Source organism: Paramormyrops kingsleyae, chromosome 18 (assembly GCF_048594095.1).
Source record: "Paramormyrops kingsleyae isolate MSU_618 chromosome 18, PKINGS_0.4, whole genome shotgun sequence".
Lineage (NCBI taxonomy): Eukaryota > Metazoa > Chordata > Actinopteri > Osteoglossiformes > Mormyridae > Paramormyrops > Paramormyrops kingsleyae.
The window spans coordinates 10171501-10243589 of NC_132814.1; the positions used below are offsets into that span (position 1 = coordinate 10171501).

At 44.3% G+C, this 72089-nt stretch overlaps 2 protein-coding genes across 3 annotated transcripts; one reads left to right on the plus strand and one right to left on the minus strand.

Moving 5' to 3' along the window:
- The first annotated feature begins 3766 nt into the window (after nt 1–3766).
- LOC111838027 (cell adhesion molecule-related/down-regulated by oncogenes) lies at nt 3767–42990 on the plus strand. 2 transcript variants are annotated; one of them, XM_023800578.2, is made up of 20 exons: nt 3767–3787; nt 19746–19866; nt 20637–20912; nt 21502–21648; nt 21883–22026; nt 22352–22642; nt 22741–23010; nt 24538–24876; nt 26745–27022; nt 28438–28612; nt 29290–29406; nt 30576–30782; nt 30968–31149; nt 31777–31882; nt 32694–32816; nt 34390–34581; nt 39442–39746; nt 39836–39915; nt 41185–41447; nt 41709–42990. In XM_023800578.2, the coding sequence occupies exons 2-20, from the start codon at nt 19797–19799 to the stop codon at nt 41843–41845; spliced, it is 3702 nt and encodes a 1233-aa protein (XP_023656346.2). In that variant the 5' UTR covers nt 3767–3787; nt 19746–19796; the 3' UTR covers nt 41846–42990. The 2 variants fall into 2 exon arrangements, with proteins under 2 accessions (XP_023656346.2, XP_023656345.2); XM_023800577.2 differs by lacking the exon at nt 3767–3787 and adding an exon at nt 4689–4939.
- Nucleotides 42991–45375: 2385 nt separating this feature from the next.
- LOC111837972 (V-set and immunoglobulin domain-containing protein 10-like 2) lies at nt 45376–58715 on the minus strand. Its single transcript, XM_023800466.2, has 12 exons — nt 58652–58715; nt 57050–57403; nt 56260–56535; nt 55796–56071; nt 54458–54721; nt 52283–52543; nt 51218–51508; nt 50177–50488; nt 47073–47195; nt 46612–46636; nt 46311–46417; nt 45376–45605 (listed from the first exon to the last, which is right to left on the minus strand). Exons 1-12 carry the CDS (start codon nt 58713–58715, stop codon nt 45499–45501), a joined length of 2460 nt encoding a protein of 819 aa, XP_023656234.2. The 3' UTR covers nt 45376–45498.
- Between the last annotated feature and the right edge of the window lie 13374 nt (nt 58716–72089).

Genomic DNA, 72089 nt, shown 5'->3' on the forward strand with positions numbered 1-72089 from the left:
ATCTCTGATTGATCATGAAAAGCCACCCTTAATAACAACTAATTAGACTTGGACTTTTAAAGTGCCAATTGATCTGAAGGGGGAAAAGAATAAAAATGAAGGGAGAAAAGGCAGCTTCCTGTTTCTGTTACAGCCTTGTCGTTTATAGCATTCAATTGTGTTTATGTTTGTCACTTCGTTTTCTGTTATCATCTCTCTAGTTTACAGTTCTCAGGTTTGGTTAATTACAATAAACATCCAGCCTCACTGTATTCCACTCCATTTGTATCTATCCATAAGATGTTAATCAGTATCATATACATGTATTAATCATGTGGTGCACTACTGTTAAAAAAATAACAAAACATGTTAAACATAAATGATTTTACAATTCTGTGAATGTTTTTCAACATTACTTTTTTGTTTGGTAGCTGAAAATTTTCGTCTGCTAGATAACTTTAAACAAGCTCAACTTCGAAATTATATTCTTGATATTAAGCGCCATTTTCACATCTGAACACATGACTGAACGCTTACAGATGAGACTGTATTTTTGTATTCTGTTGTATATACTGTACCTAGTTTCAGTTTCAACTCAATCAGTCAAAAATGACATTTTTAAGTGTGCCTACTGTGAAGAGAGGCTATGACTGCAAGCACGTGTGTGTGACCTTGTGGAATCTGCTTGACCGGCACTAGGTTATAAATCAATTGGACAGAAGAGCGAGACCCCGCGACTGAAGGAAGCAAAGATCCCTGGGAATGATATTTCATGTCCATTGCTCTCATTAAGGTGCTCTCACCACATTTCATTCCTCAAGTTTCATTGCAGCTGTTTTGCGTCGATGCTAAGGCTAATGTTCGTCAGCAACCATTCCCACCCCGCTGACTGTGAACCGTGCAAAATATTGACGCGTGAGATGATATTTATTATAAACAAAATTCTAATACAACATATTGCAAAGCGCAGAAATGCTAAACAGAGGTTTTTGTTGATTAACAGACATTAAAGGGGTGCCAATTTATTTTAAACGTAGAAAGCGTGGAACTGGAACATTTATTTGGAGCGAGACACAAGCAAGAGTAAACAGCGGCGCACGGCCGCCACAGACCTTTCATGTCTCTCAGGAGAGCGTGTGAGGTCCACACTACACTTTTAGAAGAAGGTTCTCTAGGTGCATTAAGACAATTGAATGTACAGTGCAGAGAATCTAGGGAATAAGTGAGTTGTTCCGAACTGATGAAATTCCCAGCCTCAAAGAACAATATAATCTGGCTATGATGATGCACAAACCAGATGCTGCCCTTCTTCTGGCTCTTTCCAGCCCTGTTTCTGACTGATGATATATTAACTGGAGGTAGGAATCTCCCCCCCCCCCCCCCCCCATGCATCGCTCCTTCCAAGACACTGGTCTATATACCTGATGTTTTACTGAGTTCAGAACAAGGGCCAGCGGTCGTATAGATATTAGGTTGGCGCAGTGCTGGTATATTGCATGTAATAGCTATAGGGGACATGATTTCCGAGAGTAGCTTCAGGAGTTTGGAGACAGGAAGCTGTCAGGACCAGAAGTGTCTGTTTGGTACCTCCAGTTCCCAGGACTGGCTGATTCCCCAACCCCCCTACCCTCCTGCCTACTTTTCATCATCATACACCAAACCTCACCCCCCTCCCACCCTTTGTGTAGGCTCTGCTCCCTGTAGACTGCCTCTCTCTGGCCTTTCACACACAACTGTGTCCAATCGCCCACTCCCCTCCACCTCGCTCACTGCACGTCACATTCACTCTCCTTCCGACATCCACCCCTCATCTCCACCCCTGTCCCGAGCTCCAGATCTTTGCCCAGAAAAGGAGCGGCACTTAAGGGCAGGACTGAACTGAGAGCACTCAGGAATATGAGCAAAGATGATATGAGTCTTGAAGACAAACAAGGAAATATTTTGCGAAAGTGCGACACATCAAACCCTCCGTGTCCCGCATGACACCTGCTTCTGTTAAGAACTGTACACATTAAAAGACAAACACAGCTGTAATGACAGCTATGGTGTTAACAATAATAATAAAACAAGATTCATAAGTCAGTTCTAGCTGAAGGCTCGCAAAAAGAAAAAAGAGGAAAAGAGGAGGGAAATATGTCCAGATGGAAGGAATGAGATTGTAAAGGAGAAAAAATTAACCTGATATGGTCTTTCTCTGGTCTCACACGAGAGTAGCTAACATTAAAAAATAAGGGTAACACTTTACTTAAAGTCATATTTATAAACACATTCATAACAAATAATAATGCATTCATGAAGCATTATAAACATGGCCATAAATATTTATAAAAAGGCATAACACATTATAGCCATGTTTATTATGCATTATGAATGCATATGAAGCTCTCATCTATAATATACTACAGATACCTTTATAATGCATTATAATGGTCACATAAGCATTAAGGATAAGGCAGTCGTAATGCATAATAAATATGGTTGTAATGTGTTGTATTTTTTTTTATAAATATTTATATCCATGTTTATGATTCTTTATGATTGCATTATAATGCATTATGAATGTGTTTATAAATTACTAAAGACATGGCCTTAAGTAAAGTGTTACCAAATTAACCATTCCTCAACCGCTGATTATTCTCCCACTCTATATGGGTTTTTAACCACAAATGTATATTAGGAACGGCAAAAGACAGAAAAAAAATCTGATGAATCTCGATTAAGGAACCCACTGCTTTGTTCATGCAACTCCTTACATTAAAAGTAACACTTTAATTCCTTCACAAGATCCAAAAAACAAATTACGTTTGAACCTCTGCGGATTCAGGACCTTAAATGAGATACGAACATCTGGACTGTGTTTCTCAATTTGATTTGTGGATGAAGTAAAGGTTTAGTGCTCCAGCCCAGTCCCTCCTGTAGTTATTTGAAAGCAGAGCATGCTGGGAAGGCTGTCAGTGGGCTTCATAAGTTCCCTTTTATGAAAAAGGCATTTACAGTATTCTTGGATTAACCTGGCATTGCCAAGCTCTGAATGTACCTCTACTGAAGAACACTCCACCTCCACTTTCTAGGGACCAAAGTGGCTCTTTTCTCCAAATGCAATACTTGTGTTGTGACCATGCGGAGCAAATTATTACAGGATGCATGGTGGCATGATCACAATACCTATAAATCCCCACCCCCCTGATCATATTTTTGCACATAATGAGGCCAAGTCTGACAAGCCACCTGGAACTAAAATCTGGGAACTTATTTTATTTATAGTCCATTTTACAAATACGCACAAAAACAGCATTCACTTGGTGGCCACTTTATTAGGTACGCTTAGCTCGTAGCGGGTAGGACCCACATTTGCCTTTAGAAGTGCTCCGAAGGTAAATGAGTTGTGCATTTGGAGAAGCCAGCACACTTCTATTGTACCGAGCTGATATTTTTGCCCTTGTGGCCTTCCTATTAGCTTTAAGGAGTCTGGCCATTCTCCGCTGACCCCACTCATTAACAAGGTGCATTTATCCACAGACCTGCTGCTGACTGGGGGTTTCTTGCTTGTTGTGCCATTCTCTGTAAACACTGAGGCACTGCAGCGTGCGAAAATCCCACGAGGGCGGCTGTTGTGGAGATATTGGTGCCACAACGTCCGCCACCAATAATAACACAGCATACATATTTGCTTACATCAGCCATCTTAGCTGCCCTAATGCTTCATGCAATTCTTATTCCTGCGGTTGTGCTGTAAGTATTCAGCCGCAGCCATGACTGACGAGCAGGCTGTTTGCTTTAAGAAGCAGGGTACCTAATTCACTGGCCGGTGAGTGCAGATTATCATTCATTCACATGCAGTTGAAGCATTGTGATTTTGGGCAGGAAAATTAGTTCGGTGGGAGATCGAATTGTGTTGCATACAATTTGGAAAGTGAGTGGGTCATTGTTTAAAAATTAATAATAAAAAAATAAAATCCAAACAACTATACGTCATAATTATATTGCCTTTCGATTTACAAATGTTATATTTTCCATTCAGGATTATTCCTGCAGTAATCTTATACTGATTCACAATAATAGTTTTTAGATTCTTATATATACATTGTTAATGTTCCAGAAATTTCTGGTGGGACTTATCCACAGCTGATATATACGACTGTCCAGTTATAGCAATTAAATTGTCCGAAAAGGTTGTGGCGATGTTGCTATTCAGTTACTAGAATGTTCACAGGGGATGTGATTTTTGAGGTTCTTACAACAATAAAGAGAAACATAACACGTTGTTGTATGACTTACTAAAGTCAGCTGAATGAAACAGGAAACCGTATAGAGTAAATGCTGCAGTTACGAGATAAAGGTTATGAGGACCTTCTGCCTGCCTCGGTATGGTTTATTACAAAGTTAATTAGGAATATATATTTTTATAGCGCTGGATATTTGCATGTCTTTTATTTAGCAGTAAGTTTGGGGAAGTGTACGGCGCTTTGCGGATTTCTGGTTTTGTTGGACCCTCAGCTCTCTTCGAGTTATCTGGTAGGTTCTATGGAATAAAACTTGAAATTTGACAGATAGGCGCCACTTCTTTTATTTTTCAGACACTTTGGAGCGCGAGTGTGTGTGTGTGTGTGTGTGTGTGAGTGAGAGAGAGAGAGAGAGAGAAAGAGAGCGAGCAGGCGATGTCAGGGGGGGCAGGGAGGGAGGGGGCAGGCGGCGATCTCCCAGTTTACTAGCTATAATACTGCCACATGCGACCAGGCTTCTCGTAGCACAGTTTCTCCGCAGCCGATTCCCGCGTCACCAGCCGTTTACAGGCGCAGAAAACCCACATTCACGGCTACTTTCTTACTTAGTAACTCTGCTCACTCTTTGACTTTCAAGCCCGTATCTAATGGACGGACCCGTTCGGATTTTTTACCGTCACGATGTTTTTTCCTCTCAAATCCTCCCATTGGCTGCAATCCGACCCATCTAGTGAGAGGTGAGTGATGGATGAAGAAGGTGCCTCGTAGGCATACAGCAAATGTCCATTTGTTGGGATTTAGCGGTAAAAGGTGCCGGAAAAATGTTCCCAAACAGAAATGATCAGCTTGCCGTTTTTCCTCGATTTCCTTGAAACTAAACACTCGGCACAGTTATGGAAATGGTTTATTATCGTGCCTTTAGCAGAAGTTGTGTATGTGTAATGTCATTTTTTACAGTGTAGGATATTCTTCTGTTAAGGTGGTTCTTCTAGAAGAAGTTTGGTAGCAGTACACAGAATACAGGCTCATGTAGGGTCCCGTTTCCTTCACATTTGTTCAGCGAGTAATGTTTTCCCCTTCAGTGTTACCTCGGTTTCTTACACTTAGTTCATTGGTTAGACTGGTAGTCTGTATAACATTTATTTAATAGATTAATGGTTTCAATACATATTACCGTTTTAGAGATGCGATGTACTTATTCTTCGAGTTAGCTAATAAAATGCAAGAAGAAATTTATGCAGCAAAATATTATTGATAACATGGCAGCATCGTTGGGTTATGTGGAATATTTAGCATTTTAGAACTTGAAACTTAAAAAAAACAGCGCAGTGATGACTTATAATTAGTACTGCATTCATCACAAAGCAAGTTATCTCTGTACATGCAACTGTAATAAAGTTTAGAAAGTAATTGGTTTGTGGTGAGAGACCATGCAGTGTAACGCCTGTCAGGAAGCCATCCGGAGGTTTGTCAGAAGCGCGTATCCAGCTACGGCTCGCGGCAGCCCTTCAATATGTTTGGAAATAGAGCGCATCCAGGAATAACTTCTGCAGATATGACTGCACTTACACACTTTGGGAATTGGGCGTTAGCTAGTGTAAGGCCATATGTTAAGAATGGTGGTGTACGTTTAACAACTGCCTTTCTGCAGCCACAAGTTTTGGAGAGAGCGAGGAATATGTTTGTAATATAAAAATATAACGAGACAGAGAATGATCCATTTTACCTCATGAATCTGAGTGAAAGCACAAGACCAAATGGACTAGTATTTTACAATGTTGCCTTATCTCTTTATATTTTTTCCATAAACTGTATGATAGGAAACATTTAAAACCCGAATTTCTTATTTGACTCCACTTAGTTTAGTTTTATCTTCTGTTTCTGTTGTCATTTCTCCTATTACTTCAGCAAGGATAAAAAGGTTACAAAGACAATGGATGTTTTCCCACTTGTTGATCTTTGATTTGTCAATATTGCAGTCATAATAATGATCGCAAGAACACAGGCTGAGTATTTTCGTAGTACAAAAAAATAAACATTCTGAATAATGATGAAGTTTGTATGGTATTTTCTAGACATTAACATCGCAAAGTTATTTATGCTTGGTAAACATTTGTCTTTGCTGTCTGTCTTAGCATGGATCTAAATGCATTTTATTTATTATTGTTTATATGAGTTATTATGAATATACTAAGCCCAGTGTTTAAGTAGAACCTGCAAACACATTTATTTGGCGTGCTAGGGACTTGCTCTAAAAGGATTCAGCCTCAGACTGATCATGAACAGCTACTACTGTAATTATTTGTTTACATGGCGAAAGCCCACATAAATAACCAAACAAACACATGTGGTCACGTGGTATGATATCTCACCCCTTGGTAGACCTAGGCAATGTCCTGTGTAAAAGAGCTTACATTGTCAGAGGCTTTGCACAATTTACATTATTTGTTTTAGCAATAAATTTGCCACTGAGAATATGGTTAGTGCATGCAATCTAAAACACTGCTACAGATTTAATAAACTGTAATCTAGATGTATTCATTTATATTTTTTGTTCCCATAAGCTAGTAAAATATCTTTTACCCACTCAGAATTTGTATACAGGTTATAATTTTGATTTGAGTATAAGAGCTGCATTAATATAATTGCATCTCTTTGAGAAAGTTAAAAGTTTTTCAAAATAGTTGCCTTGGATTGTCCATGTTAAGGCATTAATAAATCATTAATGGTCCTGGAGTTTTACTGGCCGGTGACTGGCCACTGCTGAATATCTAGAAATAATGTTTAGTCAATTAGGTTGCATGGGCTAATGATAAGCATCTGTGCCTGTTAAAAAGGTATGTGGTAAGTGTTCCACTTTGGACGTGTGTTTCAGCATCGATATGCGTGCACATAATGACCCTTTGTACCGCATAATAAAAGGCAGAGGTGAAATTATGGAAACTTTTGAAGGCATCTGTGAAGTAGAAATAGCGAGACCTTTAGGTTCTATTTTTGTTTTGTTTATGTGTGGATTTATGAATACAAAACTGAGCATCTCATTGTTTGGCAGGGACATATCTTGATTTTCAAGATTAATGCCATACAACCTTGTTTGTCAGTGTCCTTTTTGGAAAAATTGTGTTGTTCTTGGACTAAGACTGCTTATTGTACCCTTAAAATTAGTAATAGTGGAAACTTAGTCTTAGTCTTAGTCTTATCAGATTGCGAATATGAGTAAAATTTGTATGCGTTAATTATTAAACCAGATGTGGCTTTTTGTGTTAAAATATTCCAGAGCCTTCATTGCAAAAATAAGCAAATGTTTTTATCTTGATTGTAAAGTGCAAGGTGTTTCTTGAGAGTGCTCAGATTATTCATCTAGCTTTATCAATATGAGCAATCATTACCAATGATCACAATATCCGTAAGAATAATATTTGAAATGGACAGTGGACCTCGTACTGCGGAGTGCATGAAACCCATCTGCAGTCAAACCAATAGATGAAAGCTCTTCAGATCATACTGGGGTGTGGTTTAGTGGATTAGTTCATGAAGTTGTCTGGCCATCCCGCAAAAAGAACATTAAAATGTACAGAACTGCAGTATACTGTCATACTCAGCCTGATTTTGAGATTTTAAGCCATCTGATTTGTTCTGCTTAGGACTGTAAATACTTCATCAGGTGAAAGCGCTGTGATGTACAGCTCAATGGTTAGATTGTCAAAAATATGAAGCTAACTTTTTGCAGTTTTGATTTTATTGTTTCACTGGAGAGTCTTTTTCAGTCTTTTAATGTTTTTGTTTTAATGTTCTTGTTGCTTCTGATCACTTTTTGCAAATGTGTTTTTTGGAATCAGACGGAGCCTTATTGGCCATGTTGGCACTGGAGTGTGTGCAGTGACATAAAAGACACTGCGGAGTTCAGTGATTACCTTTTGAAGATTTGAACATTTGACAATAAACATTAAATAGCAAATAAGTTATTTATAAATAGGCAAGTATAAAGTACATGATGTTATATTTTTGTCATAGTGGATGTGATCTGTCAGTTGTTCAGGGGGCCAATGTTTGGGGACAGGAGCCATTTTTGTGTTTTTGTCTCATAGAGTTTGGAAGTCTTGAGGTTTTTCTTCAGACCAGAATCTCATCCCAGAAGGGAGAAGCTAAAGCAGGTGTTAGGCCCCTCACACCCTGTGCTTGTGTGTACTATGGGCCTGGTGCTGAGAGCATACTTCTTCATTAAGTCTCCATTAAATTAGGACGTTTTATCCACGGACACACCGAGTGGGTTCAGCGACACTTAACGCCTCAGATGTAGCATCCCAGATTCATCCCAGTGACGTATCACTGTGGAACCGGGTTCCATCTCCTATCTCTAGTGAAGAGAATAAGAATTTGTTTTTCATTCCATTATTAGAGTATTAGACTACTGGGTGTCCTCTCATTCTGCTCTTCTTCCCATTCTGCTCTTCCTTTCATTCCACTCTTCTTCTCATTCCACTCTTCCTCACATTCCGCTCTTCCTCTCATTCCACTCTTCCTCCCATTCTGCTCTTATTCTCATTCCACTTTTCTTCTCATTCCACTCTTCCTCTCATTCCACTCTTCCTCTCATTATTTTACAGCAGTGTCTCTCTGTTGAGTGCCGACAGTACAGTGGACATGATTTCACAATTAATTAAATCTGGTTGAAGTCTGTACTTCTGTTTTCTTTTACATTGTCAAAGTGTTTTTTTTTTCGTATGGCTTTTGAGTAATTGGTCTACATTGAGAAATGTATTGCAGGGATTTATTTAAAATCGTGTATCGGCACAATGTTTAGTTTCTTTTGGGGAGGTATGAGAGAGCAGGTGCAGCTTAGCTGTGGGCTGTCAGCAGGTCACAGCTGCTTATGCTGGTACTCTGTACAATCGAGGTACGTCAGAAGTAAACCATCAGCTTATCAGTTATGTTAATTTCAAATCTATCTGTGTCACCTGTGATTGTGAAATCAACACTTGAGGGAACTCGAGAAGCTTTACATAATTTAAGCATATCAACATTTTCATTATGTAACAAGTATATTTTTAAATTTTTTGCTTTAGCACGCTTTGAGTTTTCAGATTACAAAGTATCGCCACCTTTTGTGAAACATTAACATATGCATAACTAGCATACCTAACTAGTCTTTTGATTTCTAATGCAGTTCCCAGACACCGCTTATACCTAGTTTACTCAGGCTTTTCAGAAAGAAAGCGATACGGTTATCTATCCCAGTAACATTTCTTATACATTTGACAGTTTTTCTGAGGAACTGTATAGTGACCCTTTATGTAACGATGCCAAGCAGTACTGAGATAAACGTAGGTCCCGCTGCCCTCACTGCTATGAAGATGTGAATGTGTTTGACAGTCTTTATGGAAAATGGATATGTGCAGAGAAAAGAGGGAAGGAGGTGAAATATTAGCTATCTGCCATTCCTCTTTTTCTTCTTTTCTATCAGTCAGTCTTCAAATGGCTTATTCCGGTCGGGGGCTGGTGCCCATTCCAGACAGCGTAGGGCAACGTGCTAGGGTACCCCAGGGTGGGATGCCAGTTTGTCGCAGGGCACACAGACACACCGACACACACACAGCGGGACTAGAGCCCCCCCCCCCCCCAAACCCCTGAGGCACTGTGCCTCAGGATGCCTTTTATATATAGTGTATTTTATACCTTGTTAATCTCCCACCATTGTCTTCCATCAGAGATGAACAGAAAGCCTTTCGCATAATGCTATTACTATAATCCAAATATATTTTGATAGCACTTTTAGTTTTTGAATCTTAAAGTTGCCAGTTTAGGCTGTTTCAGAAAAGAAATGAACAATAAATACTTATCTTATTTAATGTTCAGATACATTGGATGAAGTTTGGGTTAAAGTGTAAATGAATTCTGCCATGCCAGTAATCACATTCTATAAGACTGCGTAAGATGATCCTCCCCCCTATTTGGACGATTGTGTATATTGGGTGTAAATAGTTGTGCAAGTGAAATTTGTTAGTCCTGTATTTCAAACTGTATTTCAGTATAAAAATAAACCATGGCTACTAAACAGTAAATGCAAGCAAATACAGATGTTGGCATGGGTGGGGGGGGTGATCGTTTTCATTTCTGCTCCAGCCGTTATTTTCAGGGAAACGCAAAGTGTGTACAGGACCTTTCAACAAGTTACTCATGGAGCCTGATGGCTATTCAGGGTTGGAATAGTTCAGTGGAAATCAGCAGACTGAATTAATTTATTCCAACAAACAACTAAGAAGCAGTGTTTTCCCCTTGAGCTATATGATCAATATGAAAACACTCTCCTTCAGACATTTTGAATAGCCGGGGAAGCTTGATACCTTTGTGTTTGCAGCTACTTTTAGCGCTAAGTCTGGCTTTTATTTTGTTTTCTATAAATGTAGGTCTCACCTGGCTAATGCATGTCGTGCTGAAAAGAAACCTTTGAGTGGCTTATTTCCTTAAATATTAACCTGTGGTTCTCGCTAAATAAAGACGCGTTCCTGCTGTAGTGTAAATGTGGAAGCAGACCAGAAAAGAACAAAGAGAGACCGAAAATTCCACTCGTGATTTGTTTTGGCTTGCGTGGCCATGTGTATTCGGGCCCTTAAGGTTGAATAAAGAATAAAAAAACAGAGAAACTATGACTGCAATTCCCCAGGATGATACCGGGGATTAATGACTTTCCCTCTACCTAAACAAGCCATTTTCCTGTTTTTGCTAAACTAATGCTGATGAGACATTTTCTCGCTTTCTACATTTAGACTCTCTATTAATCAAAGGATAACGCCTCACCCTGAGGAAGACCAAAGGATAAACTCTGAACTCAAACTCCCAAGCCTCGGAGAAACCTTAAAACTAAGTCAGATCTCTTCAGTGTCACTGAAATGCATTATCGTAGAGCAGGGTTTCCCAGTTCTGGTCCTGGAAGACCAAAATACAACACAGTTTGCAGATTACCCTGCGCAGAAACATGTTAATCCACTAATTACCAGGTTTAGTAGGTGTTTTGAACAGGGATATCTGCAGACTCTGTTGGATTCCTGCCCTCTTGAATTGGGAAACCCCATTGTAGCACTACCTTTTACATTAAGTCGATATTTTGTTACTGTTTTGATGCTATATTACTGAGATATTTATAATATTAAGTAGTTTTAAATATTAAAGCAGAAGTGTAATTAATAAAATGTGATTTTGTGGTTTATTTCTTGTAGTATGATGTATGGTCAATAGTTATTACTCTCATAATTCCTGGGAACCATTTTACCAATGTCTAGACGGCAATGGATTTTTGGAAATTCAAGGATGGGAAACTTATGTTCTTTACCTTAGGTTAGAATAGATTTTCAGTTTTCACTTTATTGACATTTTAGTATTTAGTTTTACTTCTGGAATAACTTTCCTATAAAACTGTAGAATTGTGCAAAGTTTTACTCTTCATCTAAGATGGTTTTGTGTTCCGAGGATATGTAATGGAATTTTCTAAAATGTGTATGGAGTAAAAGGAATTAAACAATGTAGTGTAATATAATGTATTTACTGACAGGAGGCTCCCTGCAGTTTTTTATAAGCATATAAAAGGTGGTAAAAAGTGATTTTGTTTTAAGTCACATTCGTCCGAGTTCCCGTTACTTGGGTTTATTTGTATTTACGCCATTTTTTTGGGGCGTAATTAACTTTGACCTGTGAGGGTATTTTTTTTAATGAATTACGTTACAGTCAGGGACCGGTGTTCAGAATGGTGCCACCAACTACGAGGTGTCCTGTACTGAATTTACAGCCAGCCAGCGCTGTTTCCATCTCTGTATACACAGCACACAGAGATTTGTTACTGTTATGATTCAGTTTGAGCACTTGGAATGATGATTGGACCATTGAATTGTTACATGCCCTTACTCACCCATGGTTTATGAAAGGTAAATGTAGTGCAAAATCATACATGTCATGTCACTAGAGCCATATAAATCTATAGATTCACACTGTAGCTAGTTTGCTATCGTTTATTGATTTTTTTTTTGTATATGTCTAGTCATTTTGTACAGTGTAGGATATTCTTCTATAGCTATTTTCAGTTTGACTTTGGGTGTTGCACAAATAACAGTAAAGATATCCTATTAGGAACACACCTTCAAGGGCCCCTGTGTTCCTCCCCATCAGGTTCCAGTTCCAGATCAGAAATTTAGTTTCAGGTCTGCAAAATCTCTTTTCTTATTCATGAATGCATTTAGAACATAAAGCGACATGGTGCAAGTTCTAAATTTGTCACATTGTATGAGTGTGTGTGTGCGCGTGCGTGTGTGTGTGTGTGTGTGTGCCCTGTCATGCGCTCCTGTCCTTGTGACCTGTGCTGAATGTAATAGGCTCTAACCATGACCCCGTTCAAGGTAAGTGTTTGGATGATGGATGGATGGATATGGGAGTGTGAGGGGTGGCTTGGTTATTTGTATTTATGCCATTTTCTTTGGATGTAATTAACTTTGACCTGTGAGGGTATTTTATTATTTCTATTTTTAATGATATATTTTGAAACCAGCATTAGATTTTATTTTTCTGTAATTGCAAATTTATATAAAAACACCAGCTATTATAGATATATATTGTCATTAACTTTTAAAACTGTGGTTTATTGTCTTATCTAGATTTGCATTATCTAGATTAATCTAGATTTGTAGTAATTGCCTTCTTCCAGTTTGTAGTAAAGGTGCTTGGAGATAAACCATTTGATGTCGCTGTGTTTCTGCAGACGGATGATTTGTTGAGTTGACTCTGAGGGGTCAGCCTCGGTCCAATCCATCTTCAAACTCTGGAATGAAGCCAAATATCTGTTCACGAGGAGAGAAAGCAGTGCCAGTTGTCTGCTTGTCCAGTAAGGTTGCCGTGGAGATGTACAGAGTGATAGACTCCAGGAGGCCCTGGCTACTGCTGCTCTTTGAGGTGCAGAGTTTGTTGGTGTAATAAGACTTTCTGTGCAGAATAATCAGAGACATCACACCAAAGATGCATGCGACTCTCAGTGTGCCTGCCTCTTCCTTTGTACCACATAAGTGGGTGTTTTTTGAATACTTCAGTAAATAATGTCTGATATGGGCCAGCCATATTCTATCTAAAATAGACTAACTCTAGTGTTTACTGCCACAGTGATGTTAACAGCATAGAAGGTTCTAGAAATCTTTTCAAACAGAATTATCGCAATAGACAAGGAGTTTATGCTTAGTTCAGTTCAGAGTCTAAGAAAAATGTTTGTTAGAATTGTGAATCTTCCGAGCAATGGTCAGTCTTACAGAAATCTCTTCAAAAGTGTAAAATTATTCACAAATTGACAAAATATGTTGGAACAAGCCTCTCTTAACTGAGTTGAAGTCAGTGTTCTGGGATACTGGGTAAAATGGGATTTGTAGCAAACAACAGAGACACTAACAGGAACTTAAATTCGCAACGCAAACATACAGAGGAAATTTTAATCATCGGTAATACTTTACTTGCAGGGGCACAAGTACCTTAGTAACTCAGTAAGTACAAACCATAAACAAATACAGTAACTGAATTAAATACATCAACCGTTATTGTTTGATTAATGAAAGAACATGGGATGTTGATAAAATGATAATGTTTATTACAAAATCTCACCACGTTTGCCGGAACATGGCGAAACTATTCCGCAAAAAAAGAGGCAGGAATCAGGTTCTGGAACCTTGGTGGGAAGGTACCTGATAAGTAACTCGATGGCGATTGTGGGAGCGTCAGGTTCTGCTCTGAAGCTGAATTGCAGCTGGGCCCGGCAGCAGAACCGTCATGCAAAACGTGTGTTGTGTCAGGATCCGAATCAGGTTGTTTAAGCATGTAAGGCCCTATTTGTCACTAAATGATGCACATATGCGGGTGCACTTGGCAGAAACTCCATTAACTCCTTCTGAGAGGCTGATTGATAACTATAGGAAGCGTTTGGTTACAACCATTCAGCCAAACTTTGATTCAAACTTATTCAGTATAGAGGAGCCAATACCGCCCCTCCCCCCCAGAGCATTTGGCTGCTGTGTAACATTCTGAAATATTAACATTTTATTCATTGTATTTTCTCAGTTTCCATTTTTCTCTACAATTCCATTTTCTTTGGAAGCCTGATAATATTCAATATGGAAACAGAAAATAAGTCGGAGGGGGGGGGACGACCCACTTTTCATCATGCTTTGTCTGGCGTCTCCCACACATTGGATTTGCTGAACAAAGAGCGAATTGGACAGAAGATTGACAGAGAGGATAATATATTCATCCTGAAACCCTAGAAATCCAGGTCTTTCTCCTCAATTAAATTGTTTTTGTCGCATTCTTATGGCTGTTTTTCCACAGAAAAGCAGATTGTGACTAATGACCGGCAAAAAAGTATATATTCAGCACATATGTATCAGGGCCAGATGAAATGACATTTGGTAGCAATATGAATTGGTCCTCTTATCTGCTCTGTGCTTTTCCATTTTGTGGTGTGGCGTCTTTGATGCCTTTAAGAGCCCCATCTGTGATTTCCAGTATCTCCAGTATGACTCAGAGCATTTTGGGAATGTCCCAGAATTTCTCCCTCATACTCATGACCATCATAATTTCTAGCAATATCCTTTAGTTTTTTCCAAGTCACCAAACCTCGTTCTAGCACTTGTACATTAAATGTGGAGCTCTCGCGTCCTGTTAGAACTCATTGGCTGGAGTTGGACTTTGCCCCGTCTCCGTGGCGTCGCCTTGGCACTTGCAAAGCAAAGAAGCTTGGAGGTGGGGTTATGTGTGTCCTTGGTAAACAGTAGTGATTGTGTGCCTCTGTCTGTTCCCTCAGCCTCTGTTTCGTTCTGATTTCTTGAGCTTCTATCAAACAGTGCGGTGATTCTTGCATCATTAAAAATTCACCCGTCTGCTTTTGCGAATCAAATGCCCCAAAGAGATGACGACTCATTTCTCATCATCAGTCTGTTTGCTTTGGCCGCAGACCTAAAAAAATAAATCGCATCAGGCCAGGCTCTCACTTTTAAGAGTGGAAGCCGTTTTCTTCGTGATCTTTTTGTGAGTCGTAGATGTGAGCTTTGCCCGTGAGTCCAGTTTTCTTAAATTCAGGATTGATGGATCAGCAAGTGTGAAGCTCATCTTTGGCAGAGGCAAGGAGGTGAATGGAATTGCAGTTGCCTGTTTACCTCTGGGCGAGAGTTTAGCTCCTCCTCCCTGTTTTCGCTGGAGACTCCTAGGAATGTCTCTGCGGCGTATCCTCTGTCAGCGGGATCCGCGACGTGTGTGGACAGGTTGCAACTTCTGACAAGTGAAACCACAGCCGGCTCCTCTGTACGGCCCGCCACGCAGATCAGATTAGGCCGCCATCCCCATGTGATCTCCTCCTATCGCCCCCTCTCCTGTGCCCCCCCCCCCTGCTTCTTTCTTTGTCACATAACCCCCTCCTTCCCATAAATTCACCATGCATTACTGTATATTAGCATATGTCACTATCCTGGCATTTTTCCAGCCTACGTCAGTCTGAATGCAATCTGCAGTCTATTCTTTGTTTATTTTTCTGATATTTGAAAACTTTGCTACCACCTATTTGCTTTCGATGGAGTTTAGTGCCGTTAAAGGGATTCTCCTGCCTACTGGAATGCAGCATGATCCCTGTATGTATATGTCAAGCCCTCCCTGAGGCAGGCAGTCAGCTGGATGCTATTTGCATCTGTGCCCTCTTTGCTCCTTGATGCATTGTTACATTCCTATTATCCGTGTGAAGTCTGCTCGCTTTGAATAGGAAGGCGATCTGGGAGAGACAGGGAGGGTAGCAAATATTCACAGAGTAAGGGGGTGACTTAGGGAGCCACAGGTGCTCAAGCCCATCCCTATTTTGAGAGCAGGGGGGGGTGTTGCTTTCAGTCTGTTTGTTATTTTTTTTTGTGCCACCCCCGTAAATCACTTCCATGCCTTAGCGAGATTGATGACGCCGTTCATCCGTGTTTGTGTATGCGGCGAGCATCACCGGCGACGTCTTGTATTACGCGTTTGACTGACGGGCGCTGAAGATGCTGAATGAGAATAGGGGCGCAGGGGCCTTTCCTGCTGCATTTTCTCACACATGCTCGGGCACCTCCATAGGGCACCTCCATAGGGCACCTCCATAGGGCACCTCCATTGGGCACCTCCATAGGGCACCTCCATAGGGCACCTCCATTGGGCACCTCCATAGGGCACCTCCATAGGGCACCTCCATAGGGCACTTTTACTTTGCAAAAATCCACCAGAGCAATTTGATTTTCTACAGCCTTTTCACCTTGGAAATTTTTTAGTTCTGTCCTTGTGGTACAGCGTTATATATTTCTGTAGTATTCATGTATCCATTGATCTCTCTATCATACCACATATCCAGTATAGGTTTAATGTAAGTGTATAGTTATATAGAAATAATGGTACAGTTTTAGTTCATGAATATGTCATGAAAATTTATTAAGCCACGATTTCCATACCCCAGAATGAGAGCAAGACTATAAGCATTTCTGAAAATGTTAGTGGTGAGGGGTCCGTGTTTATCTGGAAACTTCTGCCAAATGGAAATCTACGAAGGTGGGTAACTTGTGGAATTTCAGGGCAGCTGGATTGTTTTGAAACACGTCGTAACCTGATGTTGCTCCATCATGGCTTTTTCCCCCACATGGTCACTCTATCCAAAAACGATTCTAGAGATTATTTAGCTCTCATTTAATAAAAATGTCCCCATTTGGCTTCTCCTAACTCCACAACAAACGTGGTTACAGGAAGGGATTTTTTTTTTCTCCCAGCAGCCTCTGTTCAAGGACACAGACGTTCTTCAATGCAGCTGCATGAAGTGGTGTCAGATAACATTGGGATCATAGTCTCCCACCTTGCTTGCATTCCCTTAAAAGGCCTTATGCTAAATGTTTGTTCTCCCATTCATGCCTGTTCAGAGGACATCTTATTGTAAGGCATCCCTGATCTGATTGGTACATACCAGGGCCTTAGTGCCATTTCAGGCAGCAGCTGGAGTAGCCGCGGCACAGAGACAGCATTAGATAAAACCCACTTGTACATCACCCGTTTCCTCACTGCAGGACCAGGATGGCGGATGTGGAAGAACGGATGAATTAAACGAGCGGATAAGATCGACGGAGGATGTCTTCTGTTTCCTTTTTTTGCGAGATTGAGATTTCAGATAAGCTGGGCTTCTCTCAGTGATGGGCATCTCTGCGCAGTCAGCGGACGGAGAAATATCGCAGATACACGGCCTTGCAGATTCTAGTGGGGCTTTGAATGAAGGAGGCTCTTCCTTTCTGTCGCTGCAAACATCATGCTCTGCCTTTATTTTGCAGTTGTTGTCATATATTATTTTTTGTGGGGCGGAAGATTATCGTTGCCGAGATAAGGGCAGTGTGGAGCCTGTCTGGACCTGTGTGATGTAGGTGACATTGCCCTCTGAGCTTTATTAGCCGATTCCAGGGCTTTTCGTGGCTAAGCCAGGCCAGTCCTGCCTAAATAGCTGCGTTAATTGACCTGTAAGGGATTATTTGCATATTTTCATTTGAGAGATAACATCACCCAAAATGACTTAAAATACATATAAGTGCCTCTTAGTATATAAAATAGTTAATAATTCCTTAAATATATATATATATATGTATATAATATATTTTAAATATATATTTCCTAAAAATTCAGAAAAATTTGAAGCAACTGCATTAATTTAAATTTTAACAGGAATATGTATTTATTTTAAGTAATTTTTATAACGTGTTAAAGTTTCTCACTTCTCACTTGCTGTTTTGTAAAGGAAAATATATCCACAGGATATTAAAAAAAATAACAGTGAGCATGAAGGGCATAAATATTAAAGAAGTATATATATAAAGAGTAGAGCATTGCATTAACCATGCAAAGGTTGTGGGTTCAAATCCCAGGAATGGTAGCCCTTTTTTGGGGATAAGAGTGTCGGATAAGTGAATAAATGTAAATGCGGCCAAGTCAGAGGTTAGTGGTGAGTTAGAGGAGATCTGAAGCTGAAGCCTGAGCTGATACTGGGACGGGGGTCATGGGAAATGTTAGCTAAACTAGCAATAACATCAGCGGGCGTGCTCGTGTCGACTCCTGGGCTAATCCTCTGGATATATATAACATGCTGCCCACGGACAGAATGTCAAAGGGCACAGATCCCACAAAGTCAGACGTATATTTTGAACTGAAAATGAAGCTGGTAAGATGCCCGTTAGCAGTGATCTGGAGTCGATTGTCATCTTTTCGTACTGATATTTACATGCAGATGGATATATGGGCCACAAAATATAGAGACTAAACCAGCTTTTCATCTTGAACATTCTTTGCTTTGTAACCTAGTGTCTTAGATTGACCCCTGAAAGCCGCCCCCCGCCATCAGCTCTCAGGTGTACTGGGGTGCTGCTGTGTGGCCTCTGGGGGGGAGAGGGCAGTACCAGGCCGCAGGCTTGGAAGACCTGGAATGCCGGAGCTTTAGGGTGCCCTTGGGGCATGTGGGTGTTCGTAGAAGCCATTCAGAGTCGAGAGAAGTTCTCACACCTTCTGTTGTATTATGATTGAAATAATCAGAAGGAATCCTAATGAATCGGATTGGAAATATGAATTCGCTACACCAATAGCCGCCAAAGCTATGTCATCTGTGTGTGGAGGGCCTGGCGGGGCGTCGAAAGATGGCTGTCGACAGGGGCAAGGTCACCAAGGTCCTCTTAGGCCACTTTGCGGGACCCACCCTTGCCTGGGAGAATCTCAGGCCCGTTCAGCTCTACTAACCCCATCCCAGACATCATGTCTTTAATTTGACAAAGGACACACCCCTCCCCCGGCAGCAGGACAGGGCTGCACCCCAGTTGAGTCTGAACGTGTCTGTGAATGTCCCAGCTGGGCGGCCATTGTCGGGCTGGGGCTCCGGTTCAAGCCGTGGTCACCAACCAGGAACCGCCGATCAAAGCCGGAATGGATTATTGGCCCAGAAAGAAAAGGGGGCGGGCGATGTGTGTTTGTGCGTGCGGGGGCTGTTGGGGGGAGTTCAAAAGAAGAACAGGAATGTTTCTAATTAAGCGTCGTGGCCCCCTTTCTGTCTGTCACCCCGGAGCATGTGCACAGCTACGCTTCAGGCTGCACTGAGTCACTGAAGAGCCACCACACTGTGACATGAGAGCGATATTAAGAGCGGGGATGCTCTGCCTGCAACTGCCCCTCTGGAGGGGAACTGAGGGGTAGAAACTGGGGCAGAAGAATGGCACGCATTCCAGCATGTAGGAATGCCATTGTTTTTATGGAGTGGAGAGTCGGCAGGAAATTGTCTATTCAGAGATTAAGGATATTATGCTGTTGGTTTGAGGGTTTTTTGTAATACATTTAATAGTGGATTCCATGGTGAAAAAAATCACACCGCAAAGACTGGAAGCGTTTTGTTTGAAGTTTTGAGTAGGTAAACATGCCTTTGGGACACTTGTGCCCTTGCGGCGCACGATGAGAGTCGCTGCACTTGGCTGAGACGGGGTTTCTCTCCCGCCGTTGCAGGAGTGTTCCGGCAGAGGGTGTGTGTGTAGGCTGCGGGCGTCTGAGCGAGCCATGGCTGATGGTTTGAGGATCCTCTCCATCGTACTGTTCCTCAGCTGGACTGGGCCTATTGGCTGTTCATGTAAGTAGGATGGGAAGTGGCTGTTATTGTTGGGCATAAGGGGTGAAACAGGCTCTGGAAATACATGTGTGTGCTACACAGACACACTCACATACACTCACACACAGACACACAGGTTCGTAATTTTATCTTTGTGGGGACTCTCCATTTCTATGGGGAAAACCCTAATCCCAACATGGCAACCTTAACCCCTACCAACCCTAAGCTTAACCAAACAAAATACAAGACTTTTGGCATTTTTAGTGTTTTGATTGCAGTCACAGGTTTTTATAAAATTGAATTTCCTCTTGTAGGGACTGGAAAAAATGGTCTCTACAATAAATAACAGGTTACATTTGATCAACACAATATAATATATACATGGCTCACACAGGCAGAGAAACACACATATGGGTTTGTATATATCTATAGGGGTGTTAATGGCTTGTTGTTATCTGACACTACTTTTAGTGGTAACATTTATCCTTTAATCTGATAAGGCATGCACCACATCCATACAGATGTTGACTGAGAAGACTGGGCTTTTATAAGATAAAAGATTTAGAGGATGTATGCAGTGTCTATGGGGAAAGATTCTCCTTAGTGATAAGGTCTCCACACACGCTAATGATGCCCTGATTTTACACTGTGCAGTGTAATAAAACACTATCGGGCGGCAGTGCTCCTGGTCGTTAAGTGATGTGTACGTTCACGCTGTGTGCCGGAGATGTGGGATGGTAATGTGTTTGTAAGTCGCCCTTAGCCTGATTTTTTTGTCTTTTACCCCACAGCTGTTCCCCTGTCCTTCCGCTCGGAGCCCCTCTCCTCTCTGCAGCGACAGGGGGGCGTGGTCCACCTGCGGTGTTCGGCCCACCCCCCCACGGCACAGGTGTCCTGGCGCTTTGGGGGGCGGCCCCTCGACCCCCAGTTGGCGGTGGGGGTGCGCCTCCGAACGGGCACGCTGACACTGCCCTCTCTGGAGCTGAGCCAGGCGGGGGTGTACCAGTGCGTGGCACGCTCAGGGCAGACGGCCATCGCCAGCCGGCTGGCACGCATCACTGTCGCGGGTACGCTGACATCCCCACGGCGGACGGGCACGTTTGCCCCATTTGATACCCATTTATGTAATGAAGTGTTTTCAGGGGGTACAGGGTGAGGGTCTGTTCCTGGGGCGTGACCCTACAGCCTTTGGGCTAGCTCTGTTCCTGGGGCGTGACCCTACAGCCTTTGGGCTAGGTCTGTTTCATTAGATACATTTGTGCTAAATTTAGTTGGTCAAGGAAATGGAGAAAGAGAGAGAGAGAGAGAGAGAGAGAGAGAGAATGAATGAAAGAGAAAGAAAGAGTAAGACAAAGAAAGAAAGAAAAATATTTAATGGGTGGATTTGATTAGGGCAACTTACCACAATCATTTATTTATTGCCATACAATTGTTTGTTTATTGCTTTTATTACATACAGGGAGTTGACTTGGGGCAAAGCAATTATAACAATTATCAGCAATTATGAAGTGTCTTTCCAGGAGGCTTTCTGAGATCTCTGATCAGTGATCTTTCTGGATGATTTCTGTTTTTAATCTCCTCCTCTAATTTGACTATTTGCAGTAATTGAGCCTTTTAAACTTGGCACCCAGAAACTGACACAGATCGTCTGTACAGGTATCTCTGAGTTTGCCGAGTCCCAGCGGCGCACCCTATCTGTAGAGGAAGGAAGTGCAGCCGTCATAACCTGCCCGTTGCCGCACAGTGACCCTCCCGCCGTGCCCCGGTTTCGGGTTCGAGGGCAGTGGCTAGAGCAGTCCACAGGTATGCGCTTAACTGCACAGATGCACAACCCTAACAGTAACAGTTCCAACTTACTGTCATAAAGTGTAAATTTACAGCTGCGTACAGATGGCGATATGTATTTGGAGATTCTGAATTTGCAAATATTTACTGCCTGCAGTTCTGTCTGTTTGGATTTTTGTCAGTCATCTAACTCGACAGACCTGGAATAATATTTCAGCGTGGTATTTATTTGATCTTTTCCTTTATTTTTAGAGGAATATTTAATTCTTCCATCTGGGAACCTTCAGATTACATCTGTCACCCCTGAGCATCAGACGAATTACAAATGTGCTGCATACAACCCTATTACTCAGGAGACCAGGGTAGAAACCCACAGCACCAAACTGACCGTCAAACGTGAGTCTGTACATTTTACCTACCAGCTATTCCCCCATTAACAGTGGGAGAATCCCAGTTTGACGGCAACAACCTTCCATTATGTGCTTCTTCAAAACTCTTGTTTGCTTTAATTTAGTTACAGATGTCTTATTCATTATTCTGTGATTTTATGCAATACTCTTCAGTCCATGACCCAAAATATTTGCCCTTTTGAGAGTATAATAGTTATCTCAGCTGTGCAAATTCTCTACTGTATTAAGTCCTAGTTAACAAAAAAAAAACAAGAAGCAATTCGTATGCATGCATGAGGCTAATCCAGGCTGCCGTCCTGTCCCTCGTGTAGGTACAGGGGGTCCCTCCTCCGCACAGATTGTGTTTCCCACAGCCCCGCAGACCGTTTCGGTCCTCCGCTCGCAGTCGCTCACTTTGGAGTGCGTCCTGTCAGGAAGCCCCCACACACACGTCCGCTGGACTAAGGATGGACAGGAACTGCTTGCCGGGGAAAACCATAGACTGTTACACAACAACTTGGAGCTGGTGGCTGCGAAGAAGGGCGATTCAGGCAGCTACCAGTGTTTGTACCACACAGAGGCTGCGGAGGAGCTCAGCGCGAACTACACTGTCCATGTGCTCGGTGAGCGACCCGCGCTGCCACTCGGCCTGGCCTTGGCAGTTTGAATCCCGCACCTGTACTTCACTCTGTTTTTTTGACCCCGCCCCCTTTCTTCACAGAGCCTGCATCGGTGCTGCAAGCTCTGACCAGCCAATCAGTGCCCTCCGCCTCCGCTGTGCGCTTCGTCTGCATTGGACAGGGGAACCCGGCTCCCAACATCACCTGGTTGTTTAACTCGGACCCCATCGTCCCCTCGGCCCGCTTTCGGGTCTCTGGGTCGTCCCTCCGCATTGCTTCTGTGACGCCGGTGGATCAGGGCGTGTACCAGTGCCTTCTGGACAATGGGATTGGCTCTGCCCAATCAGCTGGCTCTCTCACCGTACTCACAGGTATGCACCGTGATGCACGGTTTAATTGTGGCTGTGTTGCACCTCTTGTACTCAATTCCGTTCCGTAAAGGAACAGGAAAGATCCATTTATGCAAAACATGTCGGATTGCAGAAAAATACCGGTTAAAAATGACACATTAACGTTAAAATTAAATTAAACAGAAACTACAACAGTAACACAAATGGTGTAATTGAAAGTAAAATTGTTGTTTATGGGCCATCTCTGTTTAAAATTAAGAGTTACATAATTTTGGTGCATAAAAACTGAAAACAGAATGTACCTTTGTTTTATGAATATCAAACCCTAATAATCCAAGTGCACAAAAAATATCAACCAGCATACATGTATTAGAAAAGAACACACATGCCATCTTAATGCCATGTGAGATGTATGTTGTGCGTGTTGATCTTATTGATTTCTCCTGAAAATAATGGAAACTTCATGCGTAAATTATGAGAAGTTATTTCCAGAGAATTCACAAGATTATATTTGTATTTATCAAGTGGTCAACTGTGGAAAAGAGAATCTGATTGTATTATTGTTGTTCTCTGTAGTCTCTGAGAAGCAGGCAGATCTAACGAGGGGAAGTGCTGCATGGTAGCCTGTTAAGGCCTGTTTGAAAACGCATGAGGTCATAATTATTTATCCATTAGCATATGGGCACACAGAAGTGGAAAGTTCAGGTCCAGGAAGTACAAATTCTGACCAAGGTTTTGTTTCAACCAAGCAGCTGAGGACACTGTGACTGTAACTCTTTATGCTCATCTACTTGGTTGGAACAAAATCTCGGTCAGGATTTGTACATTTTGAACCTGAACTTTCCACCCCTGCTATTCAGATTCTTTCACCATATCTTCGCTATTTATGGTGTCATAACCAACAACCTTATTGTAAAAAATTAGACTTGATTTTCACTTACAGTACCATTCACTACAAAATGTATTCAGTGTATCAGCATTGCTGTGTAATTACTGTGTTTTAAAATCATAACATGTTATTACCCGTTAAAAGATGTATGAAAGGGGATTAATGCATCTGCTTTGCATAGAACCCCTCAGCAAATCTCTACATGTTTACGCAGTGAATCAGAACGTGGTTGAGGTTATGAAAAGTTTTTTTTTTGCTCACTGGTGGGCTGCGATTTGACTTGAATGGCAGGACAGCGTGTTAGTTTATCATATGATGTAATTTCTGTGTTATGTCAGCGACAGCCACTTAGACAGGGGAATGTAAGGAGGCATATGTAAGATGGAAGACAGGCCACTCAGCTGCCAACAGTGTATGCAGTCTTATGTTATTTGTTGCCGCATCAGTCTAAACAGATGTACCTGGACCTCATCATATCAGAAATTATTAATCGAGTCGGTCAGTCAGCTGGTATTAAATTCAGATTCCAATATCTGTAATGCTATCTAAGGATTTTCTTTTCTTTTTTTCCCCTCCAATTCTTCAGTCACGTTTGGCTTCTGTGTATTGATGTATTATTCTTCCGATCTGCAGTAACTCTGCCTTTTTTCTCTCAACAGGTTCAGGCTCCAAACCGGTCATACTCACCACACCGCTGAGCGGGGCTTTTCAGGAGGGCGACGACGTCTTCCTGTCCTGTAACGCCAGCGGGCAGCCCCTCCCGGCCATTCGCTGGTACAGCTCCGAAGGCCCGATCGCCACGCACCCCGCCCGCCTCCTGCAGCCCCCACAGGGCCCGGCCAGGGCCCCCGGGGACGGCCTTCCCCAGCTCACAATGTCCCGCCCGGGAAGCAGCTCGCTCTACATCCAGGCAATCAGCCGAGCACATGCCGGAAAATACATCTGCGAGGCCTCCAACAAGCTGGGCACCGTGCAGGCCGAGGCCTTCCTCACTGTCGGTAGGCCGATCAGATTAATACGCTCCTCAGTCAGTCAGTCAGTCAGTCAGTCAGTCAGTCTCAGTCAGTCAGTCTCAGGCAGTCAGTCAGTCAGTCAGTCATGTCTGCTGCAATGTACAATAATGTGTTAGTAGACACATTAGGTAGACACAGAAAATGTTTAAAGCTGTTTACAGTATCATGGTTGTAATTGTATATTTGCTCAGATAAAATACACAATGTAACATTAGAACCTATGCAAATTAACAGTAGCACAATACAAACCAGTAAGAATTTCTTCTGTTCTCTGCTGGATGCCTAGATGAACACGGCTTCAGTTCCCAACCCTCCCCTCAGGGGCCCCCAGCCGTCGCACAAATTTGTTGCATTTCACCACCAGCTCACCGCATTAATTAACTTAATTGGTTAAATAACTTGATGGGTTATTACATTTTTGCTGCAAATACTGGGGTGACTTAGAGAGGTTTTGAAATGTCTGAGCTGAGACGCCAACATTTTTTTACCCCAACATGAAGATCTTTTAAACCAAGGCTATTCGAATCACAGTCCCCAAGGCCGGAGTACTCCTGATTTTCCAGCCTTCCTTTACCTGTGAGCCCGGTGTGAAGCCTCTAGCCAATCACAATCAGTAATTATTACACTAACTACTTGGGATCACTGAAAACACGGCCTGGATTTGGAATCATGGTCCAGATTTGAATAGCCTTGATTTAGACACTCTTTTCTTTGATTTTCAAAGTAGTGTACATCTTGCGTTTTAATGGTGAAATCTAGCTGCTTTTCTGCTGGAAATCATCGCTTTTGTAAAGTTCAGGAGTATGTAGCTCGGTCAGCCAATCACGCTAAGGGTGGGGGGTGAAAGGAAGGACAGAGCAGTCAGGTGTGTGCCCTGGGAGAGTGCACTGGGCTCCTGCTCCCAGTGGCACTTTAATGGCCAGTGTGTGGAATGCCTTGCAGCTGGCTCAGCTCACTACACTAGTTTTATATTACCAGAGCTTAAGGGCTGTTTTTTTCCCCTGAATAAACCACACAGCACAACAGGCTAAACCACGACCCAGCCTCCTGAATACGGGATGATGTGCTTCCTTCTGACATAGTCACCAGGTTAAACATTGTGCTTTCAGAGTCATTTTCAAGAGGTGCTATTTATCGAGATGAAAGGTTAACTGTCATTATTTTGCTTTGCGCTCAGGGTTTCTTACCTCATAATAAAACCTTAGTTATTATTAATATAATCCAGTTTAGTGTCTTACTTTCTAGATACTGTGCAGAGAGACACATACAGAGCAAATGAAATGCATCTGCTTCCATTTCTGTTCTGTTCTGAGTGGATTAAAAAATGCACAGATAGATACAATAAAATCTACTTTCAGGAATACGGAAGACAAAGTTACAGAAAGTTGCTTTTTGGGAGGTGCCTGCGCTGTGTAGCCGTACGTTTCATGTTCTCCACGTCTTGCTTGTGTGTTTTCCTGATACTCTGGTTTTGTCCTGCAGTCTAAAGACCCAAAATTAGGTGAATTGGCACCTGTAAATAGTATGTAATGGTGTGTAAGCATGTGCCCAGTGATGGACTGGCATCCCGTCTAGGGTGTCCCCTACCTCGTACCCTGTGATGGACTGGCATCCCGTCTAGGGTGTCCCCTACCTCGTACCCTGTGATGGACTGGCATCCCGTCTAGGGTGTCCCCTACCTCGTACCCTGTGATGGACTGGCATCCCGTCTAGGGTGTCCCCTACCTCGTACCCTGTGATGGACTGGCATCCCGTCCAGGGTGTCCCCTGTATAATATTTAATCAATGACTCGTCAACACTTTGTGGAGATTTTGGCATCTGATTGGATGTCCTGTCTGTGTTTCATTTACAGTTCCAGTTCAGAGCAGCACAGTAAGCGCCGTTATGGACAGTACACACTCCCTAGACACAGTACAGAATGATGGCGGTGAGGAGCAGTACTTACCCGGAGAAGAGGCTGCACACAGTCAGGATAAGCCCACGGAAAAGACGAGCAACCTTCCCACTCCAGAAGCACCCATCATCACCAGCTCCCCACAGACACACAAACCCAACATGTACGACCTTGAGTGGAGGGCGGGCCGGGACTGGGGCAGTGCCATCAATGCCTACTTTGTCAAGTATCGCAAGGTAAGAGTCACGTTCACACAAACGAGTCACTGCTGGTTGCAAGTGTACACTAGTGGCTCATATTATACCAGCTAGTGTGCACTACTGGTTAGCATCATACACTACCGGCTACTAGTGTACACTACTGCCGAGCATTGTACACTGCTGGCTAGCATTGTTCACTACTGGGTATAAGTGTACACTACTGGCTAGTGGAATACCCTGTGAGTTACAAGTGTACGCTACTGGCTGCTAGTGTTTTCTATTGGCTAGCATTGTAAACTAATGGCTACGAGTATACACTACTGACTGCTAGTATACAATATACTGACTGCTAGTATACACTATACTGACTGCTAGTATACACTACTGGCTGCTAGTATACACTACTGGCTAGTATTATACAGTACTGGCTGCTAGTGTACACTATTGGCTAGTTTTATACAATACAGCCTGGTAGTGTACATTGCTGGCTAGTATAACGTACTACCAGCTACTAGTACAGATTACTGACCGTTAGTATGCACAGTTACCTACTAGTGTACATTACTGACTATTACTGCATGCTACTGGTTGCTATAATGCACAACTAGCTTGAGTGAATATTAAAATTGGTTTTAGGAACCGCATGTCTTGTAGAGAGAGCAGTACACCCAAAAGCTTTCAAAAAAGTTCTTAAGTCTGCTGTATTTATTTTAAGCTCGTGGGAAAAAAAACAAACAACAAAAAAAAGTGCACTATATCTTAATTGCTCCTGTTAAGTTTTGGTTGTCCATCTGTGTATAAAGTGCTTAAAGAGCACATGTAAACACTGTAAGCTGCTCTTTGTAAGATGCTTGGCTAAGCAAATGAATAATGCAGTGGGAGAAATCTCCGACCTCAGTGATAAGTCCACGTTCTAAAATGTTTTGTAAATGTACCAGAGTCAAAAGGTTCATGTTTCAAGTATTATCATGTATTTTTGACTGTGTCTGATTTGAGAATGGCCAAATAATGGCCAGCTATCTATGTTTTCAATACAGTTATCCTGGAGTATACTGGAAATTGAATCAGTGTATTATGTTCGGGGGAGGGGGTGGGGGGTGTTGCAAGTTAAGTATTTGAATAATTTTATTGTTACAAATTGCTAGCTAGCTCAGAGCAGAGGGTAATATGCATGTCTGCGTGGCGCAGTAGCCCTAGCGTTGACAAATCCGTTATTATTATTCATGTTTGCCTTCTCATTGTTCATATCGGAAAATGTGGCTCTGTCTTATCCATTCTGTCACATTCTGCTGCCTCAGTCCTTTGCCCAGGCATGAAAGGAAACGGTGCGTATTCCAGAAATACCCCAAGAAAAATGGCTCCTCCTTTGCGATTCCTTTCCGTCGCACGTCGATGTGTGTCGGTGGGTTTACGTGCTAAGGGTGTCGCTTGTGTGTGCGTTTGTGCCCCAGCTGGATGACCTGGGAAACGTGGTGGGAGACTGGCAAACGGTGCGAGTTCCTGGCAGCGAGAAAACCCTGCGGCTGTCCGAGCTGGAGCCCTCGAGCCTCTACGAGGTCCTGATGGTGGCCCGGAGCAGCGCCGGCGACGGGCAGCCGGCCATGCTCACGTTCCGCACTGGAAAAGGTCTGTCTGACATTCAGAATGCCCCCCCCCCCTCCCCCAAAGTCTGGAACACACCAAGCCGGATTTGGTCTGTCTGAAGCTGTCGGGCTGTCAATGAGTCAGTGTGTGGCAAACTCGGACTCGATTGTCTAGTCAAGTCAAGTCAAGTCAAGTCAAGTGGGTCTGTATTGTCATACCATCTATATACAATCCACAGCATACAGTGGGATGAACAAAATGTTCCCCTGGACCATGGGACCACAGTGCAGGGTCTATACATAATGTGCAGAGACCGTAAACAAGACAAGTGCAACACATGAGGGAGAGGAGAAAAGGAGAATAATGGTTAATAAATACAAATAAGATGGTCCCTGTTGGTGCGGTTTTGGCCAATTGAGCAGGCTGGGTCAGTCAGAGCTAGTAAGGCAAGCAGAGCTCTCTGATTTGGCTGCATATCAACAGTCACATAGTTTTTGTTGTTGGCATGGTGTATACCCAGCTTAACACAAGTTAATTTATCCCACAACAGATGTTAAAACCCAAATGGCCTTTACACTCCACATGCCGGTGGCCTTTTTAAAACCAAACTCATATTTTGTGGCTATCTGTCAAACCGGGCTTTTTCTGGAGAAGGCTGAAATGCCTGTGGTGGTTAAATCCCTACAAATGGTAACTGAGTTGGCATCTCGTTCCCCCAGAAAGGAGCACCGTGACCAATAAGAAGCCCTCCAAGGTTCCGGAACTGTCCCAGTCAGACGAGACACCCAGGCACGAGAGCTCGAAGACTCACTTCGGGGTAGTGATGCATGACAGAGGTGAGAGACTCCGCTGTAATCTGCTTATGTGCCTCTTCCTTCATCTGCATACGGTTACAGCGTAAAATTACAGGAGGTGAATCAGTTTTCGACGAACAATGGAGTCTCTCAGGCACTTTGCGAGCGCATTTTAATGTTTAGAGAGTTAATTTTTCCTCCACAGCTGTGTACGTGTATAAAGACATACAGTTTATATGTATTATTAAACAAAACTAAGTGAACAGAGCATGACAATCTGTTAATAATGTGAAAGAACAAGAAGAGCATTCCTGTCTCACCCCCCCAAGCGCAGAGCCAACCGCTGCTCCTTCCCTGCCCAATCCGCATCGCTTGCTGCCAGCTGCTGTGGAATGGGTGGTACACTTCAAAATGTTTGGACAGTGTCTGTTTTGTTTCTCTGGCTTGGTGGAATTCTCTGCCTTTGGAGTTTCGCTTGAGATATCGCACAAAACTAATGCCTAACTGTGCTGAACTGGATAGGGCAACAAAGTGGTTTCTGGGTATTTTTGCGAGTGCTTAATTGTCCGCAGACATTTTGACAGTTCCTGCATGCGATTTCCGTCTGTCTGTGTCTGTGCATGTACCATGGTCAGTGTGAATGATTGACTGTTTTTTTTTAGTGCACAAGTCTGTCCACTAACCTACCTTTCTCTTCTCACACTTTCGCTGCCTTTCTTTCTGTGGCTTAGAGCCAGGAGAGTAAGTACACATTCCTCCTCGGCATGCTTGGACAGTACATGCTTTTTGTTGTCTTTGTGATGCCGTCCTTTTTGGTGTGTGTGTGATGTTCTGGATAATGGAAAATGGATGCGGGTATATCCTTTTTTTACAGCTGTAGCAAAGATACCATTAAAAAAAATCATGTATTGGTTAGGTTTTAGCTGTTAGGAAAAGGTTATCATATCCATTATAGATATTAGAGGGGTGACAGTGGTTGGGAATATGTTATCGCCCTTCAAAAATATATACCAGTGATTAGACCATTTGCTATCATGCACCAATTTTCATGACATGAGTACTCTGGATAATACTCTTATCTTCGTCTTACTCTAGTTACTCAATAGTGTTGACTAGGAGTCAAAAAGAATATATGTATTGGATGTATAAACTGCTGCTACTAGGTGGGCATTTGCTTTGCCGCGTTCCTGACGTGACGGTTTCATCCTCAGTACCTGAAGCTCCGGATCGTCCCACCGTATCCATGGCGACGGAGAGTTCCGTGTATGTCACGTGGATTCCGCGGGCCAATGGCGGCTCTCCCATCACCGCCTTCCGCGTGGAGTACCGGCGCCAGGGCCGTAGCGCGGAATGGGTCACGGCAGCGGACAACATCTCGCCCCTCAAGCTGTCCGTGGAAGTGCGGAATTTAGAGCCAGGTGAGATGTCAGCGATTCCCGCGCGTGTGGCTACGCAGGGATTTAGGACGTCCCGATTGTGATGAGGTCGACATTTCCCTGGGTCACCAAGCAAGCGCCTTGCATTTCACTTCTTTAACCAATAACCAGTCTTCTTCGTATGACATCAGCACAGCGGTCCATTATAGCTACTTGTGCTGTTGCAGGTTCCATGTACCGGTTCCGTGTCATTGCCGTGAACATGTACGGCGACAGTCTGCACAGCTCCCCCTCTCGGCAGTATCAGGTGTCCTCAGTCAGTCCGCCCGTCTCCAATCGACCCGTGGCTGGCCCGCACATTTCCACCACGGAAGCCATCAGCGACACGCAGATCAGGCTGCGTTGGACCGTAAGTGCATCACTGGTGTCTAACGTGTGGGACGTTGTGGGGGGGAGGTGGGGGAATTCAAGGCAAGGTACTGACCCAAGAAAGCACTTAATCTCTCAGGTTGGGAAACCTTTTATCTGGCGAGCATGTCGTCGATGGCAAGCGATCAGCCTTTTAAGTTGTTCAATGGGTATAATCATTAGACCCAGCCGTTGTACAATTGCTTATCTGCTACTGGCAAAGGATACGAATTACGCCATTTAAGAACTGAGCCCAGCACTGAGGGCGATTAGCAAGCCTTTTGGGTTGGTATGCATGTAACAGGGTTAGGGAGCAGGTCTGTACAGCCGATTAGAGAGAGGAAAACTATAGTGTGTAATGGAAAAGTTGATTGAAATCGTCCGTTTTTTTTTCCTTCTCCCGGTATGGTTTTTATCTAATCTCAATCTTCGCTCCCAGCATCCGTAAACCTGCATTTGCATCTGCTCGCAGGACTTTTCTGCTCCAGCCTTTTGAGCGCCGTCGACATTGACAGAGTTCTTGTCATGCTGTTGCTGGCATTCAGGTTAAATGTTGGGGAGTGATACGGAACCGGCTGACATGGCCTGCGTTCTGACTCGCGACCTGATCTAACCCCGTCTCCTACAGTACACTCCGTCCAGCAACAACAACACGCCCATTCAGGGCTTCTACATATACTACAGGCCGACGGACAGTGACAACGACAGCGACTATAAGAGGGACGTCGTCGAGGGTGAGTTTTTTGTCTGGGACGGCGAACAGAAAAAGCGGCAGCTGGAGGAAGTTTGCGTGGCTGGTACAACTCAGTCATTACAAAGAAAAAGGGAAAAAAATATTACGGGATGCTGGGCACAAAGTGGGGCCGGAATGGGTTATTCCCACCGGCATCCCAAAAAGGGAACAGATCCCCACTCCTAGTGGTGGGGGTGGGGGGTGTAGGTCACTGCAGCCATTGATGTGCAGGCAGCACTGCTGCTGGGTAATGAGGCAGCGTAAAATGTGTCTTGAATAAATGGGTCTGTCTCACTAATGGCCCAAAACTGAAACCTTACACCCGAGAGCCAAAAGAGCTCAGATTGCCATCAGGAATGTTTACAGCCAAAAGGCCGAACCCCCCCCCACCCACCCACCCCTATGGCCCTGACTTCTTAACCCCTCTCTCTAGGCTCGCCCCTAGGCACCAGCACAGACCTTTCAAAGGCTTCCTGCCAAATTTTCTTAGGAAGGCTGCAGTCTGCGTTGTGTTATGTGAGTGCGGGTGGGGTGGTTACATATATAGCCCGGGGTTTCAGGAGGGGGGGCTTAATTTTATTACAAGGCATAGGATGCAAATAAGGGTTTTTGCTTTAAATTCAAGTTTCTCGTAGTAAATTAAATTTATCCATTTTGAACGCAGGAAAATAAAAACAGTTTACTTTTGCGGAGCTCAGGGTCAGGCTGTTCACAAAGAACCTTTGTTTAGTTAATCTATGTTGTGTTTTTTGGTGAAAAGCAAGAGGGAATACATTTAATGAGTTATCGCTGTGTTTATGCTGGCCACATAGGACTCAAACAGTCGCACCTGATTGGACAGTTGCAGCCGGAGACGTCCTATGACATCAAGATGCAGTGTTTCAATGACGGGGGCGAGAGTGAATATAGCAATGTCATGATCTGTGAGACCAAAGGTGAGCGGAAACATATACTGTCAACTGAAGGACAAATTTCCAAAACCCACTCAGTCCATTTTTTTGTTGTTTTGAGATGCGACCGCCAATGACCCAAAGGCTTCCTCATCAGCTCACTCCATCTGCATGTGGTCCAACGAAGACGTTTTGTTAAATTTCCGAAACTCACTAAGTCTGCAGAAATTTCCTCAAAAACTTATCCCGTGCACAGAATGAATTTTGGAAATTTGCTCTTCAGTTACATGAAGACATGTTGTTAGGTTTGCATTGATTTGCATGGTAGAGGTTATTGGGCTGTTACAGTGGGCCTTGGATGTTAGGTCTTTAGATTAACCAGAAGTAGTTTTTTAAAACATGAATAGCTCTGTAGGTTATCTTTGCACACACACACACACACACACACACACACACACGCACACACACACACACACACACACACATACCCAATGGTTTGTAATTACATCTTTGTGCGGACTCTCCATTCCTTTCTATTGGGAAAACTCCAATCCCAACATTACCACCTTAACCCCTACCCAGCCCTAACCTTAACCATAAGTAACCAAACAAATTATGAGGCTTTTGACATTTTTAAGTCATAGATCTTTGTAAGGACCTGAAAAATTGTCCTCAAGTTAGTCTACCTATCTAAATGGGGACCATCCATTCATTTCTATGGGAAAAACCCTAATCCCAATCACGACACCCTTAACCTCTACCCATCCCTAACCTTAACCATAAGTAACCAACCCAAATACAAGACTTTTTGCATTTTTACTTTTTTTGATTGCATTCACAGACGTTTATAAACCTGAGGTTATCCAAATGAGGACCTCAAAAGATGTCCCCAAAAGTAGGGAAATTTCAGGTTTTACTACACTTTGGGGACAATTTGGTCCTCAAATGTGATCTACACACACACACACAAACTTCCTCCATTTTAGTAAGAGTTTGTGGAGCCTGAAACCTGCATCCTGCTTACTTTAGATGTTAACTTACATATCTGAGGGATTCATAACCTACTATTTTATCTACCTATGGGTCAGTGTTCCTGGAGATCTGCCACGCTGCAGAGCTTAGGTACAGTCCTAATTTAACACACCTGATACAGATAATCACACCCTTCAGTATCACCTCAGTATTAGAGCCAGCTATGTTGACGCTACGGTGGCTCTGATACTGAGGTACTACTGAAGTGCCTGAATCAGGTGTATTAAATTAGAGCTGCACCTAAACTCCGCAGCGTGGTGGGTCAGCAGGAGCAGGGCTGGTGTCCAGTGACTCATAGGGTAGCAAAAAAGCGCTTATGCAGAGGTGCACAGTGCCAGCGCAGGGCATGTGCCAATTAATCGACTCAGGCGACTAGGGGAGAGAGCCCCCTCCCCCAAACTCCGCCCACCTATATAAATTTACATCAAACTATGACAATAATGATATTTTCAAATCAGACCATGCTGTTTAAATTTTAGTAGGAAGAATGCACTTTTAATCACTGCAGTATGACAGGCAGGCATGTGGATTCCCTTTGAAGGGCAGCCAGTGGAACTAAGCTCTTATGACGTTTGCTCTCTTGTAGCACGACCTGCCCCGGGCATGGCACCCGCGAACCCGGTCACGCCGCCGGGGCCCTATTCCCTGGACCCCCAGACGCCTCCTGGGGGCCTGCTCTACCTGATCGTGGGCAGCGTGCTGGGAGTGATGGTGCTCATCCTGTTGGTCTTCATCGCCATGTGTCTGTGGAGGAACCGGCAGCAGGGCAGCCTGCAGAGTGAGTGGCAGGGGGCAGGACGGGGTCCCGTGGGTAAATGAGAATAAAGATGAAATCTTTTATTTATTTGCTTTATATTTCATACTTAAGGCATTTTGAAGCAGTGTTTCCGCACCCAGTCCTCAGAGACCCCCAGACGGTCCACGTTTTTGCTCCCTCCCATCTCTCTACGAGACAGTCTACATTTTTGCTCTCTCCCGAAAAACATGGACTGTCTGGAGGTCTCAGAGAAACACTGCTTTTAACAACCACTTTTAGAAATATAAACTATGGAAAAATTCCATCCCATTGTTTGCCATCTAAAACAATAAGTGATGACCACATTTGTATATTTCCTCTTTATATACCTAGGCTTCATTTTGTATTCTGTTTGTGAGGAAGGCTGTTTTCTGTTACCAGTCAATCTTATTTGATCTTGTTTAATGTTATTATTGTTTTATTAAGGTCAGAGTTGCCATGTGGGATTAATTTAAGGTTTCTGCTGTTTAGTAAAAATAATAATAACTGTTTGTGTAAATATTATAGAGTTTGTTTTTAAGATTATTATATATAAAAGTTGGGTATGGTCTCTTCTTCCATTTCTATTCTCAGTGCTGTTGATTTATGTCCCAGTGAATGTTTGTGCTTTTGAATCAGCTCTTATCAGTGTCTTAACAAGCTGGAGCCCTGTGTGAAAGGTTTAGTCATGGTGCCTTTGACGTGAAAACAAAAAACTGCTGTGAAATGCTTTTTTTTTGACCGATGAAGAGAGATGATAGAAATGGAAGTCTGTCTCACATCCTGTATCAACAGGTTTTGATCCAGTTGTGTTGCGCCAAATGTTTTTTTTTTTTTTTTGATGTATACAAGTCGGCCTTCAGGACAGTTTTGAGCCTCAATGACCTAAAAAAGGTGCAATTGCTGGTATATACATGTCAGTTTTATCTCAACAACAGCTGTAGGAATTGTCATTCAATGAATGCTAGAGATTCTCGTCTCTGTTTAATTTCTGATTAGCAATATCCAGCAGGAGCTACTGATAGTTGTTGCCTTCAGACTGTGATGAAAGACCCCCCCCCTCCCCCCCTTTCTTTTCCTTGTTATCTAACCTCCCAAGAAATTAGACGTCTTAAACGCATGTCCCACCCAATCAGGAAAAAACACAGAAAATTTATATGACCCCTTTGCCGATCAACGAGTGCATGCAAATGTGAAATGTTTTGGATTATAGTACAGCTTAGGAAACTAAAATGGCACAAAAGATATGATGGCATGAGGGCATTGTTTTTGTTACCAGCCTAATTAGGAACCGGATACAATCTCCTACGTCACCTAAAAATGCACTTACAGATGAACTGAAGGTGATAATGATGCTACGTTTTTGGTAACTGGAAAAAAATATAATAATAATAATAATAATAATAATAATAATAATTATTATTATTATTATCATCTATTATAGCGAGGGTCATAAGAGCAATTTAAGTAATGACACAAACCTGTAGCTTGCATGCTTGCTTTATAAACTGTGATTTCCTTTCGCGAGGTCGATAAAACATTATACCACTTTTTTTCACATTCCTCTGCTGAACGCCTTGTCCGAGGTGACGCAGCATCTACGGAGCTTGCAATAGCCTCCTAAGCTTTTTTTGTCTGTGCTTGTAACAGCTGGGCCAAACTTTCCTCACACTACCTCCTTCCATTTAAGCACCAACTGTGCCAAAAGAACCGTTTTGTTTGTCGTCCAGTTTGGTTTTCTTTTAGGATCCAATGTCTTGCTTTGAGTTTTGCGTTTGACCCATAATTTATACAACATGTGCATCTATTAGTGGAAATTGATTGGTGGTGTGCTAGGTAGATTTTCCTACAACCAATTAAAGGTATGATCACAGAAAGGTATGTTGTATAAAGCTCTACATTAACGGTTTAATGTCCCTAATATATTCACCTGCAGCTCCTCTATTGGTTGAACTTAGTATTTGGGGCGGGATTTTATTTGTAGTCCTCATTTCACGACACTTAAATGCTGGCTCCGTCAGCACTTAGGAATTGGGCTTAGACTTTGCTGAAAGTTACTTTTAAGCTTTATACAATGCTCTTAGGTCCTACTTTTTGCTAAGATTTTTTTTAACTCTTAAGTCCAAGTGTACGACCATTCTTAAGACCATTCTTGGGAAGTTTTATATGCATACCGGCCCTGGCTTTTATTGTATAATTTATTGTGGTGTTCATGGGGCTGAGCATATCCCTTAAAAATAGTCAAATAATTTTGACTGAATTGTATTTCCGTTACTGCTTTATTTAGCTCTTCCCAAAGAATCTAACCTAAGTCAGGTGACTAAAATTCTACAAAACAGTAAACAAAACGGTAAACAACAGTACGGTTCAGTCACACATTAACAAGTACCTGCTTATCTGTGACACATGGCTGTCATTGCTAAATGAGAGACACCATTCCGTATCCGTGCTTAAGTAGGATGTGGGTCATTGCTATGCCTAAGAGAGGAGGCCTATCAGTTAACTTAAGCACAGTGGTATACCTAAGAGAGGAGGCCTATCAGTTAACTTAAGCACAGGGGTATACCTAAGAGAGGAGGCCTATCAGTTAACTTAAGCACAGTGGTATACTTAAGAGAGGAGGCCTATCAGTTAACTTAAGCACAGTGGTATACCTAAGAGAGGAGGCCTATCAGTTAACTTAAGCACAGGGGTATACTTAAGAGAGGAGGCCTATCTGTTAACTTAAGCACAGGGGTATACCTAAGAGAGGAGGCCTATCAGTTAACTTAAGCACAGGGGTATACCTAAGAGAGGAGGCCTATCTGTTAACTTAAGCACAGGGGTATACCTAAGAGAGGAGGCCTATCAGTTAACTTAAGCACAGGGGTATACCTAAGAGAGGAGGCCTATCTGTTAACTTAAGCACAGGGGTATACCTAAGAGAGGAGGCCTATCAGTTAACTTAAGCACAGATTTTGCTGACCTGTGGGTATGTGATTGTAAGTCTTTTTCATAACCCTCGTTATCACCAGATGCTCTTGTAGAAATGCAAGAAAAGTCATTTCTGCCTGTGTGATAAAAGGCAGGTATTCGTTTTTTTCCATGTGAATGGTGCTATACTGAAAAACAGTTATAGAATTTTATTAAATATGTTATGATGTAGGTCAGCACCTTGCTGAATAACATTTATTTTAAGCTTAAATGTGTGTTTGGATCCCACACATTACCACCATTGTACAGCTCAGAATTGCACTTTGTAATTTTCCAGCAGACCACCTCCTAGGCAGTGTCAGGATTCAAGGCATAAGATCATGTTTCTCTTTTGAGAACTTCTGCAGTAGATTTGTGGAAAGTTGGTAAATCAAACTTCAAAGGGGCTTTAGATCCATAATATTCACTGTATACTTTACTTGATTATATGCAGTAGAACATAAACATGTTTGGTGATTGATGTGATTATTATTATTTTTTATCATCTGACTCAATCCACATGACTTTGTGTGTCAGTGGATAGTGCTGCTGCCTCAGACTGCTGCCTCAAACTGCTGCCTCAGACTGCTGCCTTTACATGTTTGCCTTGTTGTGCAGGTTCCTTCCTATAATCAGCTCAAGTGGTGTCTTGAAATTCCCCTTATTGCATTATGCAAGTGCCCTTTGATGGGCTGGCATCCTGTCCAGGCTGTACCCAGTCTTGTGCCCTGTGATGAGCTGGCATCCTGTCCAGGCTGTACCCAGTCTTGTTCCCTGTGATGGGCTGGCATCCTATCCAGGCTGTACCCAGTCTTGTGCCCTGTGATGGGCTGGCATCCTATCCAGGCTGTACCCAGTCTTGTGCCCTGTGATGGGCTGGCATCCTATCCAGGCTGTACCCAGTCTTGTTCCCTGTGATGGGCTGGCATCCTATCCAGGCTGTACCCAGTCTTGTGCCCTGTGATGGGCTGGCATCCTATCCAGGCTGTACCCAGTCTTGTGCCCTGTGATGGGCTGGCATCCTATCCAGGCTGTACCCAGTCTTGTTCCCTGTGATGGGCTGGCATCCTGTCCAGGCTGTACCCAGTCTTGTGCCCTGTGATGAGCTGGCATCCTGTCCAGGCTGTACCCAGTCTTGTGCCCTGTGATGAGCTGGCATCCTGTCCAGGCTGTACCCAGTCTTGTGCCCTGTGATGAGCTGACATCCTGTCCAGGCTGTACCCAGTCTTGTGCCCTGTGATGGGCTGGCATCCTGTCCAGGCTGTACCCAGTCTTGTGCCCTGTGATGAGCTGACATCCTGTCCAGGCTGTACCCAGTCTTGTGCCCTGTGATGGGCTGGCATCCTGTCCAGGCTGTACCCAGTCTTGTGCCCTGTGATGAGCTGGCATCCTGTCCAGGCCGTACCCAGTCTTGTGCCCTGTGATGGGCTGATATCCTATCCAGGCTGTACCCAGTCTTGTGCCCTGTGATGGGCTGGCATCCTGTCCAGGCTGTACCCAGTCTTGTGCCCTGTGATGGGCTGGCATCCTATCCAGGCTGTACCCAGTCTTGTGCCCTGTGATGGGCTGGCATCCTGTCCAGGCTGTACCCAGTCTTGTGCCCTGTGATGGGCTGGCATCCTGTCCAGGCTGTACCCAGTCTTGTGCCCTGTGATGGGCTGGCATCCTGTCCAGGCTGTACCCAGTATTGTGCCCTGTGCTGCCTGGGATCAGGGACCACACCCCCATGTCACTCTCTACTCAGGTCAGTGTTCGAAAACTGATGAGTAATTCCCTCCAAAATGATTACCCTGTTACTTCCTCTGAATACATTAATATAGTCTATGTCTCGAACCATCATGTACCTCTCGACATCACACCGAGTGCAGAAACTGAGGATATCAGTCTGATTTTTCTCTTCCCCATTCCCAGAATTCGACCCCCCTGGATACCTCTATCCATCTGCTGAGATCAATGGGCATGTGCTGGATTACACTGCCCTTCCCGGCCACGTCAACGGCGGCGTCAACGGCGGCCTGCGCGGGGGATACGCCCACCAAGGTTATGTCCCGCCTCCCGGCTGCCCCCATCTGCACCATAAGCTGCCAAACGGCTTGGCGCTGCTCAACGGCACCGCTGGGCTCTATGCCCCCGCGCGCCCCCACCCTCACAGCCACAAAGGCCCCCCGCACCTCGGGGCTCTGGAGTGCGAGGGTCCGGGTGGCCACCCACAGGACGTGAGTACATGTCTGTCACTCCCACTTAAGTCGGATTTCTGTGAAGCCCAGGCCGCCGTACCAACCATGGAGCCCCTTTTCCTTTGCAGGGGGGCGGATTATACACCATGGTGCCCCAGTCTGACCCCACAGACTGCATGAGCTGCCAGAATTTCTGCAATAACAACAGGTATGAGAGGGAAACCTCTTCTCAGTGCTTTCAGCCGCAGAGTATTTTATGTAGGAAATTGTTATTTTTGCTCTGTATGCGGTGAAACTAGAGTAAGATCAGGTCTATTTGTCATCTTAAAAATTCTTCTTTGTATAACGTATGCAGACTTGCCCGAATCGATATCCTACTTGATAGTCCACTCAGCATGCCGTAATTTTCCAGATGTGCTCCCTGATTTATTTAAGTTTCACATTGCCCTGTATTTCCTGTTCACACCCCTGCCGCCTTCTCCCTGCTGCAAGTACGCCAGGCTTGTTTATGTACTTCAGTGAACAGTTTATGCTGTGTGCACCCAGCCTGAGGAATCTGTAAAGCCCTTGTTTATTTACCTTGAGGAACAGCCAGTAGTTACTGGGTGGGACTGGGGGATAAACACGTTTCACTGGGCAAACTGGTGACAGGCTTCCTAGTTCTTTTTTATGAATAGAAATATTTCCGTTGATTTTTGTGTGTGTGTGTATTTTGTTTATATTACATTGTGTTGTGGGGACCAAATGTCCCCCACAATGTGATAAAAACCTGTTTTTTTGACGTAGTGGGGACCATTTTTCAGGTCAAAAGATCTGTGAATGCAATCAAAACTACAAATGCCATAAGTCTCATATTTAGTCTGGTTATTTATGGTTAAGGTTAGGGCTGGGTAGGGGTTAAGGGGATTAGCGTTTTCCCCATAGAAATGAATGGAGAGTCCCCACAAAGATATAATTACAAATCTGTGTGTGTGTGTGTGTGTGTGTGTGTGTGCGAGCGGGGATACCTATCCTTATGGGGACACAATGTCCCCATAACGTGATAAATATCTGTTTTATAAGGGAAAACTCTATTTTATAAAAATCGGTGACTGCTATGAAAAAACTAAAAATGCAAAAACTCTTGTATTTTGTTTGGTTACTTATGGTTATGGTTAGGGCAGGGAAGGGGTTAAGGTTGTCATAGTTAGCGTTAGCATTTTTCCCATTGAAATGAATGAGCAGACCCCATAAGGATATGTTTACCCTACATGTGCGTGTGCGTGTGTGTGTGTGTGCGAGCGGTTATCCATATCCTTTTGGGGACACAATGTCCCCATAACGTGATAAATATCCGTTTTTTTCCCTTATGGGGACCGATTTATTCTTGCAATAGTGTTTTTTTCAGTTCTTTTGATTCTGTTTTGCATAGGTTTGTTCCGTTTAATTGCAAAAAATTTGAAATATAAAATATTTTCTGTGATTCATTTTATTTCAGATGTTACTCTAAAACAAATGCCAGTTTCACAAACGGATCAGTTCCTATGAAGCAGCAGCGGACGGCCCCCCAGGCAGAAGGGCTGGAAATGATACCCCTGGGTCACGTGACCCAAGGTTGTCACTCCCCTAATGGCCCACAATGCCCAGCAGACGAGTGCGATCTCACTGGGGAGGATCTGGAGGAGAAGGAAGCGCCATCCTCTTTGCAGCTCTCTTGCTGTCAGGCAGGAGAACATCAGCACTGCATGTCAGAAGATAGAGGTGGGTTCACTGCAGGTGCAACTTTACATTCAAGCACGTCCTGATTTCAATCTTGAATCCTGAAAGAATGCAAAGTCTAAAGTCACATATTTTTAACAAATAAAATGTCCCTGTTGGTAGAGAAACTTTCCGCTGTGATACTGAAACTCGAGACATTTCAGCCTGAATTGTATGTACAGATTCTAACTTAGCTAAACTTTAGATTAACTAACTTTAGATTCCTCTGTTAATGAATGGTTATTACTTGCACTTGTATTGCAGGTGATGAGTTGCAGTGCAGAGACACAGAAGAATCTGAATTGTGTTGGGACAGCCTGGACCTACCTGAACTTGACTGTAAGGAGAAGGCAGGCTGGAGATCGGGGGATATAATAAAACAAGCCTTAAAAGAGACCTGAACGCACAGCCCCATAACCCCCCCCCCAACCCCCCCGTAGTCCGCAGTATGGATATACACACAAAGAGGCAGCGCTTGCACTCAGAGAAACAGGACTGGAGAAAAACCAGGAGCAGCCAACACAGGGGAAACACAGAGCAGCTTCTATGATGTCATAGACAATAATTTCCATGGCAACAAGGACACAGCGCAGACTGTGGTCTGATCTCGGACGAGGGATTTAAAGAAAAAAAGAGATGCGAGTTAGAGACTCCAACTACAACCCATGATTGGGAAGAGAGAACACAACAAAATCTCTGTATAAAACTTATTTATTTTTCGTAGTAGTAAAATATTTCATATGAATGTATCTGTTTTAAGAAAAGTTTTTCTTTTATATTATTTAAGCTTTTTATTTTGTTCTGTGCCTTTGCTGTGCTTTCCACACAATGTGGAGATTAGCCTTTTAATGTGTAAAATTTTTTTTTTTATATAATATAAAGAGAAATTATGGAAAATAAGATAGACTTGTACTGTACTTTTTTCTTTTTTTTTGCTGCAGTGCATGAACCAGACCTAAATGACATTGTGGCTACCAAAACATCGTTTGGAAAATGACAAAGTGACCATACATTTTTTTTTCACTGCCAGTAGTATCTGTTAACAGATTTTTTTTTTTTTTTTTTTTTTGTGACAATCGTCCTAGATCACGAGTACATTAGCTGGCAGGATGCGAAGACTTCACCAAGCTGTATCACTCATGAAGATAATACACAGATCTCTGTTTCCTAACTTATTACAATTTCAAGGTGCCCCCACAGAATTGTGTTTATGTCAATGCCTGACTGTGCTGTTGTATTATACCATAGTGGTGTAGTTCCATATGCTGAACATTAATTGTCATGTCTGTTCACAGGAATCTCATCTGGGATGTTCTTCTTTGGGCTTTTACGCAGGCAGAAAAAGCTTTGGTCAGTCTTGTTCAGTTTACAATGTGCTTTTCAAGCTGTGAGAATGTGTCATTTTCAGGTGGCCTGCTATTACAATGTCATTAATTATAAATTCATACATTTCAAAGGTTTTTTAAATGATACACCTGATTGTTCAGAATCACTACTTTAAAAGATATACAAAGTTGTCATATATTAAAATATGTAAAGCAATGTTGCCTAATGACTTGTGTTAAATTTCTTAATAAATCACTTATTTATGCTACATGAAATACGATGACCTAATGTGGAGAGAGAGACGCAAAGTTACAGAAGATCTTCCAGTTATAAATTGTAGAAGTGTAGTCTGGAATTAAACCTGTTACACTCTCGTCTATCTAGAGCTATTGCAGTACCACATTTACACATATGATTTTTTGCAGAATTTTTTTTGGAAATTCGTGAAAAATGTCTGGCACATACATTACCCCCGTGCTGCTGCCAGTGTAAATATATTTCCATTTCTGGTAATCATGCAAAATCTGTTCCTGCCGATTCCCATGTTCTTTGCATAAATACTTAGTGATGTTTTTCCTTTTTTGCGCACAGTGCAGTTTCATTCTGATTGGTTCAGTGGATGACCGGTAATGCGAAAGGAAATTAACGGCTCTATCCTGGCAGCTTGCATAACAATCAATACATTGTTCTTTTTCATATTAGCAGACTTTATTGTGCGCGACCAGGTGTTCAACATACAATTCAGACAGTGTTTTGTCGTTAGATACAACCCCTTTATCAGGCTGGAATCCAGATTTTCTCAATGCTGCCTTTCTTACCTCACTCATGCAGTCAGTTCCATGAATGCAGTTAATGGACTTTATTGGATTATGAAGATTAAGGAGTGACCGAGGTCCGGGCAATGTGGCGGCTCCGCTGTGTGATTTGACGTGTGGTGCCCGTCCCTCGTCCGATCTGCAGCTGTCATCCTGTCTTCAGGCCTCGGCTCGCTTGGCATTCTGCTTGCCCTGGCTGCCGTCCCGGATATTTGATTCTGGCTCCGACATCATCACCTGTTGTTGTATTGGAAAGCTTTATTCACTTACCCCGCCTCAGTATGTAAAAGTCACATTCCTTACACCTGACTTGTTTGTATTGCCTGTAACCTCTTTCTCTGATCCAGTCCTTGGGGACCCACAGGCAGTTCACGTTTTTGCAACCAGGAGCTGGGAGGGAGCAAAAATGTGGATTGTTTGGCAAGGAGCTGGGAGGGAGCAAAAATGTGGATTGTTTGGCAGGGAGCTGGGAGGGAGCAAAAATGTGGATTGTTTGGCAGGGAGCTGGGAGGGAGCACAAATGTGGACTGTGTGGGAGGGAGCAAAAACATGGCCTGGCTGTGGGACCCAGAGAACACTGCTATACAAAAGTAAGGGTTGGGAAACACTGCTATACAAAATAAAGGTATTCAGGTCCATCAGTAGGTAAGACACTTGCCCCCTACTCCCAATGGCCTGTCCGATATGTGAGAGTCCTCAGAGAAATATCCGTAGGTCTTGTGATGAAGCGGCACCCAATGGGAAGGTCGTTATACGTGGGTAGCGATACATCTGTGCCGTGTTCAGCCGTCGTCCCTCACTGCGAGAGAGAGGATTACGTGAATCATAGAAGACCTTTGTGTATTAAAATGGATCAGGTGACAGTGTCCTAGGATTAGCAAATGAAAGGGAGAACCAGACGGCCAAATAGGAAGTGAAAAAAAAAACGCATTTTAAGGGAGGGGTGGAGATGCTGACAGAGGTCAGCCCTACTGATATCACGGGAAGATAAATCCTGAAATGACCCTAAAAGATGTGATTCTTTCCCTGCCTTGTCTATCATCCCGGACTGGTTCCAGTCCGCCTTTATACCTTCCACCCCTGCCTCACCCTGTCATTAAGTGGCCCCATGAAACAAGGGCGCATATTGTACATCATGAATTCTTCTGCTCTATACCTGAGGCAACCTGTTAACACCAGCCTCTCCTGGTGGCTCGTCTTTCTTCAGTGCAAATAAGTATGAAATCATATTTTCTTAGCAGAAGATAAAGGAGAATATCAAAAGTGTAAAACCATAAATCAAAGACACACATATATCATAAAGCAAAAGAAAGTAGTTCAATATACGAATAAACTAAATTAAATAAGAACTGGTGAAATTCACAAAGCTCTTCTCATTCAATTCTGGCATCCTGTTTTATTCAGGCTCTGTTACCAGTATCCATTTCTAATTTTTTCATTAGCCATTTATCTGAGTACGGTTACAGTAATCTAAAACTTATCCTAGAAAATACAGGAGATATGGGCTAATTTTGCCAGTCTAATCTTAAATGGGATAGTGCTCTTTTACAAGCTATGTGTTGCACATGCAACAATATGCTAAAACCACTTTTCCAGACACAAATGCACCTGTCTTTGAGTTCTGAGCAGTGAAAATCTTGCACAATAATCTTTTTTTGTTTTTAATGTTAATAAAAGACTGCAAGGTACACATTTTGAATAAATCATTTTACAGAAAATAACATAGCAACTAAAACATTTTGGACAAAATCCTGTTCATGATTTATTTACAATATAAATGTTTCTATTTTTCTATTCTATTTGGGTATGTGGAATGTGTGAGGACTCAACAGCTACACACAACAAAACATGAAAAAAAAAATCCATGACTATTTTGTCCATGTCTGTGTCATTGTTAGAAACATATTGTGTCTTTAGCTAGTAGCCGTTACGGTTATGGTGACATTGACAGGGTCAGCATTGTCTCCTGTGGGTGGAAGATCTTCAGCAGACATGGGACTTCCTGACACCACAGCTGGCCCTTGGAAAGAGAATCGGAAGTATGGAATGAAGCATCACCAGAACATGATAATGAGCTGAAAGACTAATGATCTTCAAGCTCAGACAGCTTGAACTTAAACAAACAAACAAACAAACAAACAAACAAACCAACCAATAACAATAATACTGGACACAATGTTTTATGTCTAAGGAAAGGTTACTCTTGGGTAACATTTCATCTACTTTATTGGAAGTATCTGATTCAGTATGTAGGTAATAGGGCGAAAAATAGTGTGACACTTGATTTTGGTAGAAAGGTACAGTATGCTTAGCCCCTGGGTTTGAGTCTCCGCTTGGGTCACATGTGTGTGGAGTTTGCATGTTCTTCCCGTGTCATTGTGGGGTTTCCTCCGGGTACTCCGGTTTCCCCCCACAGTCCAGAAACATGCTGAGGCTAATTGGTGTTACTAAATTGCCCTTAGGTGTGCATGTGTGAGTGAATGGTGTGTGAGTGTGCCCTGCGATGGGTTGGCCCCGCGTCCAGGGTTGTTCCCTGCCTCGTGCCCATTGCTTACGGGATAGGCTCCGGACCCCCCGCGACCCAGTAGGATAAGCGGGTTGGATAATGGATGGATGGATGGATGGTATGCTTAGCTAATGAATCATTTACATATGATGAGAAAAAGGGATGCTGGGAACTTCCTAAAAGAGCCGCGAGGCCTTTTGGAGGATGGCAGAGGTCCACCTGGGCTGGGGGAGGGGGCCCCCTCCTCGATGTGGCCCTCGCTTTGTGACCTGCTCACCACTTCATCTTCGGGGTAGTTGATGTTCTCCTGGGATTGACTGCGTTGCCTGAAGACGGGCATATTTACGTGCAGGAATGCATTCTCTATGTTTCAGTGTTAAGCCTGTTTCCATAATTAAATTAGTTGGCCAAAATTGAAGTAAGAACAAGAAGCCCAATATTTAAGCAGAATTTACTGCGGGGCGTGAGATTGTATGTAATTATGCAAGATGTTAATTTTCTGTCAGTTTGTTATACTTACATTCCAAAGAAAAAATCATGAAGTCCTGGATAACACATAACACAGTATTAGTGTTGAACTTTATTGTGAGCAAATTAATATTTCTCTTGAGTTAGTTATGTAAGATGTAATATACAACTACTCCACATTTAAGTGTGATTTACTCAGAGCAGAAGAATACATTGTGTACTCAAGACCCAGGCAAAGCGAAACTAGTTTTATGTTATAAATAAAAAGTAAACGGCAGCCCTGTTTGACCAGTCAGGCAGAAATGTCGAACAGGAAATGCACGAAATGCCTCAAGTTAAAAAGTGTGAAAACTATACCGTCGATTTGATTGAATTAGCTAAAGTGAAAACACACGGTAATAAATATGGCCTGTTTTAATTTTACCATAGTGACATAATTTACTAATAACAAATAAACATTAATATCTCATGTGCATGTGATTCAAAGCTCAGACATGCTCCTGTCGCACTTACGTGGGTTGATGTTGCGGTTCCTCACGATGAACATGAAGAGCAGCATGGTGGCAATAGTGGCTACAATCATGCCGCCAACCGCAGCCCCGATGACAGCTGGGTAAGCATTGAATGGAGGGTCCGCTGGAAAAAGAACAGTCGGTTCAGCAATCGCTTCAATAAAACGGCAGTGAGGACAGCTTTCTGGGTTCATGGTTACCTTATCCAAATGTAACATGTTATTCCATAAAGTTTTCCGGCTTTGTACTGCTATGTAATTATTAGGAGACAATGCTGTTTTTCATTCTTTCCTTGTCCTAGTGTCAAAGGCATGATTTATTGGTTCTTAGAATGCAAAGGTACTGTGCTGTTGGTCTTTACATTAAAGGCAATTCTCTGCAGGTGATGAATCCATTGAAAGGGGTCTATAATTTTAAAGGTCTCAGCTGCACTGTCTTTTGGTGATATGTCATTTTTGGTAATTGACATGTGAACAATGTACATTTCTGCAAACACACGCAAAAGTTCTCTCTGGCGTGAAGAAAACAATGCGTTGTTACCACAATGAATTTGTTCGCTCATAAGCTGAAGAGTCAATCTAAATATACTGTCCGTGAAAGACAAAAACTTATTCCAAAGCTATTAACACAAGAGGTGAAAGGTCAGGTAAGACATCAGAAGACAGAGAGATGACATCAAAAGGGCCAAACAGAGAAGACGACTGAGATGTGGTGTTGTGGAGTTGTGTGACTGTTGGAGAAGGAGGTGAAACTGTCACCAAGCCTTTCACCTGAATGGAGTGCAAAACAAAAGGACATTATGGTTAGAAGCTCAGTTGATTTTCATTCACTCATACAGAAAGTCCTATGAATCACACAGGTGATAAATAACCTAATTTCCTTCACCTATTTTCCAAGAGAATTAAGTAACCCATTTCATTAACGATGGGAAGGATGGGAAGCTATGTTATTAGAATATATTATATATATTTTTGCATCTCAGTATTGCTTGCATTGCAGAAGCATGTAAAGGCCAAAAATTTTTTAAAATCTGTATTTTTTACAATATAATAAACTTGCACTATTGCTCAGCCTATAAAAACCCTGAAGCAGAAAGAGCACAAAGCTTTCATAGTGTTACTATAAAAGGATGAAACCATCTGTCCGTTTTATAAAAAACACATCAAAGACCTTTTTGACAACACATTCCTCATTCTGGAGGCTGAGTTATGCTGAGTCTCCCCATCTAATCACACTTGATTAGGGCCTGTCCGTATGTGCAGAGAAATTCTGATGGCCTGTTAATGTGTGGTTTTGCACGCCTGAAGAAGTGTTGGAAAAAGGGCATGGCTTTTGTTTTTTTTTGGGGGGGAGGGATCTGCTGCCTCACACCTCCAGGGTTGCGGATTTCAATACCGCCTCTGCCCTGTGGGTGGGGTGTGCTTGTTCTCCCTGTGTCGTGTGGGTCTCCTCCAAGCACTTGTGTTTCCTTCTGCAGTCAAAGGGGTGTAGTTAAGCTACCTGACATCCCAGATTGCTCATTGTACCCATGGATCGGTGATGGGTGTGTTGCCCACCACTGTACCCAGGGCTTCCTGTAGTTAAGATACCTGACTTCCCAGATTGCCCATTGTACCCCTGGCTCGGTGATGGGTGTGTTGCCCAGCCCTGTGCTCAGTGCTTCCTGCAGGTAAGCTTCCTAATGTCTCAGATTGCCCATTGTACCCATGGATCGGTGATGGGTGTGTTGCCCAGCCCTATGCCCAGAGCTTCCTGTAGTTAAGCTACCTGATGTCCCATATTGCCTATTGTGCCCATGGCTCGGTGATGGGTGTGTTGCCCAGCCCTATGCCCAGAGCTTCCTGCAGGTAAGCTACCTGACATCCCAGATTGCCCATTGTATCCATGGATCGGTGATGGGTGTGTTGCCCAGCCCTATGCCCAGAGCTTCCTGTAGATAAGCTACCTGACGTCCCAGATTGCCAATTGTACCCCTGGCTTGGTGATGGGTGTGTTGCCCAGCCCTGTGCTCAGTGCTTCCTGCAGGTAAGCTTCCTAATGTCTCAGATTGCCCATTGTACCCATGGATCGGTGATGGGTGTGTTGCCCAGCCCTATGCCCAGAGCTTCCTGTAGTTAAGCTACCTGATGTCCCATATTGCCCATTGTACCCATGGATCGGTGATGGGTGTGTTGCCCAGCCCTGTGCTTCCTGTAGATAAGCTACCTGACATCCCAGATTGCCCTTTGTACCCATGGATCGGTGATGGGTGTGTTGCCCACCACTGTACCCAGGGCTTCCTGTAGTTAAGCTACCTGACATCCCAGATTGCCCATTGTACCCATGGATCGGTGATGGGTGTGTTGCCCAGCCCTGTGCTTCCTATAGATAAGCTACCTGACATCCCAGATTGCCCATTGTACCCATGGCTCGGTGATGGGTGTGTTGCCCAGCCCTGTGCCCAGTGTATCCTGTAATTAAGCTACCTGACATCCCAGATTGCCCATTGTACCCATGGATCGGTGATGGATGTGTTGCCCAGCCCTGTACTTCCTGTAGTTAAGCTACCTGACATCCCAGATTGCCCATTGTACCCATGGATCGGTGATGGGTGTGTTGCCCAGCCCTGTGCTTCCTGTAGTTAAGCTACCTGACATCCCAGATTGCCCTTTGTACCCATGGTTCTGTGATGGGTGTGTGTGCACTGTACCCAGGGCTTCCTGTGACTCCTGGTAATCCCCATCGGAATAAGTGGTTAGAAGATCGTAAACCCCTTTCTTTACAGTCACAGCATCACATATGAGAGAGACCCATGTTCTACTGGGCTCTAGGCCATTATGTCTTATAACACAGTATTTCCCAACTTAGTCCTTGGGGGGCCCCAAATGGTCCACATTTTTGCTCCTCCCTAGCTCCCTGCCAACCAGTCCACATTTTTCCTCCCTGTCCGAGGGTTCCAGAGCACCGGTTTAAGAAACACTGCTATTATTATCATCTGCTCCCACAACACCAGCACCTTCGTCTCACTCCACCAGGACCTCATCAGCATCTTCGTCTCACTCCACCAGCACCACACCAGCACCTTCATGTCACTCCACCAGAACCACACCAGCACCTTTGTCTCACCTGGGGTCCTGCCCTCTGAGGGGTATCCCAGAGTGCGGCGATTGACGGCCATGATGCGGAATGTGTACGTGACAGCGGGTTCCAGCCCGACCAGCTTGTACGTGCGAGCGTCCGGCCCGATGCCCATGACCACCTGCAGCCAGCTCATGGTGCTGTTCGTCTTGAGCGCCGGCATTTGGGGTCGCTGCTGCTCCACGACGAACCCAGTAAGGTCACCCGCTCCTCGAATGGCCCACTCCACATCTACTTCCATGCGTTTGCGGCTGTTGTACATAATCTTGCTGATGGTCACGTTAGGTGGGATGGGATACCCTGAGCCAGATAATGAGGAAATAGCAAGTGAGTGTGATTCTGAGGACAGGCTGATGTCACAGCACTTAAGCATAGCATTGCAGCATGAGGAGATGTTATGAGAATAACATAGCATTTACCAGTATATAAACTATAGAACAATTTCCAAAGAAATTCAGGCAGGGAATGAATTTATTTGTGCACCAAACAGAATGGCACTTAGGATTTTCAGTATTTAATGTCTACTCTGCCCCAGGTTTTCAATGATGGTTTGCATGCAAAACGCAAATACTCACAAATATGACAATTAACAATTAGCTAAACAAATAACTCTAATTTTCCATTAGAAAATCATTCAAAATAGTTTCAGGGATCCAAGGCTGCTTAATCTCCAGTGATGCCAATTACAGTGAAAAGGAATAATAAAAAAAAAACCTGACTCAAAAAATTAAAACACTTACTGTACTTGACACTTGACCTCAGATAAAACTCACTGATTTAACCACAAATAACTGAGACAGATAAATGGGAAGAAAAAAAAATATTCTACAAAAATATTATACTGTGCAGCAGCTTTGATTAAAAACTGTGAACATTGACGCTAATTAAATTGTCCTGTTTTTCATATCCCGTCAAAGCCTGGAAGGGCGATACTACTTCCATAACTGGACAGGTACTAAAATCGTAGCCCCCGGTCGTTTCAAGTCATTAACATATCATATGTAGCCGTACTGCGGTTGCAGAGCTTACGCTTAACGAGGAGCATGATAGGAACCTCGGCGCCCCCTACTGCATTGGTGGCTGAGCACCAGTACTGGCCGCTGTCTTCTTGGCTGTCTGCTTCGCGCACAGTCAGGTTGGACCGCGCCGACTCGTGGTATAACAGGTACTTGCTGGCGGTGTCCAACACCAGCTTCTTCCTGTTGTTGTACCATGTGATCCCCGTGGCCGGATAGGTGGCCTTGAGGACGCAGGTCAGCTGGACGTCGCTGCCTTCGTAGACGGACACCAGGCTGCGATGTGTCACCAGTACAGGGGCCTCTGCGGAGAACGACGGTGCCGTGAACGTATCAGCATAGTGAAAACTGGTCGTGTTTAAGTCTATTATTTTTTGAGGCTTTTCTTGGTTGTCATAGTTTCGATTAGGGTTTTTCCCATGTAAATGAATGGACGGTCCCCACAAAGATATGAGTACAGGTCTGTGTGTGTGTGTGTGTGTGTGCGTGTGTGTGTGCCCCACTCATATCCTGTCCAGGGCGTTCCTCTGCCTTGTGGGATTGGCCTCAGATGTATAATTAAATCAAGGGAAGGGACTGGAAATAAAACAGCATCCACACAACCCTACATGTACTGAGTCTGAGCTGGTAATTATTTTGGCTTTAAACAGTACATATCATTTTATACTAATCCTGCACAGAACATAGGGGACTTATCATTAAACACAGATTTTGCTTGATTGTCACAGATGACAAATTGCAGATTTGATTTAATGTACAAAATTTGATTTTGAAATCATGAATAGTTTATATGTTTAGCAGTGAAGTCGGCTGGGAAATTTAATGACAATAATAATAATAATTATTATTATTATTATAATGGTAAACTATCATTATTTACATTGAAGACATCATGTTTGGTTTTGTATTATCTAGGTACTTAAATAAAAAAATAAAATAAAAAAAATAAATAAAAGAGCTTCTCTCCAGCTCTGACGTGGGACCAGAAGCCGCCGCCTTCTTAGACGTCCTTCACGCCCCAGCCAGAGTGGCCCTGTTCTTTTACCCAGAAGCCCCGTAGGTTCCTCTGCACGCTTACCCAGCCTCAGGACGCACTGCTTGTTGGCAGCGGAAAGCGGGTGCGCGGCGTGGCATGTAAAGCCTTTGCCGCTGAGGGCAGAGCTGGACCTCAGCACCAAGATGTTGGCCTCCTCCTCTGAGCTGCTGTAGGTGTCGCCGTTGTTGGACGCCCACCACATGAGCGCGCGGGGGAAGCCCCCCTCCCAGGAGCAGGAGAGCATCAGGTACTCGTTGTTTCGTGTGGCGTAAGCAAAACACCGGGGCTCACCCAGGGGCAAATCTGAGAGCAAAGGGGGGCAAATCTGAGAGCTAGCAGGGGCAAATCTGAGAGCTAGCGGGGGCAAATCTGAGAGCTAGCAGGGGCCAATCTGAGAGCTAGCGGGGGCAAATCTGAGAGCTAGCGGGGGCAAATCTGAGAGCTAGCGGGGGCAAATCTAAGCACGAGGGATATTCCCACATAGGAGACATTATTGGGGTGTTTAAATAAATAACGGAAGTTATGTCATGATATCGTTTAAATAGCAAGGCAGTTAAGAAAAGAAGTATATATTAGTAGTGATTATCAGTCCAATGTACAATATAATACACAGTTTAATGACAGCTGAATTTCAGTACTCGCTCCTTACATATGCACTATGCGCTATATTTCAGCCATTTGATTTTTATTTCTTTTCTTATTTTCATATTTATTATAATGTCACTTTTCCACAGTTTTATTCTGTTATTGATATTATGATTTTTTTTTATTACGATCACCTTTCATTTCACTGCAAGTTATAGTCTGACAGTACACCAATCAGCCATAACATTAAAACCTCCTGCCTAATATTGTGTAGGTCCCCCTCATACCACCAAAGCAGCTCTGAACCATTGCGGTTCATCGACTCCTCAAGACTTCTGAAGGTGTCCTGTGGTGTCTGACCCCAAACAATGCATACTTTTAGTCCTGTAAGACGTGAGGTGGGTCCTCCATGGATCTAACCTCTTTGCCCAGCACATCCCACAGATGCTCGATGATTAGTGCACATGCGTCAACCGGCATGTAGCTTGTTCAGTTACATAATTTCCTCAGGGATCAATAAAGTATTCCGAATCTGAATCTGAATCTGAATCTGAATGATCCGGGGAGTTTGGAGGCCAGGTGAACACCTTGAACTCATTTTCATGTTCCTGAAACCATTCCGGAGCAATTTTTGCAGTGCGGCAGGGTGCATTATCCTGCTGAAAGAGGCCACTGCCAGTGGAGGATACCGTTACCGTGAAGAGGTGAACTTGATCTGCAACCATGTTTAGGTAGGTGGTACATGTCAAAGTAACATCCACATGGATGCCAGGACCCAAGGCTTCCCCAGTAGAACATTGCCCAGAGCATCACACTGCCTCCGCCAGCTTGTCTTCCTCCCAAAGTGCATCCTAGTACCATCTCCTCCCCAGTTACACATTCACATGATGTGACAGAAAGCGTGACTCATCAGACCAGGCCACCTTCTTCCATTGCTCCATGGTTCTGATGCTCACCTGCCCATTGCAGGTGTTTTAGCAGTGGACAGGGGTCGGCATGGGCACTCTGACTGGTCTGTGACTATGCAGCCCCATATGCAGCAAGTTGCAATGCACTGGGTGTTCTGACACCTTTCCATCATAGCCAGCATTAACCTTTTCAGCAATCTGTGCTACAGTAGCTCTCCTGTGGAATTGGACCAGACGAGTTAGCCTTCGCTCTCCACGTGCATTAATGAGCCTTGGACCCCATCACCGGTTCACCGGTTCACCTTCCTTGGACCAAGTTTGGTAGATACTGACCACTGCATAGTAGGAACACCAAAACAAGACCTGCCATTTTTGGAGATGCTCTGACCCAGTCCGTCTAGCCCTCACAGTTTGGTAAAATCACTCAGATCCTTGCACTTGCCCATTTTTCCTGCTTCTAAAACATCAACCTCAACAACTGACTCTTCTCTTACCTAATATAATACGGCTCCCTTAACATGTGCCACTGTAACGAGATGATCAATGTCATTCACTTCGCCTGTCAGCGGATTTAATGTTATGGCTGATAGGTGTATACTTTGCATGTGACAAATAAAAATCCTGCAATACTTAAAAGTGTAAAAATTAAATCGTAAGTGAAAACTTTATGGCACTAAGTGCCCTTAACGTTTTTTTTTTTTGCCAAGAAATAGCGTTCACTCACATGTAGATATGCTGCACCTGTAGGGGGCGTCCAGCGCTACGTGAGAGCCATGACAGGTGAAGATGGAGTTATTCGTAGTGCTGGAACCAGGCTGTATCAGCGAGGCATTGCTTAGGGAATATCCCTGCTCACTGTCACTGACAGGAGAGGGGGTCCAGTGAAGGGAAGCTGGTGGGTAGCCCCCCTCCCAAGAGCACCAGAGGGCCAGGTCTGTGTAGTTGTTGGTGGGGAGAATTGTGCAAGTGGGATTTCCATCTGGTGGATCTGTAGGGACAGGATCATAGTGTAACAGAGAGTGCACAGTCTCTGCTCACGAGTATCAGCATTTATATGTGGAATGAACAAGTCCTATAGAGGCTTTTTGTATCGTATAGGGGATTCTTCCAAATTTTACTCCAAACCACCTGAGCAACACTTTCCATTAATGAAGATGAGATACCAGTGGGAAGGCTTCAGCCTAGAAGATGCCCAGAGCTCAGTTAATTATTGACAACCAGATGATATTACATTCTGAGCACATTCTGAAGTGAATCTACTTATATCCTTATACTTAAAGTTATGGAACTGACTGATAGCAGAACGTTATGGAAAAACTCTTTTGGAAATATACAAACATAAATTCATAAATAATTTACAAAGAGACTGATAGAACATATCATTCAAATTCCAAAGAAAAGACAGGTGTAGCTAAAAAAACACAGCAGTTTAAAATATTTCAGAAAAGATGTACATATATCTGTGTTCGCAATGGTCAAGAATGGGTCCAGAATCTCCGACAGGGAGAGTACAGCCCAAATCGAGTCCTCATAACCAGCACTGGGAAATAAAAGTCAAATTAGTGAAACCGCAAAAGCATAAAGCGGACAATTCTTAGTTAGCAACATGACAAGAGCAGGCCCCTCATCCCGTCAACGAGGCCCCTCATCCCGTCAACGCTTGACATGACGGAGTGATAGTTTTAGCGGCTGTATACCTTTCAGTCTCAGAAATGACGTTTAGTTCCATCACCTGGTCCCTGGAGGCTCCCCGGGTGAGAGGATGACATTTTTCTGCTCATCCCATATCCGGCGACAGCGGAAAGAGACCTTTGCGGCGACTGTGTATGTGCTTCTGTGTACGTATGGGTGCTTGCGGGTTACGGTATGCGTGAAGGAAATTGTAGGCCCAGGAAGGCTCAGTTTCTAGAAGGAAATAGGTTATATTGATAGGGAAGAAGGAAAGTAACTGGGAAATGAGACGATAGCAAGTGAAGGATGACAGATTTGTGGCTGATCAGCCATGGATTTAGAGACGAGAAGATCAGAGAGCAAATGAAAAGTGAAGCTGTCAGGGACTCACAGTAGACGGTGAGGGTGATGGTGGTCTTGGATCGGGTGTTGAGGTACGTGTTCTGGGCCAGGCAGGAGTAGTGACCGGTGTGCATCCGCAAGATCTTGGTGATGGTGAATTGCTGGCCGGTGAACACCTGCGAGTTGTTGTAAAACCAGACGTACTGGCTGGGCGGGTTGGAGGATGCCTGGCACATCAAGGATACGGTTTCCCTCTCTAGGGCCGAGTAGCCCCGCTCAGTCACAGAGTAGGGCGTGATGTCTATACGAGGCAGGTCAGGGCCGTCTGCAGCAGAAGAAAACAAAAACACCTCAGTTTGAGCAGCTCTGCTTCCGTGTTTCAGGCCTGCCTGCGTGTAGATGTTCTCAAAAGCATGGTGCCTCAAGAATCTGACATGTTAGCGAGAGGATTCAAGGTATCATAGACATTGAAGATTCAAAGCATGGATAGAAAAAAAAAAGATCATCACTGACAGATGATGTCGAGCCAGATGCGGTCACTGCGCTGCTGGTTGACCTCGTTGGAAGCCAGACATCGGTACCAGCCCGTGTGGTTGCGATTGACGCTGGTGATGTTGAGCAGGTTGACGTTGCCCTCAGCCAGATTTGCAAGCACACCATCTCGATTCTCTCGTTCCCATAGGTAGCGGATAGGGCTGGTGCCGTTCTCTAAGCCACAACGCATCCACACGGGTGTCCCCTCTACTGGGGAGCTGTCACTGACAATAACGTATGGCTTGGACACTGGCACTGGGGAAGAGAAGGAGGAGTAGGCGGCATAATTGTGAGCGTGGCAACAGTAAGCGTGGCAACAGTGAGCGTGGCAACAGGTGTGGCGACAGCAGCTTAAGTAAATATCCAGCTGTACAAAAATGTAAAGAATGAAAAAAGGATTAATATCCATATCCTGACTGCTAAGAATATATATTGCAACTCTCTCTCAGCTCTATCAAGGGATCGGCATTCAGAAAACAAGCACATATTTGCAGTATAAAGGTTAAAATTCAGTGTAATTTTGTGTCGTAACAAATACGTATTTATTTTGTGCACATTTGCCCTGTTATGACTACAAAGCACATTTCCACCTTGATCCAGCGAATGCGTCCTTGCATACTTATGTCGATCCCTGCCTGCATCAGTGCGGAAGGACCTGAAATGCTGAGTCATACATACCTGGTCATTTTAGGATTTAGACCATAAAAAGAAGAAATGGGGGAAAATAAGTACTTTGTGACACAGAATAGATAATGCAGGTTTCTCTCACCGAGCACAGCCAGCTGGACGTAATAGTAGATGAGCTTGGCCCCCTGGGGGGTGTCATATAGGGCCTGGCAGGTATAGAGGCCGTGAGCGGCCAGGGGCAGCTTGTCGATGAACAGAGAGGCTGTGTTCGAGATCACGTTCAAGTCACCCAGACTTCTGGCCAGAGACTGCAATCTTGGGCCCTGGCCGAAATTGTAGACCACGGCACGGATGTTCTCAGTGCCCGGCACGGTAAAACCCCAGATATACACGTCTGGCAGCGTGGGGCCGCACTCCAGGATCACAGAGCGACCCACCACACCTTTGGTCTGGATATGTATGTAGACCACCTCCCCAGGGTCCAGGATATCCAAACCTATATGTGAGTGGATGTAGGCATTAGGCGAGACACTTTCTGTTAATGTAATCGCACTGGCACAATCAGAAAGTTCACCAAAGCTAGCTGGAATGATCGTCATTCACGTGTTTGCCATTGTCACCATGTAAAAAAAGCAGATATAAAACACTAAAACCAGTTCAATTTTGCCTTGTTTCTTTGGTGTTGATTAATTTCAACTACTGTAGTAAATTAGTCTAATACTGTATCATGTTTAGTATCAAAAGACAATGTGAAAATGCCCTTAGTTTGCTGAAAACAAACAATGTGTTATTTACGGGCTGGATTTTCATACAGGAAACACACCTGCACCTCACAGTCACTTCACTGCCCGCCAGTAATGTAAATGTATCTAAGATGTTATTACACTGAGTCTCAGCAGTAGAATACCATTCTCCCATATTGAACATCAAATCTGGACTCACTACACCACAGACAAGTAAAATTACTTCATCCCTCAAACATGTTGCCTTTTATGAGGTAATAATTCCTTTGGTTCTTAAATAGCTGCAGTGATCCCGAGTTTTTTCTCCGCTGCTAGTTATTCACAGCCCCATTTTCCTGACCATATTACTTCTTGCTAAGCTATGATAACTTCTGCATGTAAGGACATACCTTACCTTTCAAAAAAATCATGCCAACCCTACTGAAAAAGCATCTCGACCGGCTTAAGCTGGTTCACCTGGTTGACCAACGTATGATAGTTGACCAGCTAAAGGTATGTTTTTGCTTGATGGTTTAGCTGGTTGTTCTACCTAGTTTAGCTGGTCATATCAGAATGACCAACTGTTGATCCACCCACATCTTAGACCAGCTAAAACCAGCTAGAACCAGCTACCAGCATAAACTGGTATTTAACTGTTTTTTTTCAGCAGGGGATCTAATAAGATTGTGTACAGAAAACTCTCAGATACTGTGGTTATGAAACACTATTCCTTATCTTGACAGGGTTGTAGACTCTCACGCATCTGGCGTGACACTCACGCTTTTAGACTCTCAGGCCCATGCGAGAAATCTTACGGCAAATCTGTATTATTCCATTATAAACGTAGAATTAGCTACGTCAAAAGCATTGGGGCAGTTTGCAAACCTTACAGACTATTTACAAGGTAATAAAAATGATACATGCAGGTAAATGCATGTGGATGTGTGTGCAGACTGTCTCGGATTGAAAATCTCACTACAGCCAGCTGACCAAACTTGGCAACTCTGTCTCGAGCCCCTTACCTTGCGAGGTGCTGAGAGAAAATATCAGGCAAACATAAGCCAGGTCAGCTAATCCATACCCCATGATGCCATGATTCTCTGAGGCGCTTGGCTGTTGCAGAGAAATAGAAGAAAAAGCTTTTAAGGGGTCACAGGTACAGGACCCAGCGAGATCATTTCCTAATAGCAAAAAAGCATCTCAGACCCCAGATGTAAGTCCGCATGTTCCTCTTACGCACAGAAATGAACGGAGTAAGGGGGCGAAAATTCTCTAAACTGATTTGCCCTGAATTATTGATGCGGCCACTTCTCAGTGACTGTGCTGGCATGAAGCGGTAAACCATAGAGAAGTATTGAGTGTCAGGCTGATATTTCAGCTTCGTCCATTATTGAGCGGAGAGGTATAGGTGTCGCATACTGTGTTGCCTTACAGTTAGGCGACTGAAGGTATACTTTCGCAATAAGCATCACTGGTGCACATGAAAAACAACATGGACCATTACACCCATTAGGCTTTGTTTCTAAAACAATTGCTGAATGTTTCCTTAGTATGTGATTTGTATTGGATGGGAAAATCTCAACTCTGTGTTTTGATAGCTGATATTTACAGTATATATGATATTTTTTTATATATGATTTTTTTTTTGTTGAGGAAAATCACCACATTTTGTCAATTTAAATATTTTTTCTGTATTGATTTTGCATTATACTTCAGACACATGCTAGGATCTGGAAAATATAGCCTGTTAATCCAACCAATAGTCTGTCACCCAGCAGTGGCAAATCAAACTCTACCAGGCAATTGATTTTCATACAATTGTATATATCTTAGTCAATCTAATAGGAAATGACTGCAAACAACAATAAACTAAAACAGACAAGCTCACAACATGCTGTTTTTGTCTTTCATTGCCTTCCGCCATGCTGAGTCATATCAGGTTGGGGAAATACAATCAGTGATGCTATCGCTTACTTCCTGCTTATACAGCCCAGGAGCTGTTTTGCTCTGTACACATTAGCTCCTTGACTGTGGCACGTAAATTCCACCTATCGTGAAGTGTTTCTTTCTGTCTTAATTTCCATTTTCAGCCAGCCAGTCCTGCCCTAGTGACAGATATATAGAGCGCAGAGTATTCAGTGTTTTGGTTAATGATTGCGACCATATCAGGCAGCTGTCCATTTTGCCACTAAAATCTCGAATTGGTATGTCCAGGCAATGCCCAATCGCCTATTCAAATTTGATAACTGTAGTATCTAACCTGGTAAAATATAAGGGCCTTGATAAGCAATGATTACCAAGACCCATGAGGAAAGAGGCCAATGACTAATGATGGACCTTTCACTCCCAATCAAACAAGGCTTTTCCTTTATCCTTGGATCCAGAGTTGACATTGCTCCATAGACCCAGCCAATGTGAACCCCCACCGGCCCCTGGCAGTGCCTCCAAACCACGCCCCCTTCCCAGTGCGAACCCCCACCGGCCCCTGGCAGTGCCTCCAAACCACGCCCCCTTCCCAGTGCGAACCCCCACCAGCCCCTGACAGTGCCTCCAAGCCACGCCCCCTTCCCAGTGCGAACCCCCACCAGCCCCTGACAGTGCCTCCAAGCCACGCCCCCTTCCCAGTGCAAACCCCCGCCGACCCCTGACAGTGCCTCCAAGCCACGCCCCCTTCCCAGTGCGAGCCCCCTCCAGCCCCTGACAGTGCCTCCAAGCCACGCCCCCTTCCCAGTGCAAACCCCCGCCGGCCCCTGACAGTGCCTCCAAGCCACGCCCCCTTCCCAGTGCGAGCCCCCTCCAGCCCCTGACAGTGCCTCCAAGCCACGCCCCCTTCCCAGTGCAAACCCCCACCAGCCCCTGACAGTGCCTCCAAGCCACGCCCCCTTCCCAGTGCGAGCCCCCTCCAGCCCCTGACAGTGCCTCCAAGCCATGCCCCCTTCCCAGTGCAAACCCCCGCCGGCCCCTGACAGTGCCTCCAAGCCACGCCCCCTTCCCAGTGCGAACCCCCGCCGGCCCCTGACAGTGCCTCCAAGCCACGCCCCCTTCCCAGTGCAAACCCCCGCCGACCCCTGACAGTGCCTCCAAGCCACGCCCCCTTCCCAGTGCGAACCCCCTCCAGCCCCTGACAGTGCCTCCAAGCCACGCCCCCTTCCCAGTGCGAACCCCCGCCGGCCCCTGACAGTGCCTCCAAGCCACGCCCCCTTCCCAGTGCGAACCCCCTCCAGCCCCTGACAGTGCCTCCAAGCCACGCCCCCTTCCCAGTGCGAACCCCCGTCGGCCCCTGACAGTGCCTCCAAGCCACGCCCCCTTCCCAGTGCGAACCCCCGCCGGCCCCTGACAGTGCCTCCAAGCCACGCCCCCTTCCCAGTGCAAACCCCCGCCGGCCCCTGACAGTGCCTCCAAGCCACGCCCCCTTCCCAGTGCAAACCCCCGCCGACCCCTGACAGTGCCTCCAAGCCACGCCCCCTTCCCAGTGCGAACCCCCGCCGACCCCTGACAGTGCCTCCAAGCCACGGCCCCTTCCCAGTGCGAACCCCCGCCGACACCTGACAGTGCCTCCAAGCCACGCCCCCTTCCCAGTGCAAACCCCCGCCGGCCCCTGACAGTGCCTCCAAGCCACGCCCCCTTCTCACTGCCATGCAAACCTCTGAGCAGTAGCTAAACTGACTCCCAATTGAGGTTACTTAGGAGGAAGGCTGTAATTAGCCAGGACTTAGCTAGCTTTTGGTTTTCCTTTTTTACCCTCAGGAAGATGACTATTTATAAAGCTCTTTTGGAGGATTGACAGATGTTATAAGAGAACAGAAAACTAACAACAATTTGTGAGGGAGTTTTTGGGGGCTGGGGATGGTGTGGGAACTGTGGCTGAGGACTAAGCCAGGGAGGCGGGGAAAGTTTCTTTTCTGATCTTCTTTGCAGAATCCCCCCCCCCCCCCCTCTGCTAATGCACTCTATGCAGTATGTGATTTGGGAACTTGCTCCATACAGTTAGAGACTTGCATATTTGCCTGCATGTTTATCGATTGCAAACTGCATGGAAGCAGTGATGTGAGGCCTGTAATGACCAGCAGCAGCTCTGAACAAAGCTTACATGTAGAGAAAATTCTGCAAAAGAATCAGTCCCAATACAAATAGCATTATTAATGCTAGCAATTAAAATGAATCGAAATCCCATAAGAAAAGGGACAGTAATGAACATTGATTGAGCCCCAAATTAGCCTCAGATGTGTCCCCCGCTTTGTGCCACGTGACGGACTGGCATCCCGTCACATGTGTCCCCTGCTTTGTGTCCTGTGACGGACTGGCATCCCGTCAGATGCGTCCCCCGCTTTGTGTCCTGTGACGGACTGGCATCCCGTCAGATGCGTCCCCCGCTTTGTGTCCTGTGACGGACTGGCATCCCGTCACATGTGTCCCCCGCTTTGTGTCCTGTGACGGACTGGCATCCCGTCAGATGTGTCCCCCGCTTTGTGTCCTGTGACGGACTGGCATCCCGTCAGATGTGTCCCCCGCTTTGTGTCCTGTGACGGACTGGCATCCCGTCACATGTGTCCCCCGCTTTGTGCCACGTGACGGACTGGCATCCCGTCACATGCGTCCCCCGCTTTGTGTCCTGTGACGGACTGGCATCCCGTCACATGTGTCCCCCGCTTTGTGTCCTGTGACGGACTGACATCCCGTCACATGTGTCCCCCGCTTTGTGTCCTGTGACGGACTGGCATCCCGTCACATGTGTCCCCCGCTTTGTGTCCTGTGACGGACTGGCATCCCGTCACATGTGTCCCCCGCTTTGTGTCCTGTGACGGACTGGCATCCCGTCAGATGTGTCCCCCGCTTTGTGTCCTGTGACGGACTGGCATCCCGTCACATGTGTCCCCCGCTTTGTGCCACGTGACGGACTGGCATCCCGTCAGATGTGTCCCCTGCTTTGTGTCCTGTGACGGACTGGCATCCCGTCAGATGTGTCCCCCGCTTCGTGTCCTGTGACGGACTGGCATCCCGTCAGATGTGTCCCCCGCTTTGTGTCCTGTGAGGGACTGGCATCCCGTCACATGTGTCCTCCGCTTTGTGCCACGTGACGGACTGGCATCCCGTCAGATGTGTCCCCCGCTTCGTGTCCTGTGACGGACTGGCATCCCGTCAGATGTGTCCCCCGCTTTGTGTCCTGTGAGGGACTGGCATCCCGTCACATGTGTCCCCCGCTTTGTGTCCTGTGACGGACTGGCATCCCATCACATGTGTCCCCCCCGCTTGTCAGCCTTGTGCCATCAACCTTCTGTTCACAACTCCAACTCACAAACCAGTCACAACTCCAACCAGTACATTAAATCACTTTTTCGTATTTTCTAAAAGGGACAGTATGAACAGGAAAACAGATTCTCCAAAATATCCTCAGAATGCATACTGTGATTCATTGTGCTGAGCCTCTCCTCTCTTGCAGAGCCCAGACCTGAGTTCAGCGCCCTGCCTTCAGCGTCCTTTACTCAGTGGTTCTGTCCCGGACCACACACAGCAAAGTTAAGCTGGCAGTGGGGGTGGGGATTTGGAGTATTCTCTGGGGCTGGGGGGGCATAGACTTTATGTCAGACATTTCTGCTCTGTATCTATATATCTTTTGATTGCATGAGCTCTTGCTTTCAGAAAGGCCCCTTTCTGCCTCTCCTTCATGCTCAATCCCTGTCCCGTTGATGGCTGTTCCTCTATTGCACCCACCTCCCAGCTCCATACCAATGGAATCATAAGAGGCACTAGCTATTGAACAGTCGGGACAAAAGGAAAGAGGCCATATTCACACTCAATAAACTGCACCCCAGCACTGAAATGCTGCCGCAAATGTAATTAAAACAACATTCTACTCCGTATTAAATCCCAGAAGCCAGAGACGCCTCCAATGATACGGCTCGTGTCAGAGTAACTGAAGAGCAGCCTCTCCAGTCAGTGACTCGTGTTTCTTGACATTATCAAACACGCATGGCAGCCCTTGCATCCATTAATGACTTCCTTGTATTGCGTGTCGATTCAATGACACACAACCATCATGCACGCACAGAAGATGTCAGTACGGGCAAGTGTCCAGAGCCAAAGCTTATAGACCACGGCACTGGGAGAATCTAGGGACGGTTAGAAATGTAAGTCATGACACCTCGAGTGCAACAGCCCGTGATGATCAATGACATAACTTGCAAAAATATTTCAAATGCAAAAATATATACCTGACCATTCAGAATCTGAACTGTCAGGCAGCTGTGACCGTGAGAAAAGTAATTTAATGGCTTAATGTTAAATCTAGAAATAATATTAAATCCTGGTAAAATGATCAGCTAAGTAATTAAACTTATCCAGTACTCTGTGGAGGGAGCTGTATGGGTGTGTATGGGGGGGGAAGGTATTATGTATCTGACTGCTTGGTTTGTACGGTCTTCAGCTTAAATATCCCTTAATGTGAGGTGAAAGGGGCCAGCATTCCATCCACACCGTCATTCCATCCAGGATTAGGGTGTGAGGAATGGTTATTGACGATGTAGTATCATGCTGTGTATTTAATTCTTAATAGAGATACTTTTTTGTGGGGGGGTAACAATTGCAATGAACTGGACTTGGAGATTAAGGGTGGTACGGTGGTGCAGTGGTCAGCAGTGGTGCAGTGGTTATCGGCGGTGCAGTGGTTAGCGGTGGTGCAGTGGTTATCGGCGGTGCAGTGGTTATCGGCGGTGCAGTGGTCAGCAGTGGTGCAGTGGTTATCGGCGGTGCAGTGGTTAGCGGTGGTGCAGTGGTCAGCAGTGGTGCAGTGGTTAGCGGCGATGCAGTGGTTAGCGGTGGTGCAGTGTTTAGCGGTGGTGCAGTGGTCAGCAGTGGTGCAGTGGTTATCGGCGGTGCAGTGGTTAGCGGCGATGCAGTGGTTAGCGGCGGTGCAGTGGTTAGCGGCGATGCAGTGGTTAGCGGCGGTGCAGTGGTTAGCGCTGCTGCCTCGCGTCTCTGGGACCCGGACGACTTGTGAGGAGTTTGCATGTTCTCCCCGTGTCATGGTGGGGTTTCCTCAGCGTACTCCAATCCCCCCCCCCCTCCACAATCCAAAAACATGCTGTTAACTGGAGTCCCCAAATTGCCTGTAGGTATGTCAGTGTGCCCTGTGATGGGTTGGCGCCCCGTGCTGGGCTGTTCCCTGCTTTGTGCCCATAGGCTCTGAGCCCATGACTGTAAATAGGTCAGGCAGGTACAGAAAATGGATGGACAGGCGAAGTAGCCAAGCCGTCAGTCTGGCCTTTCATGAGCTCCTGCAGCTTTGCATCTATCAAACGGCAGATTATCCAGTGGCAGTGATGGATTGATTCCTGCGTGCTGGCGTTCCAGGGTTTTAGCATGGGGCCAGTTTGCTGGCATGACTGGGATGTGGGGTTGCATGGCTGTCACCTGAGCGAAGGCCAGGCTGCAAAGTCCTCGACTAACTGCAACGGAACAGAAGGAGACAGCAATCAGGGTTTAAACTCCGTGGAGAGAGACCTTCGATAAGCAACATGTGGAAAAGCTTTGGCTCCCGATGTGCAATGCATTTATGTACTGTGTGAAGGCCGCCACTGTCCTACAGAGAGCACAGTGCAGCTCCCGTTCGTGTAGCTCAGAATGGCCACCTGTTCTCCATCCAAGATCCGCTGGACTCTCCACAGAACAGTCTTTGCTGCCATAGATACCACTACAAAGCAGCATGGGACAGATTATCTCCCGAGGGAAAAGCAGCCTTCTGCACATTTCAGATAGAGGTTTTTATATCTTCTCAAGTATTGATAGTCTTTTTCTCTTTTTTTTCTCAAACTCTCTTCAGTAAATTCTTTACTCATGGAGCAGGGTATCAAATTTAATTTTGATTTACGTTCCAGCAAGAAAATTCTCAAAAGAGAACTGATTTAGCTAGTCTCTATTGAGAAAATAGTTTCCTCCGTATATCTTTTGATCTGTTTTTTCCTCTCGTTCTCCATTACATTCAAAATTTCCCTGGGAAGGTTGTGATTAAACAAATTAGCCCTGAAATTCAGTTTCTTTCACCAATGTTGCAGGTCTGCTGTGTTTTTCTACAGGAAACTGGTTTCTCGCCTTTAGCTTTCCGCCCTGGAAATCCGTTAATGTAGCATTTCTCATAGTGAGATCGACTTATTTTTCAAAAGGAATAAATATCTTTACAAATTTAATAGCATGTGGCGCCTTGGAATCCAGAATTTAAAGTCTGCAAACACAAGGACATAGAACCCGTTGTTCATGTGTGGGTACAATCACAGGATTATTATAATGGTTCTACAATCAAAATGCATTCCGGAAAAATAAAATCAAGTAAAAGAGATAAAACATGGCGGACAAAGTCACCAGTATCACTTTACTAAGGGGCACAAGTAATTTAGTAACTCAGTTACTACTCAAGCTCAAATCATGAACAAATATACTGATGAATGAACATGGGATCAGTAAGTAACTAACACTTAGTTTCTGGTTAATTAATACATTAAGTAAGAGTGCATTACTGCATTATTTGTGCCTCGGTTACTAATCCACCGTTTATTGTTTCAAGTCTTAGCTATTGGCTAATGATCCATGGGTGATGAAGACGAACTGCTGTTTAATTTAATATGTTTTGCTTGGCTGTCAGTTTTACTCATTTGTACAACTCGAAACAGCAACAATCTATTCATTTCAAGAACCACTTGGAAAAAACGACATGACCAAAGTGATTCATGCAGTTTTGACCATTGGTCTTGACACCAATTCTGGTTCTTTTGTCCCAAACTTGAGCCTTTTGCTTCTCGTACTGTGAAACAGAACCTCTACATTTTGTGTTGTGTTGACCTTCACTACCTCATCCCACAAGCACTGCATTAGCGAATCCCATTCCCCTTTGTCATACAGTGCCAGACTCATGTGTCATCTACTTCTGTTCATTGTCTCAGCTCCAGACTCTCAGACTCTTCATCCAGCTAAATTTGATGCTATGTACACTGTACAGCTTATATTAGAAAAACTGGCACGCTGCTAGTCCACTGCAGGGCAGCCATATATGCAGTATCATACTATAATTCACTCTACTATTTCCATAGTAAGGATAACTCAGAAGCACCAGCATTACTTATCCTTGGAACAGATGGACAATGTAAAAAACAGCTACTGTAGCCTCCGACTTGCTAAACCACCTGAAGTAGCAGCTGTATCTTTACAAGATGAGTGCTGGGCGTAACATGCTACATTGTGTCCAGTTCCACACTCCGACACCTGCTGCTGGGATATAAATCCTTGCCGCTCCAGCTTAAAGACATCCAGGGTTCTCTTCCTAAATGACTTCCTAGAGCGAAAGATGTTTGCTCAGGGAAGATCCAAACGGGAAAGCAAACTGACACCAGTTTGTGACCTCAATGGAAACCAGACTCCTGTACTTAAGCATGACAGCACACAAACCACAGGATGATAACAAATATACACTGGAGGAGACACATGCACAAGCAGGGTAATTTGTAAGAAAAACTTTCTTTTTGGGGGGGGGCATCAGCGCATGCAAAACGTGGACTGCAGCTCTGGTCTGAAAACCATGCCTTTCCACCACCTCCTGGAATTCCGCTCCTCAGAGCTCTGCCGTGAACGGAAAGCCTTGTCCTGAGGCCACCACATATTTCACTATTCGGGGGATTTTAGAGGGAGGCTTTATAGCATTAAAAATAAAATGTTCTGAAAAACAAACTTGAACCTTGTAATGGTTCTCTCATCTGGAAGCAGTAGAAGACTTGTGTGAAGGGTAGACATGATATGAATCGCTTCTGGCAACCCTAATATCCAATCTGGCATCAATTTCAGAGACGGGATCCTGTGAGGAGCAGAAGAAAGGAGGGTATCTGGGGAGGTGGGACAGCTGGAGGCAAATTGCTGTGCATATGTGCAGAGGTTTGCAGGGGCTACGCACAGATTGTACTTTGTTATCCTTTGAAGACAAAGTCTCAGATGAACAATAGGCCTCCTTTTTGGCTCCTGACTCTCTGAGCCCTGCTGGCATTCCGTGATTAATAAGGCGATGACGGGTGTGCCAGACGGGGGCGCCGTGTTACGTGAATGCGGGCAGATGCTTCTTTCGGGGGCTAATAAAGCTGTTAGTCTCAAAGTGCTACCATCTGACTGATTGATATCACTGAGAAATACACAGGCTTTGCACGCACACAAAGAGACACACGACTACAGAGAGTAAGATGCTGCTCAGTTGGCCTGGATTCTGGGATCACCTCAGTATCAAGAAAAATACGTAGAAATAGAAGGAAACGCATCACTTCTGCCTCCTTGCTTTCCAGCATCTTCACAGGCATATGATGTGTAAATGTTCCTAATATACAGCTTTGCCTAATGTTTCTGTTAACCAAACTTACTTTGGCACATTAAATATATCAAAATGCAATTCCTGTCATTGTTACGTTTTTGTTTTCTTCCTATAGGCAAAAATGAAAACAAAAGACCACATTGATGTCAAAGAATGACGCTCTGATGGAACGGTTTGCCTGACGACATGGAAGCAAACATCGCTGAAGCAGATATAAGCACCAATATGCCAAGCTGGAACATTCACCTTGTAAGACACAAACATATGAATCCATCTTTTTGGTAATAAGATTGATGCTGTTTGTATACAAAGCTCATCCCTCTCCACGGTCCTACTTATTCCCAACAACTTTTCTGCCCCCTAGTGTATAAGAAGTGCAAAACAGCTGAGCAAGACAAGCATTTAATGAAAAGTAGATTTTTATTTTATACTGCAGTTCCCAGGAGATTCATTTTTGACCCGCAGATCCCTTCCTTAATGTGGCATTCCAATAAATAAATTTAGAATCGTTAGTAGCTGCATTTCTGCAATTACTAATTAAGTGTAAGGTTTTACATTTACAGTACAGGTCCAGCTACTGTTAAATCTGATGTTTCTGTGAAACTCAAATATGAAGTGTATTATCAGTGCCACATTCCTCCATGTAATTCAGTTCTTTCACCTAAACAAAAAAGGCAACATTCATGGCATCTGACGCCGATACAAGCCGGTAATAACTACTTTCAGGTACTGCAGTTTTCTTACATCTATTTCTGTGCAGCTTTTACAGTTCCAGAAACACCGTATCATTAAGTCCTGTGCTGATTTATCACATTCCTCTTTTGCAGATAGCTTGTTTTTACTTGTACAAAACATGGGTGGCTTGTAAGGCATATTCACTGACTGAATGTCTATCCCAGCAAGCTGGTCTACTTCAAGTTACAAGCATTAAGAATGAAAATCTGCTGACTCCTGGATTTTTCAGCTTGTTATTTTACACAACGTTTCTCTGGCTTTCCTGATTTCCACACAAATTTGATTGTCACCACTGAAAATAATTATAAGATATTTTAACATTCATATAAAAATGTATGGGATTATCTTGGCACAGATTTTCAGAAGTTCCTAAATCAGTTTTGGCTTTGTTCAAACTGTAATAGGCCTTACTCATTCTCATAATTACACTGTAGCTCTTGTCATAAATTATAGACTTGATGAGTGTCTTCCGTTTTCCTTGCACAACGCTGTTTTAACAGACTGTTCTCCTTTTATAGCTGAACTGCTACTGACTATTACAAAATCTGAAATAATAAATCCTTGGGGTGCACATTCATCTCTGCTATTTTCTCAATAATTTTCCTACATCAAGTAAAATACCAAGTTAAAGTGAAGAACTCGATAATAAATTGATTACGAATCTGAATGTTCCATGAATCACCATTCTCCTCCAAGGCACAGACCAAAAGGAGTCTCCAATCGCTGCCTTCTCTGATGTCACTTAGTCTGGTTGGCAGGTAGGAGTCACCTTCTTACAGCAGATCCTGGTGGGTGTCACATGCTTCATTTTACCAATTCATAAATATTATGTTTTATAATGTAGCTGTACATCATTTAAATACTAAAAAATGCCAGTGAAAAGACCCTTAAACCAGGCCTGAGGAGAGGGGGGTGCAGCCGGTGCATCGCTCCGGGGCCCATGAAGCTCAAGGGGGCCCATGAAGCTCAAGGGGGCCCATGAAGCTGAAGGGGGCCCATGAAGCCCAACGCATCCTATAATTTTTATTATAGTGATCCCCAGCTATACTGCGGTTCAGCTACTGCACCCCCGCTGTATCGCGGATTTTTCTGTGGAACAGAAATGTAATTTTCTATCACGGAAATCTGCGGTTTTATAGTGATAGTTTTTATGGGTTTTGGACAACTTTTTACGTTGAAATAAGCATTTTTCTATGCTAAACTATTAATAACAACAATGTATTACTTCAGACCAAAATCCCCAGCAGAGGGCGGTGAAGACAGCTGAGAAGATCATTGGAGCCTCTTTGCCACCCATCCAACACCCATCACATGGTCTCTTCAAACCCCTCCTACCTGGAAATAGAGTCCAGCATTCAATCTAACCCCCTAGATTCCGCAACAGACTAACCCCTGGATTCCGCAATAGACTAACCCCCAGATTTTGAAACAAACTAACCCCCCAGATTCCCAGATTCCGAAGCAGACTAACTCCCCAGATTCCGCAACAGACTAACCCCCCAGATTCCGCAACAGACTAACCCCAGATTTTGAAACAGACTAGCCCCCCAGATTCTGAAGCAGACTAACCCCCCAGATTCTGCAGCAGCTTCTGTCCTGATGCCCTCAACACACTTCTGCTATCCAGCTCCATGTGGAATCCACTAAAGCACTGAATCCATAAGCCATAAATGTATCAAACACCTGCACATATGATTACTGTATACACATAAACTGCACATACCAATGTAAAAAAAGTTATTTTACAAAGTACAGTTACATCCACTGTGCTGTTGTTGTATTAATTGTGTCTTGCCAGAAAGTGTCTTGTGTTTGTGTACTGTAGTTGTGTTCTGTGTAAAGCCACTGGGTCTCTGATGAATCAAAATTTGTTTCACGGTATGCCTGCATATATTGAAATGACGGTAAAGTTTGACTTGACCAGAATGGCTAAACAATATGTAATACTAATGAATCGATAACTTGCAACTCAGTTGAGAACTTGGGGCTCTGGAACATTGTACACAGGGATTTGTGAGAATTTATATGTGTGACTCCAAACAAGCATATATGGTTAAAATTTTAAATTCCTGTATTCATGATATTGAAGCTACTGCTTAATACCAAAACCAGTTATTGCTACTAGGTGGTATACTTAGTTGCAAGGGTTAAGTGGGTATTACACAAGCACACGATTCCCTTCGTCATTTATGAAGAGAGACCTGAATTAAAGTCTTCTGTTTCTTGCCTCCTGTTTATCCAGTAGGACAGCTGTTCAAAGCTACATTAATAGCACATAAATGGTGGAATAATATTGGAAGAAACATGAATTGTTTTATTATTTTGGTAACTCCAATGTAATCGAAGTGTAAAGTTCTAAAATACACTGATGAGTCAAAACATTATGAGCACTCTATATGAAGCAGGTAACACACTATCTCATAACAACAGTGCATGTTAAGGTCTGGGATATACACCCTAGTTCGACAGGCCTACCTGGATTACCCGGAGTAGGTGCAGGATGACCTGGTCCTACAGCTTCCCTCTCCCACTCCCTCCCCCCACAGACTCTACAGGGCCACCTCCACCCCAGCTCCTCACTGGAGAGGCCCTCACCAGCCCCCCAAGCTTGCCAAGCCATGGATGTCGAGGGGCAGGAGGAAGAGGAAGCGGCTGTTGGCAGGCTTGATGATAGCCTAACACAGCTACGATGGATGACGCGCTGACGTTGTGGGAAGAAGGGCCACAAGGACCAGGACTGTCGGAAACCCCTCCCAGAGCTGCCAGGAAATGACAACAGGGCGGTGATGTCATTTACGCCTCAAATACACTTGGCCGTCCTTGTGGGCAGCCTTGGGGGATCTGCAGAGTCCATGGCTGCCCTGCAGAATCAAGGGCCAATAATGTAGGACTGCTTATTATCTCCCTTTGCCCAGACCGGGAGTCTGCCAGGGCCTCCCAGCTGGTTGGACTCCAACTATGACACCCCTCAGATCTGTGATGGCGGAAGAGGTCCAGATACTGGGACGGCGGTGCTTGAGTTTACAAGTGGCTCACATCCTGATACTGAGTTCCTGAGTTCTGGCTTACCACCATCCAGGACACAGAGAGAAAGGACAAAGCCATGGAAGAAGTGAAGAAAGCCAAAGTTGTGTGCCTGACATCAGATATGTGGACTTCAGTCAACATGGATGCCTACCTTGCAGTGACATGCCACTACATTGATGAGAACAATAAGCTCTCAACCACTGTCCTTGGGGTCTCCAAATTTCCTGAGACACACACAGCTGAACATCTGAAGGAGGCTAAGAGTGTACTTCTGCATTCATGGGGGATAGAAAAAAAGATCACATGTTTAAGAACTGATAATGTACCCAACTTTTACAGGTTCGACACGTGCCTTGTTT

What these genes read in the sequence shown, in the direction of transcription:
- LOC111838027 (XM_023800578.2), top strand. Translation starts at nt 19,797, where the DNA reads ATGGCTGATGGTTTGAGGATCCTCTCCATCGTACTGTTCCTCAGCTGG. An exon ending in CGAGGCCTTCCTCACTGTCG is followed by an intron (nt 24,877 to 26,744) that starts GTAGGCCGATCA and finishes TTTCATTTACAG; the next exon opens with TTCCAGTTCAGAGCAGCACA. An exon ending in CGGGTGGCCACCCACAGGAC is followed by an intron (nt 39,747 to 39,835) that starts GTGAGTACATGT and finishes TTTCCTTTGCAG; the next exon opens with GGGGGCGGATTATACACCAT.
- LOC111837972 (XM_023800466.2), bottom strand. Translation starts at nt 58,715, where the DNA reads ATGGGGTATGGATTAGCTGACCTGGCTTATGTTTGCCTGATATTTTCT. An exon ending in CGTCCAGCTGGCTGTGCTCG is followed by an intron (nt 56,536 to 57,049) that starts GTGAGAGAAACC and finishes TCTCTTCCCCAG; the next exon opens with TGCCAGTGTCCAAGCCATAC. An exon ending in TATCATGCTCCTCGTTAAGC is followed by an intron (nt 50,489 to 51,217) that starts GTAAGCTCTGCA and finishes TATCTGGCTCAG; the next exon opens with GGTATCCCATCCCACCTAAC.